Here is a 72,089-nt window from a genome sequence, read left to right on the forward strand (position 1 = left end):
ATGACGAATACACGCTTCCAATGTGCGTCCACCGCGATGTCGCCAAACACGGATGCGGCCATCATGATGCTGTAAACAGAACCTGGATTCATCCGAAAAAATGACGTTTTGCCATTCGTGCACCCAGGTTCGTCGTTGACTACACCATCGCAGGCGCTCCTATCTGTGGTGCAGAGTCAAGGGTAACCGCACCCATGGTCTCCAAGCTGATAGTCCAAGCTGCTGCAAACGTCGTCGAACTGTTCGTGCAGATGGTTGTTGTCTTGCAAACGTCCCCATCTGTTGGCTAAGGGATCGAAACGTGGCTGCACGATCCGTTACAGCCATGGGGATAAGATGCCTGCCATCTCGAGTGCTAGTGAACGAGGCCGTTGGGTTTCAGCACGGCGTTCTGCATTACCCTCCTGAACCCACCGATTCATATTTTGCTAACAGTAATTGGATCTCGACCAACGCGAGCAGCAATGTCGCGATACGATAAACCGCAATCGCGATAGGCTACAATCCGCCCTTTATGAAAGTCGGAAACGTGATGGTACGCATTTCTCCTCCTTACACGAAGCATCACAAGAACGTTTCACCAGGTAACGCCGGTCAACTGCTGTTTGTATATGAGAAATCGGTTGGAAACTTTCCTAGTGTCAGCACGTTGTAGATGTCGCCACCAGCGCCAACCTTGTGTGAATGTTCTGAAAAGTTAATCATTTGCATATTACAGCATCTTCTTCCCGTCGGTTAAATCTCGCGTCTGTAGCACGTCATCTTCGTGGTGTAGCAATTTTAATGGACAGTCGTGTAATATGTTATCTCCTGCAACATCGGCTACCATCAATACATGCTTGACAAGCTGGTTGCTGAATGTTCTAGCCCCGCCGGCGCCTCTACTGCGGCATCTCAGTAGTATGGGCAGCCCAAAACACGCCAGTTGATGTCAAGAGTAGTTACAGCAATCTAAACGGAAACTGGCAGTGCCCACTTCAACACAGAACATTGTTAACATCGATGCTGGAGGCGCTACATTCGCAGGCATTACTTCACATCTGCCAGTCATGTGTCCACCTAGTGCAGAACAGGTATCCTTCCACTGGGCGTGTACTTAAAATGGCACCGGCCGATAGCAGACACTTCGGTTCGCTGAGCGAAGCAGTTCCTCGATGGTACAGCTCTGCAGCGATTATGAACAGCCAGTCGACAATCATTCAGTATCAATTATCAGTCGAGAAGATCATTAGTTTGTTTTCAGCTGATCTGCGAACATTAATTATGAGTCATTAATTTTATGCTTATTAAAGTCTTTCTGGTTTATCCCTATCTGAGAATCTTGTGTGGTGTTCATGCACATAAGGTCAAAACAAATCAAAAGACACAAAAACTGATCCACAAAAAGTCCACCCTTATTAATCAGTGGCATTCCAAGTTTTGTATTTCCACACATAATGATCTGTCTGGAATGAAATAAACTCTATGACAGCTATCATGGTTTCTCAAACTATTTAGTTTGCGAAGCACAACTGGCGCTATTCCTTCTCGTAGGCCTATGTTAAGAATTATGGACACACAAAAACAGATGAAGTCGGAGTTAGTAGATTTTCAGAAAGCTATCGATTTTGAATGACACCGATTTCTATCAAAGAAAATGTGACTGTAGGCCGTACGACGACTATATTAAAATCTTGTAGCATTTGTTTCGAATGGAAAGCCATTCATAGAAACAAAAGAAACTCTGGTGTGGCAATGGCAACAGGAAGGGTAATAGGATTATTACTGTTTATGCTATGTATTAATGCTAAGCGAATATAATCTGAGGTTTCTCGTGAATTTCTAGAAAGGAGTGCTTATCCATCAGAGACTCCAGAAGTATTCTATTAGCTTCTGGTACCACATCAGCTAGCGACAACGACTAACAGCAAAGTCTCCGTGATGAGAGATCTAAAACTACGCGCATCGCTAAATGTAAAAGACATACACCTTATTAAAAGGCTGGAGTCATCTACATCTCGTAGGTACCAGAGAGGAACAATTTGACAACCTGTGAACAAGAATGATAGCATAGGCTCAAGTTGTCGCTAAAGCAAATGACAGGCTACAATTCATGGTAATAAAACTGAGAAACTTGAGTTTGTCTAGTAAGAAGATTACTTAGAAGAAAAGTTTGTATTCCATACTGTAAAATGATTGCTCGACGAAACTGTTCCATTGTATAATTTCAAGCTCACCAGGCAATCGCTTATCGGTTCCTCTAAGCCGAACTTGTCCCCTACTTGGCCGTTTTTGCAAGTAGAGATATAAAAGAACATTGAGCCAGTCGATGTCTGACATGGCTGCGATTGCTCTAGTGCGTAGTGTTGTTTTCTTAATTCGACGGGCAATAAATCCGTCAGTTCGAAACCTACAGCGGTACCGTCTTGATGAGTAGATACAATCGTGTATGAGGTGGATGTGGTCCCCATCATGTTTCCACATGATAATCTGGCCAGGGTAGGTTTGTGCAGTGATATTAATTCGCCTACAGAATTCATCAACTTCGTTCTCTCCTCTGAGGACAATAACGTCAGTGTAATACCATCTTTCAGAGATTTCAGATAATCGGAGAAGCTCTGGAAACCAAAGGACGAGACTAATGAAGAACTTTGGAATTGCGTCAATTAGTTCAAAATGGTAAAGATGTATTCGCCTAAGAGTCCATCTCCCTGTGCCAGCTTGCAATTCAATCACGTCATTAAGTATATCATTGCCTTCAAGGACGGTGTTGGAATTTCTGCTTCCAAGAGAGTGAAGATCGTCTGGACGGCTTCCAACAGATTCTCCATTACAAATCTGCAAACAACAAATCAGCTATATCAGCGTCGTCTTCCTCTGAATCCGATACACTGCTTAACGAGCCACCACAACGTACACTTCTGAACAATGGAGTATTTGCACAAAACATGCACCAATGACTATATTGTTTAACATGTGGTGGACAAGTTACCCCATATGAAAATGATGGTGTCTTAGTTACCATATTAATTTTCATTTCAATAAGAAGTGGTTGCAGTAGCACGTTTTGCCATGAATCGGATAATTTATATAAAGAGTTCTCACAAACAGTATACACAAAATGCTTGTAAGTTACTTCGTAGAAAAGTACTTTAATTTTGAATCTACTTTGCCAGAATGTACAAATGTCAAAAGAAGACACTGTGATTAAACCAAGTGTTTCCCATGGAACTGGAATTCCTGCTCTTATTTTTGCACAAGCTTCTAATGCATCATTTACGATCTCACAAATCATTGGAACATTCTCACTTTTATTAAATATATAACATTCTGGCAACCTATACGAATTTAACATGAAATTAAATTTCGAAACACGAAATTCCAACAGAGTATCTTCCCGTATAGTTTGTATTACATCTAATTGGAAAACATCCAACGCATTTTGCAGTCTTCCACAAACAGCAATTCGTGCAAGTTTGTACAAAGTTTCCATTGTAATAGAAGTGTACTTACTATTTCTGGCAGCTCGTTAGCGACAATAGAAGTTCTCGCAGTCGATTCAGAGGACATAATGTACAGACGACAATACCATGCCCCTTATATACTGGAGTGGTTGCTAACCAACTTCAGTTATCAATACTCATATGTCGTCACTCCAAAAAGAAAACTTTTACACGTGCCAACCTTTTGCTGGCGTGGGTGCTTGCTCAGATAATTGTCCTAAAAGGACAAATTATCTCAGCGGGACAGGGACCGCCGCCATGCTGACCCCGGGGGCCCCGGTGGGTAAATGACCTTGGGCGCTCGAAACATGAAGACGAGTCGTCATGTCTTCGTTTCATGAGCGCCCAAGGTATCACTTCAAACATGCTGGAGGCAACAGGCTTACTGGGGTGGGCGAGACAAATGGTCAGTTTTGTCTGGCCAACAGAAAGTGTAACAGCACTATTGGAACACGTTCCTAGAAGATACCAAGAACAGACTTTCTGGACGTAGTCTCAAAGTTCTATGGCATTATGTTGTGAAAACACATTACTACCCTAACAACAGCTACGATAGGACTTCACTCTTCCCACGATTCATCAGTATAGAGAACTGGAAGAAATCTTAAAATCTGATACAGTGAGAAGTACCCTCTGCCACATTATAGTGATGAAGTTTGTAGTATGCATGAGGATGTACATGCAGGTGTAAATTAAAATCACAGTGCATTCTACTGTTTGATACAACACGATCGCTTCCGTAATCTAACCCATTCCCTTCGCCAAGCAATTACGTCACTTTCTTGGGGATTTTAATGTACACCATCTGCCGTAAGGCACTTCTAATTCCCGATTCAATAGTTCCCTTCCCAAATATTTGTACTCGAATCAGATGCCATGACAGTAAATGAACTGTTTACGACTCCCTAATCTTTTTACACAGTCTTCAGGTGTTAAAATGAACAGAAAGGTATGTTTGGTCCTTATTCCAGGAATCATTTAACGTGGATACTTCCACCGAAAGTACTTCCAAATGGTTCAAATGGCTCTGAGCACTATGGGGCTTAACTGCTGAGGTCATCAGTCCCCTAGAACTTAGAACTACTTAAACCTAACTAACCTAAGGACATCACACACATCCATGCCCGGGGCAGGATTCGAACCTGCGACCGTAGCGGTCGCGCGGTTCCAGACTGTAGCGCCTAGAACCGCTCGGCCACTCCGGCCGGCAAAGTACTTCCAATGAACCAACAAAACCCCATCAGGGGAATAAGGAAAGAAGCTTGTACTGACGCCCCATGTATCCGTTCCTTTATGTCTGTTACATAGCCGACGTTCCTAACCCATACCGCCTCGTGAACCAACCTAAATTTTAGTTTCCCTATGTTTGGGGAGCATTCTGGTGCTAAGTTTACATGAACTGAACTCGATCAAAAGTTAACTTGGGGCCTCCATCTAGAAGCCATCCAGAAGAAAGCCCAGGATAGAATAAAGTTATTAACTGCCGAGCACTGTGATTAAATTGTCCGACTGTCAAGATCCTCCACTTACTGTCCCCTACCCGTGTCCGCTACCAGCTGTCCTCACATATTCCCAACACATACCTTCCACATATATAAATCTCCCACAAGACAGGATCTCAATACCCCATTGTTATTCCTCATCCTTCAAAGCCCTGGTCTGCTGCGACGCCTGTATCACACATAACTCCACACGTTACATGTCCTTTCGTACTACAATAGACATGTTCAGTCCCGTAGTACAACAAATCGAACTGTGGAGGAAAAGACATGGACTAGCCCACGTCCGACACATGCTTTTAATCTCACAGAAGCAGCGCAGGCTCGCTTGCATTGTGAAAGATTCAGTCCGCAGGAAGAGGAGGAACTCAATTAGTAAGAAATAGATTTTACAGTAGATGCAGGCAGAACTTGAGAAAGTATTTTATTCTCTGCGATAAACTCACAGATTTATAGAAATTTACGAGATTTAGAGGAATTACACAGTTATGTGATACGGTGTCAAAAATCTTTGTGAAGCAAACGACACGTTTCTATTACTTGCTAGGAAATAGGGAAACTTGATTTTGCCTAGGAAGAAGATTACTTAGAAAAACACGTTTATGTTCCTTACTGTAAAGCCACCACATTCATCCGTATCACTTCGAACATATTGACAACAGGCTTACAGGGAAGGGTAAGACTAATAATCTTACGTATTTTCACCTTCAAAACTGACGTTCAGGCTGTTCTTGTGAGATGGAACGTCCACGAGAAATGCAAGGTGTCATATCCAGCAAGGGTCTCCGAATTTCAGTTCACTCTTTCTCTTATCATGTAAGAAATGTACTACGGCCAAACGTAAATCAAAAAATATTTTCAACATTTTACCTCGACTGAGTCAGCGTACTTCGGTGTAATAAGGTATGTTGCCACAATCCTCTCCTAATACCTCCAAGAACTGGCGAAACTGGCGATACGTAAACCGCTGTGTCTTCAGATAGTTTGCGGTACGCACAATTTGCATAACGTTTTCTAACGTTATTGATTTTGTACCCAGCTCATCTGGATGTAGAATGCAGTGAATTACACATACCGTATGTGAGTCCTAGCTTTTTGCACATCAGTGCAATGAGTCCTTCCTAGAGGGTGCTTCACCCGTGGTCACTGAGGTTAACCGATTCCAATCCTTACCGGCGCTATGAATTGCTTCCTCGACAGTTTTGAGTAAGTCTACCCCTGTCGCAGTCCCTTTCGAAGTCTCTAAGTTCAAAACTTCTTGCGTTACATGGAGACGGTTATCGGCGCGTCGTATGTATATCACTACATGAGCTCTATCTGTAAGATCTGTTGTTTCATCCAGAGGAACGTAGAAAGCAAAAAGTCCTTAGTCGTAACTGCCTGTGCACATCACCGGCTATAACACTGCACGTCGTATCACTCTTTGTTTGGAAAGGACGATTTCTTGAAATCTGCTAACTTTCGTGGGACACAAAAGTTGTGCAACATCAACGAGACAGTCTTTTACAAACTTCCCTTTGGAAAAGGGTTTCCCGGATCTTGCTATTCTTAATGCAATTTTTGAATTGCTCGCATTGCAGATGTACAGTGATTGTCATTCTGGAAAATTGAAAATAGTACGTCTTAAATTAAAACAGAAACTAATATAACAAACGAAACGAAGAGTTCAAGACACATTAATTATTATGACTTACAGTAAAATCCTGTTCACATGTTTCATCCGTTTTCTTAAGCGCACTTAATTTGGCTTGCCTCTATTCGCTGTTCAGTGCGCTACACTAGTCTTTACGAAATGAGCTGCAGCATCTTTAAGTCGTGAACTTGCACTATCCGCCAATTATTCGGCGACCCAGCAAACACTGTGAGTTTTCACCTACTGTTGTAAATACGAATTGTAGTTCCCAGTCCTGTTGAAATGATTGAGAACATCGATCTCCCATTCTCGCCTTTTTTACGATACTCGCCATTTCTCAGTCCGTCTCAAGTGAGGCTACGGTCGCCAGAGGGACGCAAGACTGGATCTGCTTCAAATGGTTCAAATGGCTCTGAGCACTATGGGACTTAACATCTGAGGTCATCAGTCTCCTGGAACTTAGAACTACTTAAACCTAACTAACCTAAGGACATCACACACATCCAAGCCCAAGGAAGGATTCTAACCTGCGACCGTAGCGGTCTCGCAGTTCCAGACTGAAGCGCCTAGAACCGCTCGGCCACTCCGGCCGGCTGGGTGTGCTTCGCCCCTCTTGGTACCACGTGAACAAGGAAGCGGAACCGTCTCCGCTCATTTGGTACACGCGTCTAGTCAAAGATGTCACTTTTCCGCTTTGCCCACTGGCTGACATGTGCGTACCTGTGCCGCAAATCCGTACTTTTGCATAGTGTGGAGTATTTGACCGACCCTGATGTAGAGCCTGAATTTCAGCATTTGAAGCTCGTGTTCAGATGATGATAATGATGTTTGGTTTGAGGGGCGCTCAGTTGCGTGGTCATCGGCGCCCTTTCAAAGTCCCAACTTTTCCACAGTCAAATTTTTTTAGGCTTACCAATCCAGCCACTGCCACGGATGGTAATGACGAGGAGGGAATTATGAGGACAACACAAACACACAGTCCCCAAGCAGAGAAAATCCCCAACCTGGCCGGGGATCGAAGTTGGGACCCCGTGATCCAGAGGCAGCGACGCTATCGTGTTCAGAGAAAATGATTACAGTAAGAGAGAAATTGCTAAAGCTTACAAGTGCCACCGACGAAAGATGCCCGATGAATAGGTGAAAGAAGTGGCCGTGCGGTTAAAGGCGCTGCAGTCTGGAACCGCAAGACCGCTACGGTCGCAGGTTCGAATCCTGCCTCGGGCATGGATGTTTGTGATGTCCTTAGGTTAGTTAGTTTTAAATAGTTCTAAGTTCTAGGGGACTAATGACCTCAGCAGTTGAGTCCCATAGTGCTCAGAGCCATTTGAACCATTTTTTTTGAATAGGCGAAAGACGCAAAACCAGCTGCATTCCTTCCATACTGTGAAGCAAGTAATAGCAAGACAGGGCGTTTGTTGAAGAGAGATGGAGTGAGACCAGTGTTCCGGCCCGTCTCCAAGATAAGAGATACGTTACGTCCCGTTAAAGTCAACATAGGTCTTCGAATCCTTGGTGTGTTGGTTCCCTCTGGAAGTATGATAGTGTTTACATAATCAAACCACTCGCATTGTTGCCGATGTTGCGCAGAGCATTCGCGAGATATCAGACAAAGGGAACTAGAGAAGTCGACCTTGGCTGAACATTGCCTAGAAAACGGGCATAAAATACAATTTGGGAAAATGAGAGTTTTTGCTTAAACCACATCGTACTGGGATTCTGTTATCAAAGAAGCGGCCGAAATTAGAATAAATAGCAACAATTTTAACGGAGATCAGGGATAAACTTTTGTAGGGCATGGGGGCGAGCTTTTGACGTTGAGCGAAAGCAAAGAAGAAGGCTCGTGACTTGTAGGGACGTGGGAGCGGCAGCGACAAACGTACGGAGATCCGTACGCTATGGCTGCTCAGAGGGAACTGGGTTCGGTCGCGGCGGCGGCAGATTTAATACAGAGCCATCACACCGACGTCATCTCAGACGCCGTCGCAATCTGTTCCACCGCGCGACCGTGGCGCGGGGCGCGGACGGCGGAGGGAGCGCGCCGCGGGCGGAGGGTATTTAAATCTGCCGCCGCCGCGACCGAACCCAGTTCCCTCTGAGCAGCCATAGCGTACGGATCTCCGTGCCGGCACGTTCACAGGAGCTCAGTCCGTCAGTTCACCTGATGATGGCGACATGTATGATCGCCGAAATATTGTGCCCGTTGGACACTATAGACCGGCAGCACACCCGTGGATATTTTGATTTCATAACAACAGATTCCAGTAGAAGATGCAATTTTCTCCAGTACGTACACGCCCAGCTGCGAGTTAAATGGTTTAGAAATGCATTTTGTATGCTGGGCTGAGTGAGCGAACGAGTTCAGGCCTGTCTTTCTGATGGGCCTCGGTCCCGCGGCGGGTCGTAGACGCTAGGACCTACTGAACCTGCCTTCAGTGCATGCGTCAGTCTGGCACCCTCCTGAATGTTCCAGAGGTTCCGTTACATTTATATAAGCAAACCACCGTGCCTCCCTCGGCAGACAGCGATTTCAAGTCCTGATGACGACGGTGGAGACAGCTGTCGAAAGCTCCAGTATTTCATTCGAAATGACGCGGCTTGTAAACCGGCGAAATTTTACTGAAGCATGCAACCGCGAAAGACTCCGAGGACAGACCATAAAATGTGCCGGCCATCCAGATTCTCGACTATCAAAAATGGTTCAAATGGCTCTGAGCACTATGGGACTCACCTTCTGAGGTCATTAGTCCCCTAGAACTTAGAACTAGTTAAACCTAACTAACCTAAGGACATCACACACATCCATGCCAGAGGCAGGATTCGAACCTGCGACCGTAGCGGTCTCGCGGTTCCAGACTGCGGCGCCTACAACCGCACGGCCACTTAGGCCGGCTCTCGACTATCGATGAACTTGATTTTCTCAGTAGCGGTACCGTGTTCATGAAATGTTGTAGAAAAGTGAACAATATGGAAGTCGTTGATTTCGAAAATATTGATTCAAACTAACGTACTTCTTTTCGTGTGTGCCTAGTAATAAACTGTGTATATAGAAATATCAGTTCCTATTCATAAGGTATCACACAGTCTACCTATATTAGATATTAATGTTTGCTACGTAAAAGAGGGTTGTCGTGGGTTCGTGTTAAATTCGGGAGAGTGTTCAGTTGTGAGATACACTTTCATTGGTTTCTTTTATGATGTAAAGGTTTTCTCAGAAGTGAATGAGAAAATAATGCAAGATATGTTATTCATATTGTATACAGTCTGCCAACAAAATGCAATACAACGTAATTTTGTTTTCATTAAGATAAGACACAAGGCTGAAAACTTGAAGTGAGCTATACAGAGAGAAGAAGTTTGCTTGTTATAACGCACGTGATGACGATGCAGTTGTGAAAATATTGTGCGTAATGTTTATGATGTCTGCACACATGTGAGATGAAATTTAATGACAAGGCACTGATAGAAAGAGGAAGAGACAGGAAATTTACTGTTATATGTAGATCAGAGAGATTATGGTGAGGCAGATGTGAAAATGTTGACCGTAATTTTTTGATGTCGTGTGTACTAATGTGAGATGAAGTTAAATGACGAAACAGTATAGTATTAAGAGTTGATATGTTAAGCAGTGTGTGTGTGTGTGTGTGTGTGTGTGTGTGTGAAAGAGAGAGAGAGAGAGTTTAATTTTTGCAATTCAAGTGAAGAATTTATGTATTTTTTGCATATTCAGCAGCATTGGCAATCTTTTTTTTAAGATAGCAGCAAGTCATGTGTAACAACTTACGTATTTTTTTAATGTGAAAGTACTGTAGAATAACTGGAAACTTTTAAATATGGCGCAAAAAATTCAGATACTTTGGAACATGGCGTTCTATACGTACTGTTTCGTCTTAGGTAAAAAGGACTGTGCTGTCATTGGCTGTTTCATTTTAATAAAAGGCTAAAAAGTGTTCCGGCCATCGCCAAGTTGAAAGTTTTAAAATTCAAATTGTTTTCAATTTCTATTTTTCAAATTTTCCACCACTGGCATCTTCGACTTTTAAATTTCCCTGGCAGTGCCATCTTTCATTTTCAAATTTCCAGCTATCCGCCATCTTTATGGCAGCATGCGTTCGAGGTCATTGATAATAAAGTGAGTTTGCCCCTGGCATGCAGACGCCCTCGCTCTACAACTTGGACTTTCCACGTCATTCAAGTGCAAAGTTTGTCAGTAACACCATAGTTCCGGTGTAATACTCGTACTAATCAATGATTAGTTGTCTGGCCCTTGCAACAGACTCTGTATCGGGAACCGCTATCTAGTCGTAAAGTGGTAAACTGCATGGCTGGCACTCTCTCTCTCACTCACTCTCTCTCTCTCTCTCTCTCTCTCTCTCACACACACACACACACACACACACACACACACTTTCGTCTCATGTTTGTATTTTAGAGTAATCACGGGCGCGATCGACCTCGGTCAGATGCATTAGCTGCGTGCCTTGCGATAAATACTGTATGGGCACTAATGACCACCTGCTTAACGTGTTGAAAGACAGCTATCACTATTCGCAACCACAATCTGTAGCGGTCAATGTATCGACGTTAGCCAACAGTAGCTTCTTCTACGTACAACTTCCGACCACAAAATTTGCTGTCGGTTGTTGCTTAACAATCCCAAACAATGAGAATATAGACGATAGATAAACACAATCAGAACCAGATGTTTCACTGCAGTACCAACGCCACTGACTTGCGCCAAGAGACGAGAGGACGCTCCATGTTTATTACTGCCATACGATTTTATGTTTGCTATGTTTGTGATGTCAAATTTGTTAATTCGTTGCAGTGATCTAAATTTGTCCTTGTTCTTTAGTCCACTAATCAAGCGAGGTGATTATGGCTCTTGCATCGAATGTTGGAGAATGGGGGTTTCAACCCGAAACCGGTAACCACAGAAGCAAAAATTGTATATTCATGCAACTGCGAAGGACGAAAAAACATAAAATTAGTCAAATTTTCCCAAAGAAAGTAGTTTTTAAGCATCGCTCTCCAACTACCGACTTGATGAAGATCAGAGTAGCTGTTATGGTCACGTCAGCTCTTCTCGGTACTACATACTGTCACGCCCATGAAAGCTTGTACCGCACTGCAGTAGACTTGTGTATGCCCAGATCGTCTTTCTTAGATCCTGACAAAAAATGAGACTTGGAAAGGTGGGCGGTACGGACACATTAATGGTATGACGATCTTGTACTCCACATTTTCCGCTTACCAAATGTGCGCTGTTCCCTTGCAAGTCGCCTGTGCGTCCTGCATTTGTGTGGCTACTCATTTCTTTTGAACCGTGCCGCGAAGTATTTGAGTGCTAGTGATAATTTGTCGCTGTCGGAGATAACTATTATTCTAGAAACTGATGTATGTAGAATATCTTGAGGTAAGATCTGGATGCTCGTACATCTGCTGTAAATGCTCTGTGCCAGTGTGCTGACTCTTTCTGTCTCACTGGTTGTACCTAAGTTGTGTACTGTACGCTGGGGCAAGGTAAACTTAGCCGTTAGCTGTACAGACTTGCGCCCACTCATGTGGCTTCACGAGAATAGTACCATCCACGTGTCAGTTTTAGCATCCTATTTCAAAATCTTTTCCTAGAATCCTTCTCTGCAATATGCTTTCCATATCACAGGGAGCATCTCATGGCCCCCATCGTTCATCTGTTCTCTGCTGTCATCGAAGAGAATTTGAAGGGAGCACGCATTCTGATAGTATTGTCAGCATAGTTCCGAAAATTTAAGCAGAATCAAATATTCGACCACTAAAGACGCCGAGAACAATTTAAATTACATATTCGTCGAGAACATTTTGATCATATAACTCAAAAATTCTTTAACTTTTTTCAGTCATTCATGCAGAAACTCTGCTATGATAATTCCTTACGATCACACTGCATTTGCGGTAAATTAAAATTTAACTTACGGAGATCTGTTTGACATGACTACATTGATCAGTGTAAACATTATGACCCGATTCCCGGCTGGGTCGGAAATTTTCTCCGCACAGGGACTGGGTGTTGTGTTGTCCTAATCATCATCATTTCATCCCCATCGACACGCAGGTCGCCGAAGTGGCGTCAAATCGAAAGACCTGCACCAGGCGAACGGTCTACCCTAGCCACACGACATTTCCATTTCCATACCGCGAGACTGATTACCACCTGATGGCATTTCGGGCACTTGAAGTGATAAGGAAAGTATATAACCGGAGATGAGACGAATGGAGGATCATTATAAAGACGATACGGACCGCAAATTGATACAGAAGCGAATCTGACAGGGGGCTGATTAATAGCTCTCGGGACTAGAAAACAAGTGTTTTGTAAGCGGCAACGCTGGTCGGCTGTTCATGTGCTACTTTTGTATCCACGGAAAGTTGTTAAAAGATGGTGAAATAAAATGCAGGCGACAAGTTGTTGGATGCCTACCCCTCATCACAGGACGCGGCGCTCGGAGGGTTGCCTCCTCTGTAAAGTAGGATGGGAGGCGATCAGACGATAGAGTACACCTGTGGTACAAGCACAAAACGTTTCGGAGCAGACCGTTCGGCATATATTGTTGAACATGGGTTCAGCAGCAAGACGACCCCTACGTACTCCCTTATCTAGCCAACAGCGACGCCCGTTACGGTTCTATTGGACATGGGAATACGAGCTTGGACCGTGGGTCGATGGGAACTTATCACCTTGTGTGGATTAACTACGTTTCGTGTAACATCATGCCGATGGACGTGACTGGTCACGCCATTATCCAGGAAAAACGGCAGCTCAAAACAAGCTAATAACTTTTCGAAGCTATTGTTCGACACAGACGGTACACGAACCAAGTCCAACTCAAACCATGTGTAACAGCCGTAATCTAGAGTACACGGAGAGTGCCAATATTGCAAAAGCGGGGCAACACCAGTACCTCATTGCCACACAAGCGCAGTTATAGCAAGCAGCGCAGACAGTGTAGTACGACGGAAACAAGAACGTCGTTCTGCAAACTGAACAAACGGAGTAATAACATGCAACATCCGAGCTCCGACGCTGCAAGGCGTGCTTTTACTGGTGATAAATGCAGAGGCGGGAAAAATAACCCGTACTTCAGACGCCACGGTTGGGAGAGGACCGCTGACTCCTCTGTTCAAAGGAGAGTAAATTCCGCGTACCTGCTGCAATCACGTGGTTCAAAAAAATGGTTCAAATGGCTCTGAGCACTATGGGACTTAACTTCTGAGCTCATCAGTCCTCTAGAACTTAGAACTACTTAAACCTAACTAACCTAATGACATCACACAAACATCCATGCCCGAGGCAGGATTCGAACCTGCGACCGTAGCGGGCATTGTTGGCCGGGAGGTCCCATTTGGGGGAGTTCGGCCGCCGTATTGCAAGTTCTTTCTAGTTGACGCCACATCTGTGACTTGCGAGTCAATGATGATGAAGGACACACAACACCCAGTCCCCTGCCGGGAATCGAACCAGGGCCCCCTGCGTGGTAGACAGTAACGCTACCTCTACGCTACGGAGGCGGACATGATGTACTGTTTGCCTCCTGTCTGAGGACTTCGGCTGCGAGAGGGCAGCCTGCCGGCTGTGGCTGGACTTCGTTACTCCAGCCCATCGCTCCTGATAGGTCACAGCTGATAGAAGATGCAGACCTACGAGGCCTTCCTCTGATGAACGGCCTAACCGTCCGATTACAAACTGGCATCTTGCACTTGCTGTGTGGGCGTCTCACTGGCGCCGCCCAGGCTGTACATGTACTGTCTTCCTGACCGGATGCTGTGTGCCGTCGGAACTCTGGGCTTACGCCTTCCCGGCAGCCGTCATACGGAAGATCCTGAGGGTACAGGTCTAAGCACGTGTCCCTATTCTAGTACGCTGATGCCTTCGAGTTCACCGCGTAATGTCCACGGGACGCCACACGGGGTCCCGCTGCCGCCCCTGCGCTGCTTCACTGTCGGACCAAGAGTCAGTTTAGGTGCCGCCTCCAGCATTCCTCGGCGTTGCCTGAGCGAGCAGACTGGCCCATTTCCTGAGCACCGGGGAAGACAGTGGTAATTCTAGCAAACACGGTAGCAAAATGTTATTTCAGAAACTTCTGATTCTATGCCACTTTCGGGTGTAGGAATGAAACTCTCACCAGTCTGAGGAACTCAGCCTCCGACACATCGGAACGTCACCGCCTCACCTCTCCAATCTCGACACCCACTGACTCATGACCTGGGGGCTGGCCGTTATAGTGCAGTGCGTCAAGGCACAGGCCGATGGGGGCAGTATTATGCCATGGGGGACGTTCACGTGGACTTCAGCAGGACCTCTGATACTAATATAATGCGCCACGACAGCTGTAGACTATGCGAACATAACTGCAGACCCCCTTCATCCTTCCAAGGTTGATCTCTGCCACCAAAGTCACCTGTTGTCAACCCGGTGGAACACATCTGGGACGCTAGAATCGTTACTCCGCGCACACGAACCACCGACCTATAATTTACGGGCACTGTGCGACCTGCGCATTGATATCTTGTGCCACATACTATGTTATTATAATTAAAATAGAGCTACACACAGAGAGATAGTGTGGGCTGTAATCATCGTACAGCAACGAAACTTGGTAGATATTCTAATGTGTTAATGCAGAACTGATGAATGTTGACAGATTGATTCAGGATGCGACGGGGCGGTAAATGAAGAAGTGCGGTCGAAGAGTTCACACAAATGTGCATATACAAATGTTGGTTAAAAAATGTTATTTCAAATTTTGGCTCTCACGTCATGATTTCCACACTTGATGCATTAGTACACTTCCACACCCGCGCATTTGTTATAGTTTCTGAATTAATTATTCACTCAGACATAAGTACAGTTTATGCTAGGGAACAAGGATTAGGCGATTATTATACTAAAATCAGTTTTTCAATACACAGTTCAATCACTATTTATTGGCGTTGTTCTTTTTTATCACCCAGTGAAATTAGCACTGGTGAGACGGTTTACAGTTTTGCTTTAATAATAATTTGACTCCGAGCCCCCAATAGCAGTGATGTAGGCTGCTATAAACGAAAATTACTCAATCAATTCAAACAGAACCACAAGTCCCACTGTCCTCTTTGCTCTAACAGTTTTGGCGCGAAATCACAGTTCGCCACATGTTCACTTAAGACGATGCATACCTCGTAAATCGTACTCACACAAATAATCGTAGCACTTCCAGTTCACCAAATATATGCTTGCACACTTGCACTATTAAACAATACTCTTTGTCGAAATAAATCGGCGCGAGAAATTCTTACTCAAACGACCACATGGGCCACACAAAAGTGGGGCTTGCTCGCCACCCACCCTCCAAAACGATTGACCAACGACTGAACCCTGGCCATGATGGCCGCTCGCTTGTATAGGCGCGGACGTCAACCGCCCCCCCCCCCCCCCCCTGATTATGCAAGTACCAATGTCACCAATTAAGGTTACAAATTTTGATACATACATCCCTCGACAGAAATAAGTTCACCATCGGAACCGCGCTAAAAAGTACATCCTATTTAGTATGTTAAATTAATTTGTAGGATTACTCTATCGCCCGTAAATCAAGTTTTAGTTTTTGCAAAATTTCGCCACTTAGAGCAAATTTGTTTGTTTACATCTGTGCTGCAAGGTTTTAACATAGAATTGCATATAGCACCGTTTTTAGGCGTATTCAAATTGTTTATTTCACTTTTTGTACTAGATGTAGTTTAACATGCCTACTAAAACATATGAATGTAAAATAAGTAGAATGCCTGGTTAGATGTAAGAGAGGGCCTCATGGCCCTAATCTTGCCAGGTTAAATAAATAAATAAATAAATAAATTATTCTATAGCGATCTACACATTGCGCTGCTCAAAATCTTCATAACTATAATAATTAATTAATTATGGGCGATAAATGTTAATAATAATTTGCAAACAGTGAAAGACATTGCAAGTTAAGTGTGGAGTATAACTTAACTAGTTTAAAATACGTGTGATTCCACGCAAAATATTATATATTGCCGTTCTTTACGTCATGAATTTTCTATTGAATTTGATAAACAGTTTTCCCTCTAAGTTTGTTTATTGCTCTTTACGGGGTTTATTATTTAAGAATTTAACATATGACTATGGCACTCGATCCGCTATGACGAAACGTTTTTAATGAGTGCTCGCTCATCCCTGTAAGTTGTTATTTACTATTTTTATTAATCTTTCAGTATTCGTGATATTAACCGAGTTTGAGGTTACTATAACTTTTGCGTCTCGTGACTTGAAATAAAGATCGATCTTTCAGAAGGTGCGTATTGCTGTCCACAATCCACTGTCGCATTGCTCTTCACCGTAAGTTACATTGAAAGGTCTCTGTTGGATTCCTTCCATGTTTAATTTCTCAAATTTGTTGTCTTTTATGGAATAAATTCCTCTTCTAAATTTACTGTGGCGTTTCTGACTATCTGGGAGGAGACTGAGTAGTGGAACGTGTTACTTTTACACGTAAACAAGAACGATCTCTCACACTACTACACTTTAAAGCACAGTTTATATGTAATTCTTATATGTAATTCATGTCACACAGTCTCATACGGAACCTACATCCGCTTTCTTTTATATACTGTGTATGATAAGATACTGTCATCCCCCTTCCCTTCTGTGTGAGAGGATGAATGATCAAATGTGTTTGTAGCTGCATGCTTGAGGGTAGCAGACAAGGCTGTCTGCTAGAGTACAGTAGGACCAACGTTGAAACAGGTAGCTACGGTTCCTAAAAGCAGAGAGGTTTCCATTCTTAGTATGGTCCGGTCCGTCCCCTGTCATGTTGGTATAGGAAGCTGCCCCTCTGGCGCCTTCCGTTGGTCTTTGTGAGCGACTCTCGGGAGCACGCTGGGTAGTTCAGTGGGAGTCTGGCAGTTGGAGAGTTGCAGCCGAGCAGTCGGCAGTTGCAGTCCAGCAGTTGCAGTCTGGCGGTGCGAGCGTCTGAAGTGGTAAGATCTCCGGCCAAGCGCGTGTCTGTTAAGTCCATAGGACAATGGATTTGTTAAGTTCAGCTTAACTGAGAATTTAATCATTTTATTTCGGGTTAGCTTTAAAATAGCTAAGGTTATCTTTAATTGCAGCGGAGTGTAATTCTCGTGTCCAGTTCAGATTAATTTGCGGTAGTTGCTTTGTTACTACTTTGTGAGTAAAGTGGAACCACGTGTTGGTCAGTAACGCTAAGTAAGATCAATCTTAAATGCAAATGCTTGTGTGATTATAACGTATCGTCTTGAAAAGATTTTGAATATACCAACTTTTCTTTATGTTCAACCCACGTGGCGTGTACTTTGTGAGACCAGTACCACGTGCTTATATAACTGTTTGACCCATCAGGTTAATAGTAGGACGTTAGTAACCAGTTCGAGGTTTTTGTTTTGTAATTTGCTTTTTGATCTAATTTATTTTTATTATCTAAATTATTGTGGAGTTATACGCTTTCTGTAAACCAAGTTGACCACGTGAAGGGTAATTACAAGACGGACAGGATTGTGCTACGAAAATAATTTCTTTAACTGAAAATTTGAATCTATTGGTTGTGGTGAACTTTCTGTTGCATGTGTTTCAATGTTCTTTGTGTGTTGTTTTATGAATGCAGTGTTGTACCCAGTCTCCCAATCTTGGCTCCATATTTTATGTGTTCCGTAATATTCCAATCTCACAGTCTCACAATCGTAAATAAGGCACCAGCTCAGTTATAACTCACGTATAATATGCTGAAATTTCAATGAACAATCTTTAAAATAAATTTGCAAATATAAACTGATTTCTTTCTTTTTATTTAAATTCTCCTTTTTATATAGATATATTACCGGTTGTTGTATGACTGTAAAAGATTATAATCAATGATAGTCTGATTGGTAATGTGGTAAACCTAGACTAGTTACCCAGTCGTGAAACAGTGGCCCAGTAAACGCACGGTTAACCTCACAAGACAGCTCACAGTTTTAAACCGCTTTCATGGTCTAATTAGCACCCGATTTCAGCATACCAAATTCAAGTCACAATCTTACGCAATTCAGCAAAGCAAATTAGAGTTACAATCTTACACATGGCGACCCTGTTCTGTGATTCCGCTAGACTCTGGAATCTCTGAGACGTTAGATTGCAAGCGTTGTATAATCTTAATTTTTTTTCCCTACAGCGCTCAAACAACTTTTGCGTTGTTTCTGAGCAGACGTTCAAAAGATTCACGGCGTTGTTGAGCGGCGTTGTGTTGTTTGTCTTGTTTTGTTTTCTATATTTGTTTGTTCTATATATGTGTGTTTTTTTTTCTTCTCTCGCTTGTAAATTCCACTGTTTCGATCAAACATAAAAATTTGTTTTGCGTGTGAAAAAGTGCGTACTAGGTTGGGTATCTTTCTTGTGACTGTCGTAATTTTTTGGGGGATACATTTACTGTGATTAGTGTGTTGCGTACTGGGTGTAAATTGCACTAATGCTGACACGTAACCAAGCTAAAAGTAAGCGGTCCGACAACTTAAGCAACATGGACCAAGGGGATAATTTGATTTCCAATATTAACGCGTCGGGCGGTTCCGAAAATGCAATGGGGAATACTTCAGACGAAATGCAAAACAGCACGAATGGGCTCACATCAGAGCCAGAAATTAATTCGCCTCCAACTAACCAAATTGATTTGGCGGAACTCATGAAAGCCTTATTGCAACAAAATAAAGAATCATTTGAAAAATCGTTCCGAGAACAAAAAGAATCATCAGAAAAATTGTTCCGAGAACAAAAAGAATCATCCGAAAAATCGATCCGCGAGCTAAACGAACAAATAGACAAAAAACTAATCCAGCAGACAAATAAAGTTGACAAGTCGATGCAGAGAGTGTCCGATGATATCTCACAAAGAATAAACAATCTGGCAAGTGAAATAAAATGTGACATTATGAAAGAATTAGGCCGTACATTTGAACAAATCGACGACCGTCTGCAAGCCCTAGAACAGAGCAAGCGGTGTGGCGCGGCCGAATCTAAAGAAAGCGAAGAACGGCTACTTAGGAATTTCCAAGAGCTGAGAGAACAATGCCAAAGAGATCATCAGCAGGTACTCTCGAGGGTCCAAGAGGCTGAAACGCATTGTCCCACGGCCGTTAGCAACACAATAGCGGACAACAGTTTAGCGATCCACGCGTTGGAACTGCAGGTCGAACAACTGAAGCAGACTGGGGCGGAGGACAAGAGACAAATAGATGAGAAGATCGCGGCATTAGCGGACATTGTAGGCACGATGAAGCTGACGGAAAGCGAGAACAATATCACACAGGTAGCGGCCGCAGAGACCGAAGAAGTGCGTTCGCTTCTTAAATTCCAGAAGGGACAGTTTGAAGTAAACAGACAGCACAAAGCTGTAACAGGCGATTTACAAGAACGCGTGGCGCATCTGGAAAACCGCATGGCGTGTGATTCCGAACTCGCCAATAGCAATAAAAATAGCCGTACGAACAGTGCAGAGAGGGACTCCGGCCACGAGGGAGATTGTGACGACAGGGAAGAATGTAATTTAAGGGGCAGACATGAGACAAATAGAAACATTCAAGGGCCTCGCCAGGAGGAAATGCGGGAATTTGATTTCAAACATTTCCTTACGGTAAGAAAATTTGAGATATTCCGTCATTCTCAAAAAGGCATACATCCACGAGCATGGCTCGAGCAATTTGAGTTCTGTCTTCCTCCCGACTGGGCAAGTTCACATAAAATAGAGTATATGTGTGGCTATTTGGAAGGCGAACCGGCGAGTCGTATGAGGTCGGCAGCGCGTCACTGCAACTCCACTCGGGAGTTTCGACAAGCCTTTCTCTCCGCCTATTGGTCGGAAGCGGCACAAGATAGGGTCAAACATGGCATAATTATGCTGCCAAATTTGAACCAGTCTGGTTTCGGCAGCCCTGCACGCCTATTCGACCACATGCTGCAGGCAAATCAATTTTTATACGACCCATACGGACCTGCGGAACTAATTAGGATATGCATCACCAAATTGCCGATGCACTTGCGGCACGTCATTCTTGCGGGACGATGCAAAGAGGACGTGGAAACGTTTAAAACGCTTCTCCAAGAGTTGGAATACAATACACCAGAATGCCCGCCTAATCAGGCACAAAGTTATTACGGGGCTCAGCAGCGCGATCGCAGTCGTGGCCGTATTACTAATCAACGGCGTGACTGGTCGTCGCGACGCGAACGAAACAATAATCGAGACAGGCCGTATAGAAACTGGGGTAACAGTCGCGAACACAGATGGAGCAACAGAAATGATAGAGGATGGGGACAAGATCGTGAACGCAACAGGTACGGCAACCAGCATCGTTACTACGATGAACACGGTGGGAGTAGAATTGTAGGCGGAGCCCCACATGATGTCGAAATTCGGCCAGCCAACCCCAGACATAATCCAACAAATGGAAATGAACGAAACCGGCAATGACAAATGATCAGCCCAGAAGGCGCCAAATCGGAACAAATGAGCGACATGGCAAATGAATAGAGAGGATGGTGAAGAGAATGAATTGATTAGTTTAAATTTGTGACGGATGCATTTTGAATAATATGATGGTAAATATAGTGATAAAGATATTTTTATGTGATTGATTGAAGTGATGTTTTAATTGTTTTCTTTCCTTGTGCAATTAGGATTTAGTTTGATTCAAACGTAAAGATAAAAGGTTTCCTTGTGAACAAGTGAAATGCTTTTTTTGTGTCAATTGAAAAGAGTCGCTCCTGAGAGAAGCAAGATCGTTGCTGAAATTGCAAAAACTCAGGGGAATATCCGATCTGTGGATATTATGGGTCTGGCAAACCCAGGTCCCCAGCTGTTAGTAGCCTTGTTTCCGATTTTCTGTTTTCAGTGCTACTATCTATCTATTACTATTCTATATCTGTCGGTATAAATGAGGATCTCTTACTATAGTATGCGTGCTGTATGAATATTTTAAGATAGGAGAACTCTGAGAAAGGAATGAGTAAGTTTGGAATCTTGAAAACAGGATGCGATAATACGATTGTTTAACCATTGGCTTCCCAATATGCGATGATATGTTAATATTGATGATATATGTCTTTTTTGTTCTTTATAGCTGAGTACGTAAAGTGCTGTCTGTGGATTTCGTAAGTAGTATATTGATTCCCTTCAAGGTGAAAGAAGAATTGTGGTTTGTGTAATTTACGTGGTCCTGAAATATTATTGTGGTAGTCAAATACGAGCAGTTTTTCAGCAAATGGAGAATGGAACGGAAATATGGATCCTTTTTGTAATCTTGATTGATGTTGAGCCAAAGCCTGAAAAATTATTCTGCGTTAATACTTGTCCTAGAAAAGCGACGTTTATGTGTTTTGCTGATGCTGTGAGCATTACAGCCTACTGTTTTCGCTGGTGCGGGATGCACTGCAGCTTATATGATTTGTACTGAGGAAGTTTCCCTCTTGAAGGTAGAGGATGATTAAATAATTTTGATTATGGGAACGAAGGAAAGCTTGGTTTAAGGTAATAAGGATGAAGCAAAACATTGTCATTTATATTTCAGGAGGATTCGGATCTTTTGTGTCTGTTGTAAGTTCAATATGTTAAGATGATACTGTTTTACAGAATAGAGGTGACCACAATTTTGCCATTCATGGGAAATGAATCCAGAATAACCACCACAGGCGAAATAACTGATTTGAAAGCGAAAGGTAACGTAAAGAAGGAACGAAATCGAAGCAAAATGGGTAAGAAAATGTAATATAACCTGTATAATGCAAATAATTTAACCTTCTCAGAGCCATCTGTGTGATTAATTCTTGTAATAACGTAATTTTAGATGAAATTTTCTTACTGTGTTATGTGTGAATATATGAGTATGATAAATGTATAATTGCGAGTCTCTTTTCAGGTGTGCGAACTGGTATAAATGTTTTTGTGTGTAAATAACCATTGTTCTTTTACTGTGTATGTTTAAGGAAAGTTTCTCCATATTTATCATGTGACAAGACGTAGGCAGCGAGCGTAAAGAAGAGGACAAATTAGAACATTGCTGTAGTGGTGTATACACGGTGTTGGAAGTAGCATTGAAGTAGCTTGTTGGATTAATTAGTAGTGGATAGAAGTAGAATTTTGAGTAATGCATGTTTATGGGTAGTTAGTTTGTAGAATAGACAACAGGTGTGCATGTGTGTGTGTAAATAAAATGTGAACCCCATGCTCTCCTAACCTATACTTGCGCAAGGCATAACCCTATTCATTTTAATGAATTAATAAGTGGCATTTGATTTATTAAAACACAAGTGAACCACATTAGTGATGTGGATTTAAATATTGTATTGTCAATTCATTTAATTTTTATTTTATACATTGTAAAGTCATTTCACTTTTATTTTTTATATTGTCAAGTCATTTAACTTTTAATTTTATATTGTCGATTCATATAACTTTGTTCTTAAAAATTGTGAAAGACAATACTAAGTGGTATTAGGTATGACATTGTGTAATCACATAAGAATGATGAAAAATTTCTGTGAATGCAGTTGAGAACGTGAAAGCGAACCGACAAAACTCTTAAGAGACAGCGGGAGCAGCGGGACTAGTCGTAAACTGGCGGGTTTCCCAGCGGGACACGCTGTCAGCCAGGCCACTTCGGGAGCGCGGCCGACAACAAAAGGATGCGGGAAACACTTTCCCTTGCACCTGTAGCTAATGGGCGGCCACCCCGCGCGACCCTTCCTGAAGGGAATGACCTGAGATGGGCGAGCGGTCCACCGCGCGGAAATCCATCTCCTGGCAACGCACCTCACGCACGCGACCGTGACGAGACGGCCGCGGTGAAACAAAACAAGGGGCGTGGAGCCTTTTGACAGGTACTGTCCAAAGAAACTTGCAGACGTCAACGACGCCTATCGACATTTCCTGACGGATGCCTACTGTCAAGCGACAGTAATTCATGGTTAGATGTTCTCTGGTCGCTAAGGGTGACACGAAGAAGAGCCATTGAAGTGTCATCCTTGCCCAGGAATATCAACCTGGCATGTCAATCGAGGATACTGCACGAATTTGACAATACAAACATGGAACAAAATCGAGATGTACGTGACACAAGAGAAACTTCATGAGAGGGCAGAGACGGCGGGATCGCACGCAACAGATGGACAAAAAATCCCTACTGACAGCTGCGGCGACGAACCCCCTCCCCCTCCCCTTATATTGTGCCACGGAACAGTGGAACTAGTGAGTGTATCAGTGAACAGTGATTATACGGTTCTTAGTTCAATGCATATACGTGTGTTTCTGTCACAGAAACTTTGACTCGTGTGTTTTGCAGGGACTCGATTTATTGATGTTTATTAAACTCTGACTCTTGTATTTTGCAGGTGTTCTATATTTTTGTTTTGTTTTGAAACTTTGACTCTTGCATTTTGCAGGTGTTTTATTTATTGGTGTTTTGTTTTAGATGTTGACTATTGTACTGTTTTATTGATCAATGTTTGTTCTTGTGTTAGCTATTAGATTTGTGTTATTTTGTTTGGTAAATTCATTGCTGTGGCACTGCTTCCTTTATCAGTCAGATTGCTATTCATTCTCATTGGACTGTGATCGATTAGCCTTTGCATGGGGCATATTTATTGTGAGGAACCCCTTAAGGGTAACAATCACACAATTATTGTACTTTCAGTATAATGACACAGTGCTCTTTGTTTGCTAACTAACTGAAATATTGTAGAGTGATTAAATTAGTGCCACATAGTTACGTTAATTCTACAGATTATTAGTTTTATAAGATATAGAATTTTTTTGCGATAACCGCTTTGTAAAACATGTTTTTTCTCTTATATTTTTTTTTGCTTTTGCGGATTGTGCATTCTAATGTTCTGCTTTATGATACTGATGTTATTTGATGTTCTTTGTTTTAATTGCTGTGGCACCTTTGCTTGTTAATAAACAGTCATAAATTTGCCTGTGATCAGTTGGCTCTTGCAATGAGCAAATACTGGTGAACTCCATAAGGGTAACAACCAGAAATTGTTTTCATATTAATGACACAGGAACCATTGTTTTTACTTGCTGACCGATTTAGGTCTACATGATCTTTTAAATAGGTGTCACAGATTGTGTGTTTTTATTTTTCTCTCTTTGAAATTGGTAGATTGTAAAGATGTTTGAAATTATTGTGTTTTAGCAAGTAGCTGGTGACCTTTTGCCTTTTTTTTTTTCTTTACACTTTTGGTTTAAGTAGGGTGTGAGAAGCCTGCTTGGGAATGTCCTAGCATGGCCAGAAAATTCCCTGCACAGTCTTTTCCCGGAGCGTTGGGGTTATGAAAGGTCTCTGTTGGATTCCTTCCATGTTTAATTTCTCAAATTTGTTGTCTTTTATGGAATAAATTCCTCTTCTAAATTTACTGTGGCGTTTCTGACTATCTGGGAGGAGACTGAGTAGTGGAACGTGTTACTTTTACACGTAAACAAGAACGATCTCTCACACTACTACACTTTAAAGCACAGTTTATATGTAATTCTTATATGTAATTCATGTCACACAGTCTCATACGGAACCTACATCCGCTTTCTTTTATATACTGTGTATGATAAGATACTGTCATCCCCCTTCCCTTCTGTGTGAGAGGATGAATGATCAAATGTGTTTGTAGCTGCATGCTTGAGGGTAGCAGACAAGGCTGTCTGCTAGAGTACAGTAGGACCAACGTTGAAACAGGTAGCTACGGTTCCTAAAAGCAGAGAGGTTTCCATTCTTAGTATGGTCCGGTCCGTCCCCTGTCATGTTGGTATAGGAAGCTGCCCCTCTGGCGCCTTCCGTTGGTCTTTGTGAGCGACTCTCGGGAGCACGCTGGGTAGTTCAGTGGGAGTCTGGCAGTTGGAGAGTTGCAGCCGAGCAGTCGGCAGTTGCAGTCCAGCAGTTGCAGTCTGGCGGTGCGAGCGTCTGAAGTGGTAAGATCTCCGGCCAAGCGCGTGTCTGTTAAGTCCATAGGACAATGGATTTGTTAAGTTCAGCTTAACTGAGAATTTAATCATTTTATTTCGGGTTAGCTTTAAAATAGCTAAGGTTATCTTTAATTGCAGCGGAGTGTAATTCTCGTGTCCAGTTCAGATTAATTTGCGGTAGTTGCTTTGTTACTACTTTGTGAGTAAAGTGGAACCACGTGTTGGTCAGTAACGCTAAGTAAGATCAATCTTAAATGCAAATGCTTGTGTGATTATAACGTATCGTCTTGAAAAGATTTTGAATATACCAACTTTTCTTTATGTTCAACCCACGTGGCGTGTACTTTGTGAGACCAGTACCACGTGCTTATATAACTGTTTGACCCATCAGGTTAATAGTAGGACGTTAGTAACCAGTTCGAGGTTTTTGTTTTGTAATTTGCTTTTTGATCTAATTTATTTTTATTATCTAAATTATTGTGGAGTTATACGCTTTCTGTAAACCAAGTTGACCACGTGAAGGGTAATTACAAGACGGACAGGATTGTGCTACGAAAATAATTTCTTTAACTGAAAATTTGAATCTATTGGTTGTGGTGAACTTTCTGTTGCATGTGTTTCAATGTTCTTTGTGTGTTGTTTTATGAATGCAGTGTTGTACCCAGTCTCCCAATCTTGGCTCCATATTTTATGTGTTCCGTAATATTCCAATCTCACAGTCTCACAATCGTAAATAAGGCACCAGCTCAGTTATAACTCACGTATAATATGCTGAAATTTCAATGAACAATCTTTAAAATAAATTTGCAAATATAAACTGATTTCTTTCTTTTTATTTAAATTCTCCTTTTTATATAGATATATTACCGGTTGTTGTATGACTGTAAAAGATTATAATCAATGATAGTCTGATTGGTAATGTGGTAAACCTAGACTAGTTACCCAGTCGTGAAACAGTGGCCCAGTAAACGCACGGTTAACCTCACAAGACAGCTCACAGTTTTAAACCGCTTTCATGGTCTAATTAGCACCCGATTTCAGCATACCAAATTCAAGTCACAATCTTACGCAATTCAGCAAAGCAAATTAGAGTTACAATCTTTCAACATAGTGTTCGCGAAATGTGCGAAAAACCAAACAATGCCCCAAACTGCAGGCACCCACCGACCGTTGCAAATCTCGCGCGGGTGCGCCACGCGCTTCCGCGAATCGCGCACCATGTAGCGCGCTCGCTCCCCACAAAGCACTTCTTGCATACTAGAAATATTCATCTAGTGATGCGGGGTTTGTACCGTCACAAGGATGATCGTCGTATCACTCAGAAATAAACTGCAAGCACAATCGGCATTTCACAAGAACACGTGGGTCACATTATTGCTTTGCTTGGCTATCGGAAGATCTGTGCACGATGGCCGGAACTTCAGAGACTGAATCTCACCACCGTACGGCATCCTCCATACACTCCAGATTTAGCAACGTCTGACTCCCATCTTTTCCCGATAATGAAAGACGATCTGCGGGGACATCATTATGCTTCTGATGAAGACGTTGAGAGAACTGTAAGACTGTGGTTGCGGAAACAGAGTGTCGACCTCTTCCCTGACGGCTTCAGAAAACTTGTTCACCGTTGGCAGCAGAAATGTATCCGACTGGCTGGTGATTATGTGGAAAAGTGAATACTGGTAATTAAAGATCACATTCTAAGGATTATTTCCTTTTGATTTATTAAATTATTCTCATCCAAACCCGGTTAACGAAAGTGGAGGCATTACTTTTCATTCAACCCTCGTATAAGCGGGGGCGTGCCACGGATGGCAACCAAAGGTGTCCTGCTGTGAAAAGAAATGGCCCCCAGACCACAGATTATGCTTGTTGGGACGTATGTCGGGCGACAGTCGGGTTGGAATCCCACTGCTGTCCGGGACATCTCCAGACACGTCTTCACTCGTCATCGGGGCTCAGTTCGAAGCGGGACTCATCACTGAAGACAGTTCTACTCCAGTCTATGAAATTCCAGGCGGAATAAGTGTCCAAAGACGCCCCAGACAGCGGTGGGACACCAACTGGACTGTCACCCACCATATGGTCCAACGAGCAGGAGTGATGGTCTGGGATGCCATTAGTTTTCATTGCAGTCGCCTTTGGTTATCATCGGCGTTACCATTACAGCACAGTGGTACGTCGACGATATCCTACGCCCCGTTTTTCGCCCTTCATGGCCAGCCATCCTGGGGTCACATTCCGGAGAGACAATGCCCAACGCACACTGCGAGAATTTCTACACCTTGTCCTCGTGCTTGGCAAACCGTACCTCCGCCAGCAGGGTCACCGGAAATCTCACAATTTGAGCAAGTTTCGGCAATTATGGGCAGGCACATCCTACCAGTTGGGTATTTTCACGATCTAAGGCGCTGATTGGTCATAATTTTGCCCGACATCCCTCAGGAGAACGAAATAAACCGAATAATTGCTTGCACAGTAGCCAAAGTCGTACCAACGCGTTACTGACTTGCAAATTTCGTGAAGCTCTTTTTCTTGAATTAATCATCCCATTTTTCTGAATTGTGATCATTTGTTTGTGTGTACATATACATCGCACCTACCTACTTCCGTCCCATTCGGGTAATTCGTTCGGGGTGCGTAGGATCCCTTTTCATTCCTTGCAGTGTTTTTAACAGTACTGGTTTTTTCACAATATTTGGATTTGTAGCGTGTTTTTACCTTACGTGGCCGTCGTGTATTCAGTATATTTTAATACAAGATTACGATGATACAGGATTTAAATTATTTTTAAATCTAAGTTTTGTATGCTATCAGAAAATTAAAGAAATTGCTGTACAGCTTATTTTTAGGCAGTTAAACCATTTTTGCAAGATAGATATTATGTTCACTGTGATAAAAGTAATTCCATTACAGTGGTAGCACCATACCGTCGACCTGTCCGTACACATCTGGTACACGGCATCTCAGCTCAAGAGATAGAGGGGTGAGCCAGATTTCCGTCAAGTACGAGCAGCCGACTAACGACTGGCTGCTAAGCTTCTGCTTTCTAGGCCGTTTTCCACTTTCTTGTAGGCAGATGCATGGATGGTCCCCAATCTAAGAAAATACGATACATGAACTGTTAAACCATGATAACATACACAACAAATTTTGTTTTACAGACAGATGGCCTACAAGACTTTCCTCCTTTAGGAAACAAAGAAACGGCATGCGAAGAAGATGTTAATTAAAATAAACAGTAAAAAATCCGCATGACTTTTTAGGGGCAGTTGTGGACCCAAAGTACAATTTATTGGGTATGTGTTATAGATTAATACTGAAGACACTGGGTACAACAGAAGACGAAAGGGTAGCTTTGAAAGGTTAAGTAGTAAAGGCAGCAGAGGATCAAACAGGCAAAATAGAAAACAAGGCCTTCTACAAATCCTTGCGTATCACAGGGGCGATTGGATTTAACTAATGAAATCAGAAAATATAAAAATGCAGCAAATGAAGCAGGCGGAAATGACTAAAAATTGAGATTGACAGGAAATTAAAAATGTCTGAGCGGGAATGACTAGAGGACAACCGTAACGAGGAAGAAAAATTAAAGATACGTTGGGAGAAAAGAAAAGCAACAGTATGAATATAAAGAGCTCAGATGGAAAATCAGTACTAAGTACAGAAGGGGAAGTTGGAAGGTGGAAAGAGTCTGTATAGGTTTATATAAAGGAAACGAACTAGTAGGCAATATTATAGAAAGGTAACGGGACGCAGATGAAGATGAGATAGGAGGTATGATATTGCGAGAAGAATTTGACAGGACACCAAAAGTCGAAACAAGACCGCTGCAGTAGACGACATTCCCTTAGAACTACTGATATCCTTGGGAGAGCCAGCTATAACAAAACTGTCCCACCTGGTATGCAAAATGTACGATACATACAAAATACCCTCAGACTTCAAAAACGAATGTAATAGTACAAACTCCAGGCGTGGATATTACCGAACCAACTGTTTAATAAGTCTTATTCACTGAGTCTTCCGTCACCCCTTGGTAGAACAATTCTATATTTAACGTTTAAAAACAAGTAAAGCCATAGTTGCAAAATACTAACGTGACGTTTTTACAGTAGAACTTAAAAACTGGTAGAAGCCGAGCTCGGCGTCTATCACTTTGGGTTCCAGAGAAATATTAGAACATGCGTGGCAATACTTCTACGACTTACCTAAGGAGATAGGTTAAATGTAGGCAAACCTACATTTATACCTTTTGTAGATACTGAGAAAACGTTTGACACCGTTGACTGGAATACCCTCTTTGAAATTCTGAGGGTAGCAGGGGTAAAATATAGGGAGCGAAAATTTGTATACAACTTGTACAGAAACCAGACAACAATCAAAAGAGTCGAGGGGCATGTAGAAAAGCAGTGGTTGAGAAGGAAGTGAGACAGGATTGGAGCCTATCGCTGATGTTATTCAAACTGTACATTGAACGGGCAGTGAAAGTAAATCAAAGAAAAATTCGTAGAAGGAATTGAAGTTCGTTGAAATAAAATAAAAACGCCAAGGTTTGCCGATGACATCTATCAGAGAAGGACATGGAAGAGCACTTGAACGGAACAGACAGTGTCTCGAAAAGTGCATATCAAATGAACAAGGGTAGTGGAATATAGTCAAATTAAATCAAGCGATGAAGAGAGAATTAGATGAGAAAATGAGACACTTACGGATGAGTTTTGATATATAGACAGCAAAATATCTGATGATGGCCGAAGTAGAGAGGATATAATATGTGACTGGCGGTGGCAAGTAAAGTGTTTCGGAAGATGAGAAATTTTTTAACATCGATACAGATTTAAGAGTTACATAGTCTTTTCTGAAAGTATTTGCCTGGAGTGTAGCTTTATATGTAAGTTAAAGTTGGACAATAAACTACATGTAATTGAAAGGTGGACGATAAATAGGTTACGGAAGGCTCTGGCTCTGAGCACTGTGCGACTTAACTTCTGAGGTCATCAGTCGCCTAGAACTTAGAACTACTTAAACCTAACTAAACTAAGGACATCACACACGTCCATGCCAGAGGCAGGATTCGAACCCGCGACCGTAGCGGTCGCTCGGTTCCAGACTGCAGCGCCTAGAACCGCACGGCCACTCCGGCCGGCAGTTTAGGGAAGAAGCTTTTGATACGTGGTGTTACAGAAGAATGCTGAAGATAAGGTGGGTAGATCACGTAACTAATGATGAGATACTGAATAGAACTGAGGTGCAAATAAACTCCTGGCATAACTTGATTGGTTGATAGGCCACATTCAGAGACATCGAGGGACCACCAATTTAGTATTGGAGGGAAATGTACGTGGTAAAAATTGTAGAGTGAGACGAAAAGATGAATATATTGAGAAGGTTCAAAATAATGTATGTTGCAGGAGTTATTCGGAGTCGAAGAGTTTCCCACAGGATAGACCTGCGGGGAGAGCTGTATCAAACCAGTCTTTGGATTCAAGACCAGAACAACAACGACATTGTCCACAAACCACTGCCTCACAGGTGATGCCTCATGATAGGTTGCATGGTCACATTGAAATAACGTTTCGTGTTATCGCGCAATAGTGGTGAGAGTGTCATTGATATGATACGCTAGTTGGGGTGGCAGTCACTGACACAAAGGCGGTTTTCTTTGCGGCGGGATCTATTTACTAAATTTCAATCACCAACTTTCTCTTCGGAATGCGAAAATATTTTGTTGACACCCACCTACGTGGGGAGAGATGATCATCATAATAAAATAAGAGAAATCAGAGCTCGAACGGAAAGATTTAGGTGTTCCTTTTTCCCACGCGCCGTTCGAGAGTGGAATGATAGAGAAGTAGAATGAAAAGGGTTCGATGAGCCCTCTGCCAGGCACTTAAATGTGAATTGTAGAGTAACCATGTAGATGTAGATGAAATAAACTACCATCGTCTCGAAACTTTTACTCTACAGTACACAATGTTGTAAAATGTGATCATATCCTTTCGTACTTCGCATTTTCTTAACGCGATAAGGGGAGCACATCCTAACCACGAAGAACACACCCACAAAATAACAACACCTCCTCCATACTTCACTTTCGGCTCTTCGCATGTCGGCAAGTAACGTTCTTCATGCGTTCGACAAACCTAACCCCTTTCTTCGGCTCACCTCAGAGTGCCTGATCACACCAAATCTTTGGTTTCCAGTCATCTTCTGTCCAGTGGCGTAGCTCTTGAATCACCTCCAGCGTCGCTTACAGTTGACTACAGAAGTGTGTGTCTTAGAGGAGTTGCTGGACCATTGTACCCCATACTTTTTAATTCCTTGCACACAGTCATCGTGCTAGCTGGATTGCTGGCAGTAATTTAGAACTCACGAGTGATTCCTTCCACTGACTTCATGCGATTTCTTACAGCCATCCTCTGCTGTGCGCAACGGTCCTCGTCCGTCAGTACGTGAGGTCTGTCTGGTCTTTCACTTGTGGTTGTTCCTTCGTGTTTCGACTTCACAACAGCATCACCAACAGTCGATTTGGTCGGTTTTAGAACGGCGGTTGAAATGTGCATGTGGATTTGTTACTCAAGTGACACGCACGTTCAAAGTGACTGAGCTCTCCTGGCTCACCCACACTCTCGCTGCTGCTTCCCTACCGACGACACGACACTCCCCACCGCCCTTTATACTGGTGGGTCTTCCTTTCGTGACATCTAGTCCACATTACGTCGGGGTGCCCTCACACTTTTGATCAGTCAGCTGCTCATCTACTGCCATTGAGGTGATCGAGCAAGTTGAAACTACACTACTGGCCATTAAAATTGCTACACCACGAAGATGATGTGCTACTGACGCGAAATTTAACCGACAGGAAGAAGATGCTGTGATATGCAAATGATTAGCTTTACAGAGCATTCACACAAGGTTGGCGCCGGTGACGACACCTACAACGTGCTGACATGAGGAGACTTTCCAACCGATTTCTCATACACAAACAACAGTTGACCGGCGATGCCTGGTGAAACGTTGTTGTAATGCCTCGTGTAAGGAGAAGAAATGCGTACCATCACGTTTCCGACTTTGATAAATGTCGGATTGTACCCTATCGCGATTGCGGTTTATCGTATCGCGACATTGCTGCTCGCGTTGGTCGAGATCCAATGACTGTTAGCAGATTATGGAATCGGTGGGTTCAGGAGGGTAATACGGAACGCCGTGCTGGATCCCAACGACCTCGTTTCACTAGCCGTCGAGATGACAGGCATCTTATCCGCATAGCTGTAACGGATCGTGCAGCCACGTCTCGATCCCTGGGTTTACAGATGGGACGTTTGCAAGGCAACAACCTTTTGCACGAACAGTTCGACGACGTTTGCAGCAGCATGGACTATCAGCTCTGAGACCATGGCTGCGGTTACCCTTGACGCTGCATCACAGACACAGATGAACCTGGGTGCACGAACGGCAAAGCGTCATTTTTTCGGATGAATCCAGGTTCTGTTTACAGCATCACGATGGTCGCATCCGTGTTTGACGACATCGCGGTGAACGCACATTGGAAGCGTGTATTCGTCATCGGCGTGATGGTATTGGGTGTCATTGGTTACACGTCTCAGTCACCTCTTGTTCGCATTGACGGCACTTTGAACAGTGGACGTTACATTTCAGATGTGTTACGACCCGTGGCTCTATCCTTCATTCGATCCCTGCGAAACCCTACATTTCAGCAGGATAATGCACGACCGCATGTTGCAGGTCCTGTACGGGCCTTTCTGGATACAGAAAATGTTCGACTGCTGCCCTGGCCAGCACATTCTCCAGACTTCTCACCAACTGAAAACGTCTGGTCAATGGTGGCCGAGCAACTGGCTCGTCTCAATACGCCAGTCACTACTCTTGATGAACTGTGGTATCGTGTTGAAGCTGCATGGGCAGCTGTAGCTGTACATGCCATCCAAGCTCTGTTTGACTCAATGCCCACGCGTATCAAGGCCTTTATTACGGCCAGAGGTGGTTGTTCTGGGTTGATTTCTCAGGATATATGCACCCAAATTGCGTGAAAGTGTAATCACTTGTCAGTTCTAGTATAATATGTTTGTCCAATGAATACCCGTTTATCATCTGCATTTCTTCTTGGTGTAGCAATTTTAATGGCCAGTAGTGTACCTGACACAGCTTGAGTAGACAGTTCTCCTTCAAAAATTCACCTCGTAGTATTACGCCTATGAATATTGCTATCTTAGTAATGCGATCACCCTAATTTAAGTTATTGTCAGACCTTGTACGTTTTTAACGGGTTACCGGAAGAACTGTAGGTGGTTACAAACCACTTAGAGTCACTCGCAAACTGAGGGTTTTCTCGTGGAAAATATTTTTCTATTACTCTCAGGAATACTCAACGTCGATCTAACTGTAGATGTTAGTCAGATTTATACATTTTCTCATGTCGTAAAAGAGAAAGAGCAATCTGTTTTACTTGGTTAAATCTCTATAGCCAAGATCACATGAATACTTCTTTATTATCGACGATTGGCTTCAACATATTTTTCTGTCATTTGCCGGTCTTCGAAGCTTTTTAGTACAAAAGGTGTTCATTGTGAGTTGGAACCTGGTGCCAAGTTGTCATATTAGTGGATAAAATTTATCACATATACCGTCTAAGGTGGATCATCAATATATGGAGCGTGTCAAACTAACGTAAACGGATGTGCTAATGAGCATATATTATGATCCTTAAGACTCACCAATCATCTGCGAGCGCTATGTATACGGACATAGCCATGTGCACATGGTGCTTTTGATTGTAAATTTTTTATTTCTGACAATCCTTTGTATAATGTTCTCCATGTTATCCACTAACATGACAACTTGTCATGAGGGTTCAACTCACCATGAACACATTTTGTAACAACAATTTTTGATGACCAGAAGATGACAGCAAAGCCTGTCGAGACCGGCTCTTTGTAATAAAGAAGTATTTACGCGATCTTGGCTTTAGAATTTTTTTCTAAATACTGTTATCCTGAGAGTTTTTAATGATTTTACCGCATTATACCTGGGTACTTTTACTTATTAATTTTTGTACCATGGCATATCGTAATTCTTTTTAAAGCTATAACCGCCACTTGACTGTACAACAGGTTTGTATTCCACACTCCAGATTTCGGCCTTGGGCCATTTTCAAATATTACAAGTATCAAAAAATCACTGGACTTGAATAGAACACAAGTCAGCGTCAAATATGTTTCTTCGGTTATATAAACAAATTTTGTCAAAAGTAAACAGGGGAAAATTTTTGTAATAGGATAATTTATTGGCAGTTGGCAAGACGTATTCACATTACACAAATATTTTCGCATTTTCTTTTGACAAAATTGGTTTATAAAACCGAATATACACATTTGACGATGAGTTGTGTTCTACTCAAGTCTAATGATTTTCGATACTTGTAACACTTGAAAATGGTCTAAGACGGACATCTGGAGCGTGGAATAAAACCTGTTGTACAGTCAAATGGCGATTACATCTCTCAAAAAGTTTTAATATGACTGGCTCCACACCAAAGTAACGTCGAAATTTTGTTGTCCTTTTCCATTTCTAGGATGTTTGCGAAATAATTGTGGCCTTTGTAACTCTTCCTTCCCTAAAGCATCATTTACCCTTTTGTCTCCGAAACATGTTTCGGCACGCACAGCCGCGCGGAGTGGCCGCGTGGTCTGAGGCGCCATGTCACGGATTGCGTGACCCCTCCCGCCGGAGGTTCCAGTCCTCCCTCGGGCATGGGTGTGTGTGTTCTTCTTATCATAAGTTAGTTTAAGTAATGTGTAAGTCTAGGGACCGATGACCTCAGCAGTTTGGTCCCTTAGGAATTCACACACATCTTTCGGCACGCACAAAACGATGCACATAACACGAAACACAACTGGGTAACAAATGCAAAGACAACATACTCGGTGTTTTGCAGAAGGTGATATTATAAGCAATACATTAATCTTTGTTCCATAATACGTCACTGCGAAAAACATAGGCTCATACCTGTAGAGATCTTCTTTTTACACCCAAAACTTATTAACAGAAAAAGTGAAGAACTTTATAGTTCAAAGTATTAAATTTATGATACTAGTAATCATTCCCATAATTTGCAAACCATCTGTATTGAAAAGATGGTCAAATGCAGGAATCTGTAAAATCAAGCAAATGCCATCTGCAAACGTAACTGTGTATATCGTCCTAGCATCGGCATTATCCCTACGAAAAGCTTACGCTGCCTAAGTCCGCATTCTTCCCTCTGTTGGCAACTGCAGAAGGCATCAGTACTAAACTCCACCACAACAGTTCCTCGAGTTCCTGCGAAACATAATGCCGCGTGGGATTAGCCGAGCGGTCTAGGCGCCGAAGTCATGGACTGTGCGGCTGATCCCGGCGGAGGTTAGAGTCCTCCCTCGGGCATGGGTGTGTGTGTTTGTCCTCAGGATAATTTAGGTTAAGTAGTGTGTAAGCTTAGGGACTGATGACCTTAGCAGTTAAGTCCCATAAGATTTCACACACATTTGAACATTTTTTTTTGGAAACAATATGCTGCTAAGTTGTTGCTTAATCTGTTTCCATAACGAAACCCATGTCAAAAGAGTGAGCATATAAATAGGACGCAAACGGTGTAAGTATTTGCAAACTTAATAACTGCCAAGAAAATGGGAAGGTGCACGAAATGTGCCACTAGGAGAAGGGACCACGTTTTTGTAAGGAATGATTCCACAGTTCCTGGAGAACTCTACTTTGGACGCAAGAGTAGTTTATAGCAATATAATGTAGACATTAGGTTGCTCGTTATAAAATTTAGATGTTGTTGTTATTCGTCCACTGATTTCTTTTGCATTATCGCTTACTAGCTAAGGTCACAATGCGTTGCATTGCCACGCTTCTTTTCTGAGTAGGTACACATATAAAAACCAAGCATATTCACATGTACAAAACAAATGAGAGGCAATGACTCTTTATGCCGTAAGTTTTTGTCCGCATTAGTGAGCGCCTACGCTGGTATTACGGACAGTTGCTCTTATCAAGGACCAGATACAGTTGTAGCGACGCACGTCAGCTGGAGCTTGCGGCAGCAACGGTCCGCCTGTATTTTAGGTCTTTGAAAAGCAAACACACATGTCACGTATGGCTTACACACAAAAACACACGTACAAAGAGAGGAAAATACACAGAAATATTTCATCCGTACCTCTAGCGAATTTCTCCCTGCAGTTTCGTCTAAATTCTGAGGGAACATGTAATTTTGCCAGTACCTGATTACGAGGAAAGGGACTGTTGCTGACAACTGTTTGATTCTCAGCTTTTTCACACCATACGCTGTCTGATTCTCCGCTGCATGTGACTCTAGAGACGATGTTAATTGTGTCTGTGAGACTGAGTTGTGTGACGTAATCTCTGACCTCGAAACACGGCGTGACTGACGCATTAAACAATGCAAATGAGGGACAGATTGCGCTACGTACTTTAAAGTACTGCAAGTCAACTAACCATATGGTAGAAAAACGAACATGATCTTTTCGGGCGTTCCTACATGTCACCAACTTTCAACGTCAACTCAGCCCCTAGCCTAGTAGGGGTACCTTACTCTGTATTTTTATGCAAATAATCAAATGGCTCTGAGCACTATGGGACTTAACATCTGAGGTCATCAGTCCCCTAGAACGTAGAACCAGTTAAACCTAACTAACCTAAGGACATCACACACATCCATGCCCGAGGCAGGATTCGAACCTGCGAGCGTAGCGGTCCCACGGTTTCAGACTGATGCGCCTAGAACCGCTCGGCCACACCGACCAGCATGCAAATAATCATTCGTGTGTACAACAGATTTGGTTTAAAGTTCTCCAGGCGCTCCTGAGGTAAGTTTCCATGTAGCAACGTTTTCATCCTTAGCCCCACAGAAACATTTGCGGGTGTGAACGCAATTATTCATCAAAGTTTCATCGTAATGGGATGAATGGTATAGGAATGCATAGAAGACGAACAAACAAGTATTCATTTTTATATATTAGGTGTGACGTTGAGTGTTTTGTTCGTAAAATCATTGTAAATGGCGTTATTTCTATTGCTATTAGTAACTCCATGTAATTATATGTTCCACAGACGTGTGTAACCACATTTTCGTGCTATGGATTAACAAAAAATTGGCCAAGTGAGCTCTGAATGTTTCGGACGTACTTAATTATGTGTCTCGACAGTTCATCCATCCCGGGAATCGACAAGCTGGACCGTTTTTGCCCTTTATCGATATCAATACAGTAAAATCATCGGTTCTGGGAATTTCAATTAATTTTAAGTTTTAAGTTTAAAGTTGTTGTATAATTTCGCATTTACTATTGAAATTCCAGAGAGAATGGGCTCTTAACAGACGGGCAAACAGTCGCATAACAAATGAGAAAATAAATATTTTTTTCGTCTGATATAATCAGAAATTAAGAATTTTCGGGCTTTTTGCTTTACTTGTAATGTGAAACCTTGCCTCTTACCAAATTTCATGATTCTAGGTCAACAGGATGTACTCTACAGGTTTTGATCAATGAGTTTGAGGGTATCAAAGTATGCGTTATAAATGGCCGTATCTTTTGACTGCATTGACTTAGAAGCTCAAGTTACTTTTTACACTGCGAAAAACCATAGACTGTACAATGTGACATAAAGCTGAACTTGATACATGTAGCCATTCCTGAGAAAGAGGGGTCTTAATGGACGGACAGACAGACGCATAACAAATGATAAAGTAAATATTGTTTTTGTTTTTTAAAATTCCAAATCAACACTTTTCATTTTTTTTCCTTTACTTGTAGTGTGAAACATTGCTTGTTGCAAAATTTCATGATCCCAGGTCAATACCAAGTACCCTTTAGGTATTGTTGAGTGAGTTTCCGAGTGTCAAAATATGCACCTGCTTAGAGTTAGAAACTTAAGTTCTTACAACGCCAAGGGACCATGAATCTTAGTATGTGGTATAAATTTTACCTCGATTCCTCTACCGGTTCCTGAGGAACAGGGTTTTAAACAGTGGGACAGACTGACATGAGATGGACAACAAGGTGAGCCTGTAAAGGTTCCGATTTCGATTGTTGTGGCGCGTAACTACTGGGTGTCGCGAGACGCACCTGAAGGTGAGCGTGGTGAGCGGCCGGTAGGACTTGTGGCTGGCGGCGTCGCCCATGGGCGTGCCCCAGAAGTCGTCGCGCAGCAGCTGCGAGAGCGACGTGTGGCCCACGACGTCGCGGTTGCGCGTCACGGCGGGCACGTCGTCGTGCACGAAGTCGCCGCCCAGCGCGTTGGCGTAGGCGAGCAGCGCCGCCGCCAGCACGGCGCCGTACAAGGGGCGGCGCGCGCGCCCGCCGTCGCCGCCCGCCGCGGCCGCTCCCGGGCCCGGCGCCGCGTGCTGCGCGTCCCGCCGCGGCCGGGCGCGCCGCCTCATGGCCGGCGTGGGCGGCAGAGCAGGGGCGGCGCTGCGGCTGCACCGCGACTGGCCCGCGCGTCGCGCCGCCCGCGCTTATAGCGAGCGCGCCTCGCCGGCGCAGCGCCAGCGCGCGCACGCGCGGCCATCTGCTGAATGCTCTGCCCTGTGCTCTTAACAACTGTCTAGTCCAGGGGCCTCCAAACTTTTTAGTCCGCTGGCCACATTGACTCCTCCACTAAGTCATAAGGGCCAAGATCTACCTAGCACTCCATGACCACCGTAATGTAGGGCTAAAGTAAAGATGAAATCGCAAAAATCTGAGGTTGTGGGAGTAGATAGCACTGAAACGAACTACGATTTTTATTTAATTACATAGTTTTGATTGGTGGACGTACCTGACCGAAATTCTGCCGTGTTTTATTCTGGCGAATTTCGCCGACAAAAAAGTATGTCACTGCACATTCTTCACGGAAGCGTCCTGCAAAGTTAACGAAATCTCAAAATCATTGTTAGCAAAACTATTACTGCAAGACATAACAGAGGTAGCGTATGTCAACACATTGTTATGTCATATTCTGGCGAATTTCGCCGACAAAAAAGTATGTCACTGCACATTCTTCACGGAAGCGTCCTGCAAAGTTAACGAAATCTCAAAATCATTGTTAGCAAAACTATTACTGCAAGACATAACAGAGGTAGCGTATGTCAACACATTGTTATTTCAAGCGGCGCAACAATAAGTTTAGTTATGCAGTCTTGTAGCGAGTAGCAGAGCCAATGTGGCTGTGTATAGGCCTCGAAACTCAATTGTTGGCAGTATAGGTACCACCTCAAATATTTGGCGGGCCGGATACCGGGGATGTCCGGCTAGCTAACACGGGCCGGTTTGCTGGCCCTCACGGGCCGGGTTCGGCCTGCGGGCCGTAGTTTGGAGACCCCTGGTATAGTAGCCCGGTAAGTAGCCCAGAGCGCTACGACCACAAGTGGAGCATACAATCGACGGGTTATCGACTTTGGTCGTGTTTCTCACGATTGTAGTAGGTTCCCAGATCTAATAAGCATCTGCAAGATATCGAGGTTCTAAATTTGACGAGCTTGTTAAATAACATACAAGAGCCACAGCCTGTCCACAGTGCCTTTATTGTACGATTAAAAATTCACTGCGGAAGCATTACTTTTTCTAAACCACTTCATTGCCTCCAATTGTGAAGCATAAGTTTGAAAATTTGGTCCATAGGTGCCTACAGCGTTCCTCTATAACTATGCTAAGCGTCGCACTTTCCGACGTCAACCTCGGGCTCGGCCACACTTCAAACAGCAAGGTGTCGACACATGCGAAAAAAACGACAAAGGGTCCATCTAAGACCCCTCCCCTCCATTCCCCTCCCCCCCCCCCCCCGCACCGCCCACCAGTTCGGCAACACGCTCTGAGCCACCCACGCACCTTTGTTAACTACATTAGGAATGTGCCTTAAGAAATTTCGTCATCAAATCAACTGCTGTAGCGCCATAAGGCTAGGCAACGCCTTCGACACCCCTTAGATGGATGATGGATTTGCCTTTCTTCAGGCACTAAAGCAGCTTTTTGGACAACATGGTTGTGGAGAGAATCAGCGATTAGTATGATTAATCAATAATTCAAAAACAAATAACTTACGTGCTCGCTGCCGGGTGACGTCGTCGGACACCGCCGATATTTCGACAGGAGCACACCCTGCCATTATCAAGGCACAAACAGTCTTAATCGCATTTATTATTATTATTATACCGCCAACCGGTTTCAACCCGACGTAGGGGTCATCTTCTGGGCGTTTACACCATTGGTCGACTGCTGGTAGTGTCACTCCTGTCTACATAACGGCAGGATAGTTTGTTGGCAGGATAGCTTATTGACTAAAGCAGCTGCCATGCTGAACTGGTGGCGAAGTTTCTGAAACGTACATTTTCACGTGCTCAACAAAGTTGCGTGTGAGACACCGAGGCGATTACCAAACTAGTGGGTCTTATGGGGGGTAGAACGTCAAACGGGCCGACTTGGAGCAGGAGAGGCAACACAGGACATTTTATTTTCTACTGTCTATACTTTTAAAAATAAATTCATAAAACTTTGTCTGCATGACCAGGAAGGATTCACGATTCACACTCATAGCAGTGGAAGTGCAAAAACTTAACAAAATATTTTTTTTAGATATGAAAGTTCATCATTTTTTCACTTACTGTTGGCTGCGTTTGTTGCTATAGGCACATTTTTCTTCACAAGTAAGAGAGATTCTTTGATGAATTTTGCACACCATACATACCATACTTACAGGTGTATGAAACTCTAGAATTTTCCAAATCTATTAAAAACTGCGGTAAAAATTGAGATAATTAATTACAAAATTTGATTTTCTTCTAAACATAAAGCTTAAAACGTAACAGCTCATTCATTTTTTCATAAATTAAATAGATTCTAGAGTTTCAGACACCTATAAGTATGGTTTGTATGCTGTGCAAAATTCATCGAACAGTCTCTCTTACTTATGAAGAAAAGTGTACCTACAGTAACAAATGCAGCCAATAGTAAGTGAAAAAATGATGAAATTTCATATGTAAAAAAAATTATTTTGTTATGTTTTTGAACTTGCGCTGTTATGAGTGTGAATCCTGATTCCTTCCTGGTCATGCTGACAAAGTTTTATGAATTTACTTGTAAAAGTATAGACAGTGGAAATGAAAATGTCCTGTGGTGTCTCGCCTGCTCCAAGTCGGCCCGTTTGACGTCCTACCCCCCTTAAATTCTTCGTTAATATGGCCTCATTGTCTGTAGTTGCTTAACAGTTCTGAAGGTAGTTTTGTCTCGTCTTTCGAACTACAAGAAATGCGCATTGTTCTCTCCAGACGCGTTTCGCTTTACTGAAGTAAAGCACCATTACTGAGCTCTAATTAAAGATATTTGCAATCTCATTTGTTTTCCACATCTAAAAACAGTTCGTCAAAACATTTATGGTAATTTCTGCTTGGATTTTTGCCTACATCAAAAAACCAAAGACGTGCTATCAGACGGTATTTCCTGATGTAGGCGAAAAACCAAGCCGAAATTACCGCAAGGAAAAATTAAAAATTCGCCAATGAACTTTTTTTCGATCTAGAAAACGAATCAAACTGTGAAATCTTTAATTACAGGCCACTGGTGATTCTTTCCTTCCATAAAGCGAAATGCATATGGTGAAAAAATAGACATTTTCTTGTGGTTGTAAGGACGGAACAAAAATACTCTCAGGAATTGTGGGTCTTAGTTGGACTCTTTGCCGCTTTATTAACGCACATGTTAACGTTGGACTGCCGTATGATCACGCTAGAACACGACGGAAAACTGGAGGCTGAAAAGGGTAAGTACCCTTTCCTGCTTCGGATCACGTTCAGATTTCATTGAATGGTTTTGAACTGTCCCTAGTGGAACCAACATGTACACAAGAGCTAAAATTGAGGTCGGCCTGCACTCCACAGGGGCGCGATCACGTTCAACCTGGATGCAGCCCCATAATGTCTTTACAGAATGGTTGAAACCAGCTGTCAGCAGTGTCAAAAGCTGTCAAGAACATCCTCCTGTTGCTCATCGCACTGCGAACTGTCGTTTTCAGCCGTGAAACGTGCGGGAATCAATGCACCAGGAAAAGGGTTGGTTTCATTGACGTCGCATTAGGCCTCTTCGCATCGATTCTGAGTGGCGGGTATCTGAAATGCATTCTTCGGCCACCCAGAAGAAAACCGCGTGATTTCAACGCTGTTGTCGCGATTCTGACCTCCATCGCAGAGACCTCAAAAGCAGGTGGTAAAATTTTAGATAAGAGGGAAGTGTGGTGATCTATTCATCGTATGATAGGTCCACAGTGGCGTTGAGCAGGACTGTGGTGAAATCTGGCGCCAGTCATGAACCCACCTTACGCCTCACTTGAACTTTAGCTGTGGTCTTTTTTTCCCATGTGTGAACACCTTGCTGGCTGGATCGTCGCCGTGACAGAGGGTGACGTCGCAGGCGCCACGCTTTTGCACCATTACTTAGGAAGCTTATACACACCTCTGAGGTCAATTTCAAACTTTTGAGTCTCACTGGGAGACAATTACGAGATTCCCAATAAGTGATCCTTTAATTTTGTTGCGCAGTGTAGTTGGCGTTTCGCAGCTATACTATGTCGTCAAAATTATCCGGACTACCCCAAAAACATACGTTTTTCATATTAGGTGCTTTGTCCTGCCACCTACTGCCTGGTACTTCAGATCAGTTACCTCAGTAGTCATTAGACATCGTGAGAGAGCAGAATGGGGCGTTCTGCGGAACTCACGGACTTCGTACGTGGTCAGGTGATTGGGTATCACTTGTCATACGTCTGTACCCGAGTTTTCCACACTCCTAAACATCCCTAGGTCCACTGTCTCCGATGTGATAGTGAAGTGGAAACTTGAAGGAACGCGTGCAGCACAAAAGCGTACAGGTCGTTCGAGTCTGCCGATTGACAGAGGCCGCTGCTATTTGAAGAGGGTCGTAATGTGTAATAGACAGATATCTAGCCAGACCAGCACACGGGAATTCCAGACTGCATCAGGTTCCACTGCAAGTACTATGACAATTAGGCAGGAGGTGAGAAAACTTGGATTTCATGGCCGAGCGGCTGCTCATAAGCCATACATTATGCAGGTAAATGTCAAACTCCGCCTCGCTTGGTGTAAAGAGCACAAGCATTGGACGATTGAAAACTGGAAACAAGTTGTGTGGAGTGACGAATCACGGTACATAATGTGGCGATCCGATAGCATGCTGTGGTTATGGCGAATGCCCGGTGAACGTCATCTGCCATCGTGTGTAGTGCCAACAGTAAAATTCGGAGACGGTGTTGTTATGGTGTAGTCGAGTTTTCCATGGAAGGGGCTTGCACTCCTTGTTGTTTTGCGTGGCACTATCACAGCACAGACCTACACTGATGTTTTAAGCACATTCTTGCTTCCCACTGTTGAAGAGCAATTCGGGAATGACGATTGCATCTTTCAGCACGATCAAGCACCTGTTCATAATGCACGGCCTCTGTTGGAGTGGTTACACGACAATAACATCCCTGTAATGGACTGATCTGCACAGATTCCTGACCTGAATCTTGTTAAACTTCGGGATGTTTTGGAACGCCGACTTCGTGGCAGGTCTCACCGACCGACATCCATATCTCTCCTCAGTGCAGCATTCCGTGAAGAATGGGCTGCCATTCCATAAGAAAATTTGCAGCACCTGATTGAACGTATGGCCGCGAGAGTGGAAGCTGTCATCAATTCTAAGGGTGGGCCGACACCAACTGAATTCCAGCATTACCGACGGAGGGCGCCACGAACTTGCAAGTCATTTTCAGCCAGGTGTACGGATACTTTTAATCACATAGTGTACCTCCCGCCTGCCATTGTACTTGCAAGTCTCCGGTCGCAGGTTCGAATCCTGCCTCAGGCATGGATGTGTGTGATGTCCTTAGGTTAGTTAGGATTAAGTAGTTCTAAGTTCTAGGGGACTGATGACCACAGCAGTTGAGTCCCATAGTGCTCAGAGCCATTTGAACCATACTTGCAAGTTCTTGCTGAACCGTTCCAGTACGAGATTCGTATACCCACGTTTAGTTTCGCGTGCCTTACGCTGTGCGATAAAAGGCTATAGAGGAGCACAGGGTATAGATTATAGTGAAGTTTGAATTTCTTCATGACGTTTTTTGTGACAGTGTAAGTGTCATCTGTATCGGCAGTTATTAACTCTGACGACAGGCATTATTGCATATGTTAGTATTCAACACTGCACTGTTTTCGAGGTGATTCGGCTTTCTTTGTCGGCCGTGTGATCCGTTGATTGCATGGGAACAGCTGTTTCCACGCGACGTGATCCTTTTATCGAACATGTCACTAGTGTGGCACTTAATGAACAACGTATGTGGGGGAGGGGTGGGGGGGAGGAAATCTTGCCTGGTGGCCAAACTCACTCGCAGAATGAAGTTACTGTGACTGTGATTTCAGAATTAACTCTGCACAAATGTAACGGGCTTGCTGAGAAATAATAAATGGCTCTGAGCACTATGGGACTTAACATCTGAGGCCATCAGTCCCCTAGAACTTAGAACTACTTAAACCTAACTAACCTAAGGACATCACACACATCCATGCCCTAGGCAGGATTCGAACCTGAGACCGTAGCGATCGCGCGGTTCCATACTGTAGCGCCTAGAACCGCTCGGCCACCCCGGCCGGCTGAGAAATAATACCTCCGGGGTTTTTATTCTGTTCTCAGTATCGGTTCAGGTATTTCATGTCATGCATATTAGGCGGTCGATTTTTCCGCTTCGCTGACCCAAGTTGCAACCCTCTGTCACTAGATGGCTCCGAATTGTGAAGATTAACAAGGCGGTGTGTCACCTGACTACGTCGGTGAGTGAGAAACAGCGTGCTGAAATCGAGTTTCTAACCACAGGAAGAATGCCTCCCATTAAAATCCATAGAAGAATGAAAGCTATGTACGGTGATGATTGTATGGGCATAACCAATCTTCGATTTTGGGTTGTTCGTGCTGGTAGTGAAGGAAACGGTGGCGGAAACCTCAACATGTGTGAGAGAGCTTGGAGTGTTTCCAAACGTTAAAGAGCACATCAGAGGACTTCACTTCGATAGCGGGAAGCGGTCCAAGAGGAGGCGAGGTTGTGGTTCCGTCAACAAATTCAAACAACCTACAGTGACGGCGTCGACGAACAGGTCTGTCGCTGGGAGAAATGGTTCCGCCCCAATGTGACTACGTTGATAAATAAATAAGTATACATAAAGAGTAAAGATGTAGAATGTTAATAAAGTTTGTTTTATTTAAAAAGTTTCAACGGTTATGACTTAAAACCTTCTGAGACATTACTTCTCAGCACGCCCTCGTAAAAAGAATTAGCACTTTTTACACTGGTGAGAACCATTTCTTCTGCTAAAATGACACAAAACACCGCGCAAACATCTTCACGAACTTAGAACAAGAGTAACTTAAAGCAACTGTCAGAACTCTCAGTGCTCAGATGCGAGTAGTAGCAAACACAAAGTGATTCTACGAGTTCAACACTAACTTACCGGAAGTGATGACGAACTACCTTTTATTACTGAAGGTGGATTTCTGAATTGAAGGTCATGTGTGATAATTTCTCGTACGTATTTCCAATATTTTTCAGTAATTTGCAGAATATTTAAGTCAAGCGACAGAAGAATAACCAATATATAGCAATTTCTAGGATTTCCACATGGTATGACAGATAACCCCCCCATGAACCATGGACTTGCCGTTGGTGGGGAGGCTTGCGTGCCTCAGCGATACAGATAGCCGTACCGTAGGTACAACCACAACGGAGGGGTATCTGCTGAGAGGCCAGACAAACACGTGGTTCCTGAAGAGGGGCAGCAGCCTTTTCAGTAGTTGCAAGGGCAACAGTCTGGATGATTGACTGATCTGGCCTTGTAACATTAACCAAAACGGCCTTGCTGTGCTAGTACTGCGAACGCCTGAAAGCAAGGGGAAACTACGGCCGTAATTTTTCCCGAGAGCATGCAGCTGTACTGTATGATTAAATGGTGATGACGTCCTCTTGGGTAAAATATTCCGGAGGTAAAATAGTCCCCCATTCGGATCTCTGGGCGGGGACTACTCAAGAGGATGTCGTTATCAGCAGAAAGAAAACTGGCGTTCTACGGATCGGAGCGTGGAATGTCAGATCACTTAATCGGGCAGGTAGGTTAGAAAATTTAAAAAGGGAAATGGATAGGTTAAAGTTAGATTTAGTGGGAATTAGTGAAGTTCGGTGGCAGGAGGAACAAGACTTCTGGTCAGGTGACTACAGGGTTATCAACACAAAGTCAAATAGGGGTAATGCAGGAGTAGGTTTAATACCGAATAGGAAAATAGGAATGCGGGTAAGCTACTACAAACAGCATAGTGAACGCATTATTGTGGCCAAGATAGATACGAAGCCCACACCTACTACAGTAGTACAAGTTTATATGCCAACTAGCTCTGCAGATGACGAAGAAATTGAAGAAATGTATGATGAAATAAAAGAAATTATTCAGATAGTGAAGGGAGACCAAAATTTAATAGTCATGGGTGACTGGAATTTGAGTGTAGGAAAAGGGAGAGAAGGAAACGTAGTAGGTGAATATGGATTGGGGCTAAGAAATGAAAGAGGAAGCCGTCTGGTCGAATTTTGCACACAGCACAACTTAATCATAGCTAACACTTGGTTTAATAATCATGATAGAAGGTTGTATACATGGAAGAACCCTGGAGATACTAAAAGGTATCTGATAGATTATATAATGGTAAGACAGAGATTTAGGAACCAGGTTTTAAATTGTGAGACATTTCCAGGGGCGGATGTAGACTCTGACCACAATCTATTGGTTATGACCTGTAGATTAAAACTGAAGAAACTGCAAAAAGGTGGGGATTTAAGGAGATGGGACCTGGATAAACTGAAAGAACCAGAGGTTGTAGAGAGTTTCAGGGAGAGCATAAGGGAACAATTCACAGGAATGGTGGAAAGAAATACAGTAGAAGAGGAATGGGTATCTTTGAGGGATGAAGTAGTGAAGGCAGCTGAGGATCAAATAGGTAAAGAGACAAGGGCTAATAGAAATCCTTGGGTAATAGAAGAGATATTGAATATAATTGATGAAAGGAGAAAATACAAAAATGCAGTAAATGAAGCAGGCAAAAAGGAATATAAATGTCTCAAAAATGAGATCGACAGGAAGTGCAAAACGGCTAAGCAGGGATGGCTAGAGGACAAATGTAAGGATGTAGAGGCGTATATCACTAGTGGTAAGATAGATACTGCCCCAAGGAAAATTAAAGAGACCATTGGAGAAAAGAGAACCACTTGCATGAATATCAAGAGCTCAGATGGAAACCGACTTCTAAGCGAAGAAGGGAAAGCTGAAAGATAGAGGGAATATATGGAGGGTCTATACAAGGGCGATGTTCTTGAGGATAATATTTTGGAAATGGAAGAGGATGTAGATGAAGATGAAATGGGAGATATGATACTGCGTGAAGAGTTTAACAGAGTACTGAAAGACCTAAGTCGGGACAAGGCCCTGGGAGAAGACAACATTCCATTGGAACTACTGACGGCCTTGGGAGAGCCAGTCCTGACAAAACTCTACCATCTGGTGATCAAGATGTATGAAACAGGTGAAATACCCTCAGACTTCAAGAAGGATATAATAATTCCAATCCCAAAGAAAGCAGGTGTTGACAGATGTGAAAATTACAGGACAATCAGTTTAATAAGCCACAGCTGCAAAATACTAACACGAATTCTTTACAGACGAATGGAAAAACTAGTAGAAGCCGGCCTCGGGGAAGATCAGTTTGGATTCCGCAGAAATACTGGAACACCTGAGGCAATACTGACCTTACGACTTACCTTAGAAGAAAGATTAAGGAAAGGCAAACCTACGTTTCTAGCATTTGTAGACTTAGAGAAAGCTTTTGACAATGTTGACTGGAATAGTCTCTTTCAAATTCTAAAGGTGGCAGCGGTAAAATACAGGGAGCGAAAGGCTATTTACAATTTGTACAGAAACCAGATGGCAGTTATAAGAGTCGAGGGACATGAAAGGGAAGCAGCGGTTGGGAAGGGAGTAAGACAGGGTTGTAGCCTCTCCCCGATGTTATTCAATCTGTATATTGAGCAAGCAGTAAAGGAAACAAAAGAAAAATTCGGAGTAGGTATTAAAATCCATGGAGAAGAAATAAGAACTTTGAGATTCGCCGATGACATTGTAATTCTGCCAGAGACAGCAAAGGACTTGGAAAAGCAGTTGAAATGAATAGATGGTGTCTTGAAGGGAGGATATAAGATGAACATCAACAAAAGCAAAACGAGGATAATGGAATGTAGTCGAATTAAATCGGGTACTGCTGAGGGGATTAGATTAGGAAATGAGACACTTAAAGTAGTAAAGGAGTTTTGCTATTTGGGGAGCAAAATAACTAATGATGGTCGAAGTAGAGAGGATATAAAATGTAGACTGGCAATGGCAAGGAAAGAGTTTCTGAAGAAGAGAAATTTGTTAACATCGAGTATAGATTTAAGCGTCAGGAAGTCGTTTCTGAAAGTATTTGTATGGAGTGTAGCCATGTATGGAAGTGAAACATGGACGATAACCAGTTTGGACAAGAAGAGAATAGAAGCTTTCGAAATGTGGTGCTACAGAAGAATGCTGAAGATTAGATGGTTAGATCACATAACTAATGAGGAGGTACTGAATAGGATTGGGGAGAAGAGGAGTTTGTGGCACAACTTGACCAGAAGAAGGGATCGTTTGGTAGGACATGTTCTGAGGCATCAAGGGATCACCAATTTAGCAATGGAGGGCATCGTGGAGGGTAAAAATCGTAGGGGGAGACCAAGAGATGAATACACTAAGCAGATTCAGAAGGATGTAGGTTGCAGTAGGTACGGGGAGATGAAGAAGCCTGCACAGGATAGAGTAGCATGGAGAGCTGCATCAAACCAGTCTCAGGACTGAAGACCACAACAACAACAACAAACATGACAGATAACAGTTCTCATCAATTTTGTATAAATCCGAAATAATGCCAATCCCAATAGTGTCCTTTTGCATGATTGGCAGCGAACACCTGGAGAAGTGATGTGAAGTTGGGCGAACAGATAAAATCAGCATTAAAGACGGGAAATTGAAAATGGAAATGCCGTGTGTCTAGGGCCTCCCGTCGGGTAGAGCGTTCCCCTGGCGCAAGTCTTTCGAGTTATCTCCACTTCGGCGACTTGGATGACGATGAGGAAGAAATGATGATGATAAGGACACCACAACACCCAGTACTCTAGTGGAGAAAATCTCCGACCCAGCCGGGAAACAACCCCGGGCCGTTAGGCAGACATTCCGTCGCGCTGACCACTGAGCTACCAAGAGCGTACACAGGAAATTGAAAATTTATCGAAGTGTTTTGAGAAATTGGAGTGCATCTGTAAAGAGACCGCATTCAAATCGATTCAGGAACAGTGGCGGCTCTCTGAAGTCGAGACTCGGACAAGGGCCCCGTTGTTGCTGGTTCCAAGCGACAGTTGTGAACGCGCAGACATGCGCTTTGCATTTGAATAGAGCTTGTATCCTGCAAACTATGTGTATCGCTTGTTTATGTAAAATTTGTCACTACCTACCATCATCAGCGATGGCAACTCACGTCGCAACAAACTGAATGAAAATGCCTCTAAATACCTCGGCACGAATACATTTAATACCCACACCAGCTACGATACTCACAGCAGAGCACTCAGAACACTACTGAACGCTCGTTGGCTATTGGACACTGCATGATTTAGGCGTGCGGAACAGGCATAAACTCGAACGCAATCGTTCATGGCTCCAACTATCTTGAAAAACATGTGTAGAGAGTGGGCGGCCAAGAATTCGGCCTTTAAGTCATGCCCTGGCACGAGGGCCATAGCGCTCAGCCTCGCTACACACTTCCCCTATCGCTAAAACACACTGCCTGTATGTGAGAAGCGGATATAGGGGGAAATTGCTAACGTGTCTCATTTAAAAGATAGTGCAGACGCATTGCATACGGCTTGGTTTTATATTTTTCATGTCTCAACAACAGAAATGTAAAACAAAACATATTTTCAACATTATTTTTGGTGTGTTGAAGACATAATATACTCGTAATTTTTGTCTAGTACGAACTGTCGGCATATGGGCAGTTGCAGTGGCACAGATTTTCGCACTCAAGTTCGAAAGTAATGGAGACTTATATAGTTTCATAATCGAAGAAAGGTCTCTCATACAAATACGTCGATCGAAATATTGAACACTTTGGCAACTTCATTATGGAGACGTGCAAACTCTTCCTGATGAAAACAATGTAGAACTCCTGTACAGCTTTGAAGTAAATGTATTTGTCAGTAAACGGAAATTGTCTTGTTACATACAAGTCTCATTTTACCGTCATCAAAAGATGGTACAAAGCACAAAGTATATTTGTAGTGGATGGGCTATATGCAGAGCCTCCACCGCATGGTGCCACAAATTAATTATAGTAATTTAGAAAAACATAACTAAGGATAACTTATAAATGTATCTACCAAAACGTAATTTCAATCCATGATAAGATGGTAGAGGACCTTATTCCCAACAAAAAATTGTTAATACAATTTTTCCATATTCGTCACCATTTGAGATCGCATATGTAACGCCAAAACAGGCAGTTTCTCTTTTCTTTGAATGCCAGTCTCAAGGAACGCATTTCCCATGTAATTAATTATATTTCATTCATCTAATTCCTTTAATAATTACATTAATACGTGTCATTGTCCTTGGTTTGTCTTCGTGCAATCGCAGCAGATGGTCGAAACGTCCCCCTATTGCACGAACACAAGCTTCAGCAACCCGCCTGATCTCTTGCAGAATGTTACCAAATACCTGCTGTCGTACCGCAACGTTAACAATGAATCTCATTTGGAATGAAGCGGAACGCATTATACGAGCATTTTCATCATCATAGATGCGTAAGTTGTATCTGTTCATAATGCCATGCCTTATGAACTCTGATTCGACAGTCCATACGAAGTGGTTCATGGAATATAGTTGATGATTAATCATCTGTAATAACCAGCGACAGTAGGCGAGGCGATGTCCATGATCATGTGGCTTTCATTTTTGCACACGGTGCAGTCGATATGGATGAAGACCCTGCCGATGATGTGTTCGCCAAACAGATGAGAGATGGAGTCTCCACGTGTCGCCTAAGACGCCTTGGACTGGTAACTTAGATGGACGTGCTTCTGCAATATCTAGAATTTCTTCTCCACTATCTGGAACATGTCCTGGTCGACCAACATGATGCGTATGTTGTAGCTTCCCTGCATCCCCCGTAGATGACGCCGTGGCGGAAACCTTTCTCGGTAATCTCTTTCAAGCGCGGCTGCGTTACCATTACAGAAACCGTAAACAAAGCTCATGTCGTGGTATTCCTCATTAGTAAACAATGTGGAGGTTGTACTGTGGCGGCTTGTAAACCAGAGTTCTGTTTACGTTATAGATGTTACAACAGAACGAGCCCTTGTACAAAACGTGACACTGTGTTTAACTAGCTCCTTGTTGCGCTACCACTATGCTGTCCACCAGTAGATAAATTTAATTATACGTACAATAATTATAAGACATGGTACTGTTATCTGACACGTCTAACGGTTCATATTATATTCGAAAGTCGTTGACAGTCCTGATAGGTTTTGAATAAAGGTGTGGAATAAATATACTCATTAATTACCACAGCGAAGAAAATACATTACAGTCCTCCACTCTTTTGATAAAGAAACGTACAGTTGCTTGAAACGTAGGGAAACTTAGGCTACTATGAATGTATAAACACACTCTACTCATGTCCTAGTCGAGACTAATAAACAATTAACAAATCTGCTCAACTCAAAACAATATTAAGGATTAACATGTTTATAGGAGAACATTAAATTACGAGCAAAAACTTTAAAACTCTTCCTAACGTTATATATGCTCTCTTTTGTTCAATGCGGTTAATTCCATGGAGGTAAAAAAAGAAGGGACTTGTCATTACTTCACAAACTTGAAGCCGATGTCCGTCATCTCATACAGCCCAAAACATTCGATTCTGTTGTGGATTGGCCAGAGTGCCAACCCACAATGAGAGGAAGCCGAAAGGCACGCGTTAAAGCTCACGCAGGATGGCGTGAGGTCTGGAACAGGACAAGGTCTTGAGACTAGCAAAAAAGGTACGTAGCTTCTGGAATACTTAACTTTAATCCATAATTGGTGAACATCGCTCTTGACGGTACATGTTTTACAATCTCAATATTAACTGGTAATGGCGCCTTGCTAGGTCGTAGCAAATGACGTAGATGAAGGCTATGCTAACTATCGTCTCGGCAAATGAGAGCATAATTTGTCAGTGAACCATCGCTAGCAAAGTCGGCTGTACAACTGGGGCGAGTGCTGGGAAGTCTCTCTAGACCTGCCGTGTGGCGGCGCTCGGTCTGCAATCACTGATAGTGGCGACACGCGGGTCCGAGGTATACTAACGGACCGCGGCCGATTTAAAGGCTACCACCTAGCAAGTGTGCTGTCTGGCGGTGACACCACAGATTCTCCCCATTTATACCTCCTTGGTTCATCGTCATGACATGATGTTACTTTGACGTGCCCATGCCCTGGTTCCACCGTTGGGAATACCTGTGGACTTTTGTGGGCGTATCACAAATTTTGCTGTGTGGAGACGTAGTTGTTTCATCAAAAATACCAGCTGACGTCGTTTACAGGTATACTTATCGATCCGACCGTCATTTAAAGTTTAAAGGAATCCCGTTTCATTCGTAAGTGGAGCCGTTCAAATGGTTCAAATGGCTCTGAGCACTATGGGACTTAACATCTATGGTCATCGGTCCCCTAGAACTTACAACTACTTAAACCTAACTAACCTAAGAACATCACGCACATCCATGCCCGAGGCAGGATTCGAACCTGCGACCGTAGCGGTCACGCGGTTCCAGACTGTAGCGCCTAGAACCGCTCGGCCACGATGGCCGGCAAAATTTAAAAGTAAACTGAAAACGTTTCTCTTTGACACTCCTATTTCGCAGAAGACTATCTATTATTTTAACGTATCAATGCTGATGAGCGGGAATTAAAACATCAATCTGTTTTTAATTAAAAAACAATAAAAAACGAATACATCATCAGCACGAAGGCATATTTACAAAAAAAGATGTTAATATAATATTATTCGTTGCCCATCATTACGGTTTGTCGTGCAAATGATACATGTAACATGAAACTAACTAACTAACCATGTATGTATTGGTATACCGCAAAGCATGGTATAGACTGACATACCTTGAAAAGCTCAATATGAAATTCAGAAGTATAATGAAGCGGATGATCAAAGAAAATGTACATTCCAATTGTGATCTGCTTAGTTATTCTTGAAAAACAGGCAACTGGTGAGGAAAAGAAACAAATAGGCTACTGTTGGGAAGGTAGGCACATATGCTACACAGGTTAGGCTTTCATTACTAAAAGAATTACGTACATGTTAAAGCAAAATGTACATTTTACGGGGTGTAAGAGTTTGAGACCATTCCCTTAATCACATTTATAGTGTTGCACAATGCTGGAGTATATTTAAAAATTATATCGTTTTCTTCCCTGTAAACTCCTATTATTGATCACACATTGAATGACGCATCATAGCTAAGAATTCATAGTAGAATATGTATAAAATACAGTACAAATAATGCACTGATAATGTGATAATACAAGAATTGTGTTCTGCATGGAGTTAGTCCTCTACGCAGTTCTGTTTCTTTGACATTCAGTGATCGTTCACTTTGTTGACTTCCACATGATATAATAGCACACCTTGCCTCCTTCCTCATTACACACATTTATGCCTAGCAAAGAACACGTAGCTAAGTTTTTTGCAAACGTGAACATTTAAATTGCTGTGCATACGAGTTGAAAGCTGAAAAAACACACAACAAAAAAAGTTTTTCATCTCCCCGATTCCCAGAACTCCTGAAGATAGACTTTGAATGGGGATATTATAACACATACACAGTTTCTTTGACGGTTCAGGGATGTCACTAAACCTGCCCAAAGATATAAACAACCATGCATGAGCAGTGCCTATTAGACGGAGGGGGTCTGACAGCCGATCAGTTACAGTCATTCGACCAGGAAGACGGTACACGGCTCGTGTTGTCTGTACTTCAACCATGTCTAGACGGTCAATAACGTTGTTCGATAACGTCCGCATTGTTACTTTGTGCAAGGAAAGGAAGTGCTCTCAACGAGGGAATTGTCCAGACGTCTGGGAATGAACCAAAGCGATGTTGTTCGGACTTGGAGGAGACATTGAGAGACATGAACTGTCGATGACATGCTTCCCTCAGGGCAACGACTGCAGTGGATGACCGCTACCTACCGATTATAACTCGGAGGAACCCTGACAGAAACGCCACGATGTTGAATAATGCTTTTCGTGCAGCCAAATGGCGTCGTATTACTACTCAAACTGTGCGCAGTAAGCTGCATGATGCGCAACTTAACTCCCGACGTCCATGGCGAGGTCTATCTTTGCAACCACGACGTGCAGATGGGCCCAATAACATGCCGAATAGACCGCTGAGGATTGGCGTCAAGTTCTCTTCACCGATGTGTGTCGCATATGCCTTCAAGCAAACAATCGTTGCCGGCCTGTGTGGCCGTGCGGTTCTAGGCGCTTCAGTCTGGAACCGCGTGACCGCTACGGTCGCAGGTTCGAATCCTGCCTCGGGCATGGATGTGTGTGATAGGTTAGTTAGGTTTAAGTAGTTCTAAGTTCTAGGGGACTGATGAACACAGATGTTAAGTCCCATAGCGCTCAGAGCCATTTGAGCCAAACAATCGTTGGAGGCTTATTTGGAGGCAACCCGGTCAGGCTGAACCCCTTAGACACACTGTCCAGCGAGTGCAGCAAGGTGGAGGTTCCCTGCTGTTTTGGGGTGGCATTACGTGGGGCAGATGAACGCCGCTGGTGGTCACGGAAGGCGCCGTAACGGGTGTACGATACGTGAATGCCATCCTCCGACCGATAGTGCAACTATATCCGCAGCATATTGGCGAGGTAGTCGTCTTCATCGTGCACACCTTGTGAATGACTTCCTTCAGGATAATGACATCGCTCGATTAGAGTGGCTATCATATTCTCCAGACATGAACCCTATCGACAATGCCTGGGATGGATTTAAAAGGGCTGCTTATGGACGACGTGCCAACCAGCCACTCTGATGGATCTAGGCCGAATCGCCTTTGAGGAGTGGTACAATCTGGACCAACAGTGCCTTGATGAACTTGTGGATAGTATGCCACGACGAATACAGGCATGCATCAGTGCAAGAGGACGTGCTACTGGGTATTAGAGGTACCGGTGTATACAGCAATCTGGACCACCATCTCTGAAGGTCTCGCTGTATGGCGGTACAACATGCAATGTGTGGTTTTTATGAGCATTAAAAAGGCGGAAATTATGTTTATGTTGATCTCTATTCCAATTTTCTATACAGATTCCGAAACCGAGGTGATGCAAAACTTTTTTTGATGTGTGTATAACGAACAAGCAGCAGTACCAGTAAGCGAGCAAGCATTGGTTTCGGAGTTCAAGCTTCATTTGGTATCGATACAAATACAGCAAAAATTGAGTTCAGTGAATTACGAAAGTATACTTACCACGTCACTTCCCTCTCTCTATTGTTTTGGCCTATTTAAGATGGCGGCAGGCTCCGCCTACTTTAGCTTCAAAATAACGTACAGCGTAAGTCTTTGGAGCTGTGCTCGTTTCACAACAGTTCCCGCAAGCGTGACATCATTTTGACATCGTGCTCAATATCGACAACCGCATGATCGGCCGTCGACTTTAGTGTTCGATACGGGCCTCTCACAAGGCTTAATGCACGCGTACGAGAAATTTACAAAAAACACGTTATTCTTGGAATGATTTATCATAATTATTGGTTTAATAAAATGTTACATAATTATTTATCACAGTTAAGGCCTTCGTATAAGAATGCTCTCTCAGGAGTAAGTTATTGTCGTCAACAATTTACCAACTAAGCATGGAACACACGTGTTTTATAATTTTTAGTACGGCGTTTCAAGGTAACGGTACGTTGAAAATTTATCACAAACTCGTCACCATTATTATTAAATGTCGCATCAACGATATAAGCCTGCAAGAGAGAATATGATAACAAAGATAGCAGACAGACATCACATGATTAAGTGCTAGCGTAGGTTCGCAACCCACCACATGCTAATTCCTTTTTTCCGTTTTAGCGTTGTTAATACATAGTGGGGCTGTATTATGAAGGTAATGCAAGTATTTTCTGCAACTTTTAATGTTATTTAGCTGCCGTCTCATCTGAGAACGAAATATGAAATAAATATTTAGCGATTTACGAATGCGTGTTTAGGCAGGAACCTAAGAGGACAGTTTAAACTGGGGCGAATAAAACAAGCAACAATAAAATTCATATTTTGCCTTTTCACAAATATTTGGATCTTTATTTCTGAATATGTGGCGATTTCCGTGAGTGTGTAGTTAAGCAATAATGTAAGAGGACAAGTTAAATTGCCGCGAGTGAATCGAGGAGCAATAACATTCATATTTTTTCTTGTCACAAAGTTGATAACCAATCATGCGGTGATCAGTATTGCACATGACGTCAAAATGACGTCACGATGCGAGAATTGTTGTAAAACGAACATTAGCCAATTAGTCCATAGCACCCTCTCTCTTCTTTTTTACCTCCATGATAAATTCTGTCTCTGAAAATAAAGATATCTTTGTGCTCTCAGTCTGTGTTGATACTCAACTGCTTCTGAGTATGAGCGATTTAATCTGGTGTGAAACATTTCTTCCTTAATACGGTAGGAAAATATTTTCTTTTATTATAGAAATGGATTTCCTGAATTCAGAATATTTGAGATTTTGTTATTGTTCGTAATCATAGAGAATGAGTATTCTGCCTCTTTGGTCCTAATTTGACCAAACAATAATGCTACCTCTGATTATTTGCGATCACGTATGACAACTATGGAGAGAATTACATAATCAACCGTTCTTTTCTATGCAACACACAAATACTGATTTAGAGTGACTTAAGTTCTTTTCTTTTAACTAACTTTTTGCTTAGTCGTTAAACACGCAATTAAATTTTCCTTCCTCGCTTTAGGTATGTTAGTAACAAAACTTACGCCCATCTGGCTTTTCACTAACCAAATTAATTACCACGCTTTATTTTACTTTTCAGAATTTCTGTTATTGGCTTTCCTTACAGGTTTTGGCGCTTTCAGTAAATTTCATTCATCAGTAGTGATGACTTTAGCTTTTCTAGGCAGGAGTGATATTTGTAAACGTCTTTTCCTTTAGCAAAATCAGGTTCAGCTAGAACGTAGTATCAAAATATTTCGTTCTAATTGTAAGTCGAGAAATATGTCTGTCTACTGAAATTAACAATCGACGCTTGCTCTTCATTTTGTTTTATATTTTTTCTAGCGTACGTAGCTTCTTCTATTTTCAGCTTTAGATATTTCAATAAAACCGAACGTAGCTCATATTCGAGTGCGAGCAACAAAACTAATAATTCCGCCTATGAACGGTAAGGATACACACAAAATAAAGGGAAATATGAATCCGGAGTGCCACTGTCTCTTTGGTTCCTGGAAGCTATACAATTCCACAAAGCTATGCCTTTTCAGGCGTCGGCGATTTGCGACCCTCTATAGTTTCTTAAATGAAAGTTAGCCACTCGTCTTTAATAATCAACTACGTCTCATTTTCACTCTGTGCTGTTCGTTCAGTGGTCCCTCTCTACTGCACTTTACTTTAAACAAGGGCACGGCCAGCTCAAACGATTCTTAGCAAAGTCAGTATTAACAAGCAAAGTAATTTCTGTCGTCATCTACTAGTGCCTATACATCCCACATTACGCACTCGAGTCAATATTGCGATCGAGCCACCACAAAAAAACGAATTCGCCAGAAAATAAGAGCAACAACTATGGGAATGCTATCAGTCAACCAACTAACAGGGCGGTTAATCAGTACGTACAGCTGTGTACTGTACCTGACAGCAAGCACAGTATTATTAATTGGCATAAAACAAACTACATGCATATATACAGAAGCATAATTCCCAAAATAGTAGTTGCTTATTGTTGTACATACACTCCTCGAAATTGAAATAAGAACACCGTGAATTCATTGTCCCAGGAAGGGGAAACTTTATTGACACATTCCTGGGGTCAGATACATCACATGATCACACTGACAGAACCACAGGCACATAGACACAGGCAACAGAGCATGCACAATGTCGGCACTAGTACAGTGTATATCCACCTTTCGCAGCAATGCAGGCTGCTATTCTCCCATGGAGACGATCGTAGAGATGCTGGATGTAGTCCTGTGGAACGGCTTGCCATGCCATTTCCACCTGGCGCCTCAGTTGGACCAGCGTTCGTGCTGGACGTGCAGACCGCGTGAGACGACGCTTCATCCAGTCCCAAACATGCTCAATGGGGGACAGATCCGGAGATCTTGCTGGCCAGGGTAGTTGACTTACACCTTCTAGAGCACGTTGGGTGGCACGGGATACATGCGGACGTGCATTGTCCTGTTGGAACAGCAAGTTCCCTTGCCGGTCTAGGAATGGTAGAACGAGGGGTTCGATGACGGTTTGGATGTACCGTGCACTATTCAGTGTCCCCTCGACGATCACCAGTGGTGTACGGCCAGTGTAGGAGATCGCTCCCCACACCATGATGCCGGGTGTTGGCCCTGTGTGCCTCGGTCGTATGCAGTCCTGATTGTGGCGCTCACCTGCACGGCGCCAAACACGCATACGACCATCATTGGCACCAAGGCAGAAGCGACTCTCATCGCTGAAGACGACACGTCTCCATTCGTCCCTCCATTCACGCCTGTCGCGACACCACTGGAGGCGGGCTGCACGATGTTGGGGCGTGAGCGGAAGACGGCCTAACGGTGTGCGGGACCGTAGCCCAGCTTCATGGAGACGGTTGCGAATGGTCCTCGCCGATACCCCAGGAGCAACAGTGTCCCTAATTTGCTGGGAAGTGGCGGTGCGGTCCCCTACGGCACTGCGTAGGATCCTACGGTCTTGGCGTGCATCCGTGCGTCGCTGCGGTCCGGTCCCAGGTCGACGGGCACGTGCACCTTCCGCCGACCACTGGCGACAACATCGATGTACTGTGGAGACCTCACGCCCCACGTGTTGAGCAATTCGGCGGTACGTCCACCCGGCCTCCCGCATGCCCACTATACGCCCTCGCTCAAAGTCCGTCAACTGCACATACGGTTCACGTCCACGCTGTCGCGGCATGCTACCAGTGTTAAAGACTGCGATGGAGCTCCGTATGCCACGGCAAACTGGCTGACACTGACGGCGGCGGTGCACAAATGCTGCGCAGCTAGCGCCATTCGACGGCCAACACCGCGGTTCCTGGTGTGTCCGCTGTGCCGTGCGTGTGATCATTGCTTGTACAGCCCTCTCGCAGTGTCCGGAGCAAGTATGGTGGGTCTGACACACCGGTGTCAATGTGTTCTTTTTTCCATTTCCAGGAGTGTACTTCCTTTATTCGTCACTGAAGTGCAGATGCTGAGTTTCTATGACGTGTACTCACTCTTCCGTTTCCCTGCGTTTTAATCACCTATGGACGATTTCACTCGATGAGAAATACACATTGCCTTTACAAGTTCCCATAGCCTGGTTACAGGGAGGACGTGCTGCAGCAACTCATCGACCAAACCGTCGCTCATTAAATATTTCTGTTGTGTGCTGTCGTACGAGGCGCAGAAAATGAGATGGTGTCTCGCCATGAATTAGCCAAATCCGTTGAATTAATACAAAGGTACCGTTCAGAGATCACGCAGATACTTTGTCAACACGAAATTAATGATAAAAAGCACATTATAAACTTATCAGGTGGTTCTTGGGGACTCAGGGCTTGCTGTCGCTGTGATTAGAAAACGAAACTGTTCCCGCAGAACAAACCACGTAAGAGCGTAGTGTATACATTCAGCAACTACTTTTATTTGCACATTCATTTGAGGACCGTCGTCAACTTGTAACAACCCTAGGTTCTCCTTATGCGACGTCAGAATCGTGTGAGATCTATCAGCGTCCAATAACCTTGATGTGAACCTTCCATTATATGCAAGTCGCTGGATGACCTAATTTTCTTTCCAGATGCTATACGACGTTGAGTATGTCGTTCGACGTAGTCGAGCCGTGTCTGTCGATTATCACCTTGTAACTTTCTTTTAAAAATATTTTTCTTTTAGATACTTAAGTGAGTGTGTGTGCACATAGCAAATGTGTAACTTTCATTAAATATTATTGAATGAATGCGTGACTGAGGAATGGATACAAAACTGGAGTTATCGTGTAGCCTGTTGTAACTGCAAGCGGTGTACTTACTCTGTATTATTTGCACCAAAAGCTTTATACAAATCGATAGGGCAATGTAGCTCCCAATACGAATAAAGAAATACAGTCACTGCAAAATACATTCAGCCCCTTAGGCACTGAATCCTCTGGTACTGTTCAAAACTGATAACTCTGGTCCCTGTGCACATAACAAATAATTTGAATTGTCTTACCTCTAAAGCACAGCAACCGTGGAACGCGATATATTGTGGTCTCTCATAAAAAAATGTGCTAGCTTCCAACGTCTTTGAAAAAAAATTTGACCTGCACAGGAAGGCAGTACTAATTGTGGTGAATTACTAACATAGATTTTTTTAGTGAATTATATGCCACGTTAGGTTTGGCTTTTCAAAAACATCTGACAATTTAAATTACATTACTCAGGAAAATTACATCCTTTTTTACTAGTTGATTGACAAAGAATGAGATTTATACAGCAAGTATTATCTAACCTCACTAAAAAGCATAAATACAAATCACCAAATTACATATACCTATGTTACCATATCTTAGAATCATTACAAAAGGGAAATATCTCACTACCCTTTTCATCAAATCAGTTTACGTACATTCTGGGCTTACTCAACAATTAAAAATTGTCACCCTTCTAATGTATACTAACGCGCTGGCAAAACGAAAGTTATATATATTTTTTAAACTCTTTGCCTTACTTGCGAGAAGACTTCTGATTATATGTTCTCGCAATTCCTATATTAATCTATCACTTGGTGGCTTCACAGAGCACACCACAAAAACTGCCTACTCCATCCTCTTTCGCTCACAGACAGCTACCTACAACTGTGCGCCAAGTGCTCTCTTACTCCAACACTGCAATCTCAGACCAGCAACAGTATCTTTGTCTCTGCGCTCGTGTACAATCAGCGATCCGCATTATAAGCCTATCAGAGACATACATCGTTTATAGCATCATAGTTCCATTTTAGTTTACTTTAATATTATTATCATATTCGGATGCCACATACAAGTGTGCTCCAGTACATACCTTTGAACCTTTGGCTAAACCATAGCAGAATATCATGTCTACAATTTCCTGCGTGGACGAACAGGACTCCAATTGATCTTTTGCATTGTCATTATTCCAAGTAATCTACAGCCTTCTGCTGATGCAAGTATAACTTCAAAATGATGTTACTAAATGGCTAATGTACATCTCTGCATCGCAGAGGTCTAAGCGTAGAAAGAGACACAACCAGTAACAAATGAGCAATGTTCGTCGTGGGAAATGCAGCCTGTGCCACTGAGTACTGACCGAATCCTGATGGTGGAAGAAATGTTCACTCCTGGTTGCCAAGAGGAGAAGAGCGCCCAGATCACCAGACGTTCCGCCAATATCTGTCGGTGTCTCATAAAGATTGTCCGTGCGACGACGGCTGATCCAGTGTAATAAACTATGTTCTGACATCGGCTTTCATTCTCCCCCTTTTCCCATCATCATACAAGTCAAACATGAAATCACACTATACACACACACACACACACACACACACACACACACACACACAGTCACCTACAATCAGAGGATACACCAAAGACCCAATCTACTCATTTTTTTACTTATTTATTTATTTAACATGATCAGGTTAGGGCCATCAGGCCTTCTTTTTAATCGGACCAGGGTCCCATCCATACAGTACCGTTTTTATCACAGTTTCCTAACAATAACAACTCTGATATGACATATAAGAGTAAAATGATTTGATGGGCTGAAGTGGCATCGTGAATAATTAATACAAACTATGAACAAATAAAGTTAATGCTGGCAGTACTTGTACTACTGCAACTGCTGCCACTAGTAATAATAATAATAATAATAATAATAATAATAATAATAATTAAATCATAATCATAGTTGTAGACACAGAAAAAATTTATAGGTTTACAAGATAGATATTTTCTGATATAGCCAAGTCTGGAAATGTAGGACACTGCATCAGCTAAGAATATTTGAAAAACTGGAAGTTGTGCAAGGGTAACGAGTGAGTACAGGGACAATGGTAATACTGGCTCATGAACAGATGCTGAGTGTTGCTTTACTAGATATTTCATCAACTGTCTTCTGAAGCTGGAAATGTTGTTCAGTTCTCTAATATAATGCTGGAGGTTATTCCAGAGTAGGATTCCTGTTACTGAGAAGGGCTTAGATGTCATCAGCTGTCTTCTGAAGCTGGAAATGCTATTTTGTTCTTTAATATAATTCTGGAGGTTATACCACAGTCGGGGTCCTGCCACTGAAAAGGGCTTAGAAGAAGTGGCTGAACGATGGAGTGGTACAGAAATGCTTTTGCTCCGAAGGGAACGGGTGTTTCTGCCATGTTGTTCAGATAGGAGAGTTTTTTTTTTTTTTTTTCATCGGTCTACTAGTGACTGGTTTGATGCGGCCCGCCACGAATCCTTTCCTGTGCTAACCTCTTCATCTCAGAGTAGCACTTGCAACCTACGTCCTCAATTATTTGCTTGACGTATTCCGATCTCTGTCTTCCACTACAGTTTTTGCCCTCTAGTGCCATGGAAGTCATTCCCTCATGTCTTAGCAGATGTCCTATCATCTTGTCCCTTCTCCTTATCAGTGTTTTCCACATATTCCTTTCCTCTCCGATTCTGCGTAGAACCTCCTCATTCCTTACCTTATCAGTCCACCTAATTCTCAACATTCGCCTATAGCACCACATCTCAAATGCTTCGATTCTCTTCTGTTCCGGTTTTCCCACAGTCCATGTTTCACTACCATACAATGCTGTACTCCAGACGTACATCCTCAGAAATTTCTTCCTCAAATTAAGGCCGGTATTTGATATTAGTAGACTTATCTTGCCCAGAAATGCCTTTTTTGCCATAGCGAGTCTGCTTTTGATGTCCTCCTTGCTCCGTCCGTCATTGGTTACTTTACTGCCTAGGTAGCAGAATTCCTTAACTTCATTGACTTCGTGACCATCAATCCTGATGTTAAGTTTCTCGCTGTTCTGATTTCTACTACTTCTCATTACCTTCGTCTTGCTCCGATTTACTCTCAAACCATACTGTGTACTCATTAGACTGTTCATTCCGTTCAGCAGATCATTTAATTCTTCTTCACTTTCACTCAGGATAGCAATGTCATCAGCGAATCGTATCATTGATATCCTTTCACCTTGTATTTTAATTCCACTCCTGAACCTTTCTTTTATTTCCATCATTGCTTCCTCGATGTACAGATTTAAGAGTAGGGGCGAAAGGCTACAGCCTTGTCTTACACCCTTCTTAATACGAGCACTTCGTTCTTGATCGTCCACTCTTATTATTCCCTCTTGGTTGTTGTACATATTGTATATGACCCGTCTCTCCCTATAGCTTACCCCTACTTTTTTCAGAATCTCGAACAGCTTGCACCATTTTATATTGTCGAACGCTTTTTCCAGGTCGACAAATCCTATGAAATTGTCTTGATTTTTCTTTAGCCTTGCTTCCATTATTAGCCGTAACGTCAGAATTGCCTCACTCGTCCCTTTACTTTTCCTAAAGCCAAACTGATCGTCACCTAGCGCATTCTCAATTTTCTTTCCCATACTTCTGTATTATTCTTGTAAGCAGCTTCGATGCATGAGCTGTTAAGCTGATTGTGCGATAATTCTCGCACTTGTCAGCTCTTGTGTGGATGATGCTTTTCCGAAAGTCAGATGGTATGTCGCCAGACGCATATACGCTACACACCAACGTGAATAGTCGTTTTGATGCCACTTCCCCCAACGATTTTAGAAATTCTGATGGAATGTTATCTATCCCTTCTGCCTTATTTGACCGTAAGTCCTCCAAAGCTCTTTTAAATTCCGATTCTAATACTGGATCCCCTATCTCTTCTAAATCGACTCCTGTTTCTTCTTCTATCATATCAGACAAATCTTCACCCTCATAGAGGCTTTCAATGTATTCTTTCCACCTATCTGCTCTCTCCTCTGCATTTAACAGTGGAATTCCCGTTGCACTCTTAATGTTACCACCGTTGCTTTTAATGTCACCAAAGGTTGTTTTGACTTTCCTGTATGCTGAGTCTGTCCTTCCGACAGTCGTATCTTTTTCGATGTCTTCACATTTTTCCTGTAGCCATTTCGTCTTAGCTTCCCTGCACTTCCTATTTATTTCATTCCTCAGCGACTTGTATTTCCGTATTCCTGATTTTCCTGGAACATGTTTGTACTTACTCCTTTCATCAATCAACTGAAGTATTTCTTCTGTTACCCATGGTTTCTTCGCAGCTACCTTCTTTGTACCGATGTTTTCCTTCCCAACTTTTGTGATGGCCCTTTTTACAGATGTCCATTCCTGTTCAACTGTACTGCCTACTGCGCTATTCCTTATTGCTGTATCTATAGCGTTAGAGAACTTCAAACGTATCTCGTCATTCCTTAGTACTTCTTTGCGTATTGATTCTTCCTGACTAATGTCTTGAACTTCAGCCTACTCTTCATCACTACTATATTGTGATCTGAGTCCATATCTGCTCCTGGGTACGCCTTACAATCCAGTATCTGATTTCGGAATCTCTGTCTGACCATGATGTAATCTAATTGAAATCTTCCCGTATCTCCCGGCCTTTTCCAAGTATGCATCCTCCTCTTGTGATTCTTGAACAGGGTATTCGCTATTATTAGCTGAAACTTGTTACAGAAAATTAGTCTTTCTCCTCTTTCATTCCTTGTCCCAAGCCCATATTCTCCTGTAACCTTTTCTTCTACTCCTTCCCCTACAACTGCATTCCAGTCGCCCATGACTATTAGATTTTCGTATCCCTTTACATACTGCTTTACCCTTTCAATATCCTCATACACTTTCTCTATCTGTTCATCCTCAGCTTGCGACGTCGGCGTGTATACCTGAACTATCGTTGTCGGTGTTGGTCTGCTGTCGATTCTGATTAGAATAACCTGGTCACTGAACTATTCACAGTAACACACCCTCTGCCCTACCCTCCTATTCATAACAAATCCTACACCTGTTATACCATTTTCTGCTGCTGTTGATATTACCCGATACTCATCTGACCAGAAATCCTTGTCTTCCTTCCACTTCACTTCACTGACCCCTACTATATCTAGATTGAGCCTTTGCATTTCCCTTTTCAGATTTTCTAGTTTCCCTACCACGTTCAAGCTTCTGACATTTGACGCCACGACTCGTTGAACGTTATCCTTTCGTTGATTATTCAATCTTTTTCTCATGGTAACCTCCCCCTTGGCAGTCCCCTCCCGGAGATCCGAATGGGGGACTATTCCGAAATCTTTTGCCAATGGAGAGATCATCATACTTCTTCAATTGCAGGCCACATGTCCTGTGGATACACGTTACGTATCTTTAATGCAGTGGTTTCCATTGCCTTCTGCATCCTCATGTCGTTGATCATTGCTGATTCTTCCGCCTTTAGGGGCAATTTCCCACCCCTAGGACAAGAGACTGCCCTGAACCTCTATCCGCTCCTCTGCCCTCTTTGACAAGGCCGTTGTCAGAATGAGGCTGACTTCTTATGCCGGAAGTCTTCGGCCGCCAATGCTGATTATTTATCAAAATTTAGGCAGTGGCGGGGATCGAACCCGAGACCGAAGACGTTTTTTATTATGAATCAAAGACGCTACCCCTAGACCACGGGTAGAGAAAGCATATGGGAGCTATTGTTCGTTGATACGACAACAGAGAAGAGAGGGAGTGAAATTCTCTGCTGTGGATCAGTCGAACATCACAGATATAACGAACACAGGTGGTGTGAGCTTTCCTGAGAAATGTCTTTCAGGGTAACATCACTGCAATCTATTTGATTGGAAGTATAAGAGTTTGTAGAAGCTTCTTTTTCCGGCCATGAGGGAATAGCGTTTTATATTTTTGCAGGGCATGAAGAGATTCTGGTGCCTTCTTGCACATTGCAGTTGCGTGCTCAGTTCAGTTTATATTTTCATCTATTATCAGAGATAGAATCTTTGCTCTGGAAGAGAGGTTGATATGTGTTCCATTCAGGGTTAAATATGGTAGAGATTCCCGATATTTCTGGATAATGAGTCTAGAATGACTAACCACTACTGCTTGAGTTTTTGATGTGTTGAGCTATCTCTATATATACTCTATATACCCTGTAATCTGGGCCAGTTTTGGTGGCACACATGGGTCGGTACTGAAATTCTCGATACCAGTCTTCAGGTGTGTTGGCTTTGCACTTAGATACAACTGAAGGTCTTCAGCGTACGTGTGGTATTTCCAGTACAACAAAACTGATGACACATCATTTATGAACAATGGACCTAATACCGAACCCTGGGGGGCGCCTGATACTACCTGCCTCTATTATTACTTCATAATACCGTCCACGACGCATTACTGGCGAGACGTTAGGTATGACCGAAACCATTGCATAGCTACCCGCGAGAAATTTGCGCTCTAAGTATGGCAAGTAAAATGTCGAAGCGACGATGTGAAAAGCTTTGCTAAAGTAAAGGAAGAACAAGATAGTCACCTGAACTTAGGCATCCATGGCAAACTTCAAGTCATCTGTTACCTTTAGTAAGCCTGATGTTGTTCTGCGATGTTTACGGGAACCTGACTGTTATTCGTCTAGAGGTTGTTTTTAGTTGGGTAGTCTGTTAGCTGGTCTTGGAATATTATCGTCTAAGGCCTTAGAAGAGTACAGGAAGAATGAAAATATGTCAAGGTAATCAGTAGGTGCTCTGGCAACGTCGTGTTTAGGTAATGGTTCAACTAGCCCCTGTTTCTGGGCCTTAGAGAAAGGAAGTTGCCATTATGCATGTAAGAAGAAAACCTTTTCCAATTAGACAGCTGAACCTGTTCTTCGAGATCTCCCTGTCAACCAACCCATATGAGAATCAAACAACTAGCTACACGAATTCTAGGAAGGTGTCCTTCAAGTATCTACAACCTGCGTGACATCATCCTCAAAAGTCTGGAATAAGCTTAGTTCGACACATGCATCGGTGTATTACTGTTTGCAAATATGGCATTACATGTCATAGGGTCTCCTAAGCTAATACGACCGTCTCTATTACAACACAGTCGATCACATTAAAGTACTAGGACTTTTATGTCATGCTCCTTCCACCGTTTAACTGTAACTGCATATTTCTATGAGTATCGTACATCTCATGTTCAGCCTGAAGTATTGTATCCGTAACAATCAACGCAGTCAGCCTTTCTGGATGTATGTGCTTTGTAAAGATTAATTCATAATCAGTTCAATAGAGAGAGTTTTTGTACGACTGAATTGTTCTAGAGAATGCCACAAAACATTCCACTCACAAAAGCAATTCGCTTTTGTTCTCCCAGTTGCGGTTTTTGCTCTCCTCTGTTTCTCGCCTGCTACTCATACGTCAATGACGCAAAAAATGTGCATCGCCACACATGAAAGGAAATACTGCCGTATAAACTGGAGTCACTATGTCTAAACACCGTTCACAGGTTACATTTAAAAGTTGTCGTTTCCATTCGGTGCGACACTCGTAACGTGATTAGCTGTAACCTTGTGTTAGAAACACGCTGATATCATTCTATTTCCGCTTGATAGTAAGTTGCTCCTGGACAACATGAACGTTGGTCTTTTGCAGTGAACTTTCAACTGCTACGCCGTAAGGTTATTGCAATCCGTAATGCGAGATTCTGTTATTCTTCCACACAGTATGCAGAAAGATTCGTTACATGCAACTGTGCGGCCGTATTCATGGCCCCACTCTCTATTCAACAACCACTTCATCTTCCACTGTCTAGTAAGCACACTTCTAGCCCAGCCATTAATGTCAACTTTCGAAATACTAATGATACACTACTGGCCATTAAAATTGCTACAAAAAGGAGAAATGCAGATGATAAACGGGTATTCATTGGACAAATATATTATACTAGAACTGACATGTGATAACATTTTCACGCAATTTGGGTGCATAGATCCTGAGAAATCAGTACCCACAACAACCACATCTGGCCGTAATAACGGCCTTCATACGTCTGGGTATTGAGTCAAACAGAGCTTGGATGGCGTGTACAGGTACAGCTGCCATTGCAGCTTCAACACGATACCACAGTTCATCAAGAGTAGTGACTGGCGTATTGTGACGAGCCAGTTGCTCGGCCACCATTGACCAGACGTTTCTAATTGGTGAGAGATCTGGAGAATGTGCTGGCTAGGGCAGCAGTCGAACATTTTCTGTATCCAGAAAGGCCCGTACAGGGCCTGTAACATGCGGTCGTGCATTATCCTTCTGAAATCTAGGGTTTCGCAGGGATCGAATGAAGGGTAGAGCCACGGGTCGTAACACACCTGAAATGTAACGTCCACTGTTCAAAGTGCTGTCAATGCGAACAAGAGGTGACCGAGACGTGTAACCAATGGCACTCCATACCATCACGCCGGGTGATACGTTAGTATGGCGATGACGAATACACGCTTCCGATGTGCGTTCACCGCTCTGCCGCCAAACACGGATGCGAGCATCATGATGCTGTAAACAGAACCTGGGTTCATCCGAAAAAATGACGTTTTGCCATTCGTGCACCAAGGTTCGTCGTTGAGTACACCATCGCAGGCGCTCCTGTCTGTGTTGCAGCGTTAAGGGTAACCGCAGCCATAGTCTCCGAGCTGATAGTCCATGCTGCTGCAAACGTCGTCGAACTGTACGTGCAGATGGTTGTTGTCTTGCAAACGTCCCCATCTGTTGACTCAAGGATTGAGACGTGGCTGCACGATCCGTTACAGCCATGCGGATAAGATGCCCGTCATCTCGACTGCTAGTGATTTCGAAATAAGAGTTACATTGTAAGATATACTCAGGAGCAGATGTAGAGTCCTTTCACAAATTAGTAATGATGAAGAGTGCGCTGAAGTTTAAGACGCTATTCAGGAAGAATCAAAGCGCAAAGGAATGGGATACTAATGTACTAACGAATGAAGAGATACGCTTGGAGTTCTATGAAATATAGATACTACAATAATGAATGGCTCAGTAGGCGATTCAGTTGAAGAGGAATGGACATCTCTAAAAAGAAAATCACAGAAGCTGGAAAGAAAAACATAGGTAAAAGGAAAGTAGCTCCGGAGAAACTGTGGGCAACAGAAAAAATATTTCAGTTGATCGACGAAAGAAGGAAATAAAAAAAAAGTTCACGGAAATTCAAGAATTTAGAAATGAAAGTCACTTTGAGGTGGTTTATGTCCTTTTGTTCCAGGATTTTATATAGCTGGTACAGAAGAATGTTGAAAAATAGGTGTAACGGTATGGTAAGGAATGAGGAGGCTCTCCACATAACCAACGAGGAAATTTGTGTACGGGAAACACTGAGAAATAAATGTGATAGAATGATAGGCTGTCTGTTAAGACATCACTGAATAACTTCAGTGGTACTAGAGGGAGCTGTAGATGGTAATAACTGCAAAGGAAGACAGAGATTGGAATACATCCAGCAACTTATTGAGGATGTAGAGCGCAAACCCTACGCTGAGATGAAAAGCCTGACACAGGAGAGGAATTCGAGGGGGGCCACGTCAAACCAGTCACAAGATTGATGACTCAAGAGAAAAGTTTGTATGGGACGCCCAGTGAAAGAGTCCTACCCACACTTGGCCAATTTTTTGTATATGCAGAACTTTGTTTTAGCTTAGCAATGCAACTACACTACTGGCCATTAAAATTGCTACACCAAGAAGAAATGCAGTTGATAAACGTCTATTCATTGGACAAATATATTATACTAGAACTGACATGTGACTACATTTTCACGCAATTTGGGTGCATAGTCCTGAGAAATCAGTACCCACAACAACCGTCTCTGGCCGTAATAACGGCCTTCATACGCCTGGGTATTGAGTCAAACAGAGCTTGGGTGGCGTGTACAGGTACAGCTGCCATTGCAGCTTCAACACGATACCACAGTTCATCAAGAGTAGTGACTGGCGTATTGTGACGAGCCAGTTGCTCGGCCACCATTAACCAGACGTTTCTAATTGGTGAGAGATCTAGAGAATGTGCTGGCCAGGGCAGCAATCGAACGTTTTCTGTATCTAGAAAGTCCCGTACAGGACCTGCAACATGCGGTCGTGCACTATCCTGCTGAAATGTAGGGTTTCGCAGGGATCGAATGAAGGGTAGAGCCACGGGTCGTAACACATCTGAAATGTACCGTCCAGTGTTCAAAGTCCCGTCAATGCGAACAAGAGGTGACCGAGACGTGTAACCAATGGTACCCCATACCATCACACCGGGTGATGCGCCAGTATGGCGATGACGAATACACGCTTCCAATGGGCGTTCACCGCGATGTCGACAAACACGGATGCGACCATCATGATGCTGTAATCAGAACCTGCATTCATCCGAAAAAATGAGGTTTCACCATTCGTGGCCCCAGGTTCGTCGTCGAGTACACCATCGCAGGCGCTCCTGTCTGTGATGCAGCGTCAAGGGTAACCGCAGCCATAGTCTCCGAGCTGATCGTCCATGCTGCTGCAAACGTCGTAGAACTGTTCGTGCAGATGGTTGTTGTCTTGCAAACGTCCCCATCTGTTGACTCAGGGATCGAGACGTGTCTGTACGATCCGTTACAGCCATGCGGATAAGATGCCCGTCATCTCGACTGCTAGTGATACGAGGTCGTTGGGATCCAGCACGGCGTTCCGTATTACTCTCCTGTACTCACCGATTCCATATTCTGCTAACAGTAGTAGTATATGGGTAGCTATAAGACAGTATGGCTAACGCAACCATTGCTGAAACTTTTTACATTAATGGCCCAAAGTTATGGCTCAAAAGAAAATATCTTTTGAACCATAACACCCCCATAACTTTTCACCCACCGCCTTTTACCTTTGAGCCATTGCATCACCATTATTTTTACTCCAACGCCTTTTCCCTTTGAACCATAACACCCCCATAACTTTTCACCCACCGCCTTTTACCTTTGAGCCATTGCATCACCATTATTTTTACTCCAAC

Source organism: Schistocerca nitens, chromosome 8 (assembly GCF_023898315.1).
Source record: "Schistocerca nitens isolate TAMUIC-IGC-003100 chromosome 8, iqSchNite1.1, whole genome shotgun sequence".
NCBI lineage: Eukaryota > Metazoa > Arthropoda > Insecta > Orthoptera > Acrididae > Schistocerca > Schistocerca nitens.